The sequence below is a fragment of the Meles meles genome, chromosome 2 (assembly GCF_922984935.1).
Source record: "Meles meles chromosome 2, mMelMel3.1 paternal haplotype, whole genome shotgun sequence".
Lineage (NCBI taxonomy): Eukaryota > Metazoa > Chordata > Mammalia > Carnivora > Mustelidae > Meles > Meles meles.
In genome coordinates, this window is record NC_060067.1 from 69,216,367 (window position 1) to 69,272,894 (window position 56,528).

At 57.4% G+C, this 56,528-nt stretch overlaps 3 protein-coding genes across 6 annotated transcripts; 2 read left to right on the forward strand and 1 right to left on the reverse strand.

Moving 5' to 3' along the window:
- Positions 1-19,726: 19,726 nt before the first annotated feature.
- TACC3 (transforming acidic coiled-coil containing protein 3) lies at positions 19,727-32,352 on the reverse strand. 3 transcript variants are annotated; one of them, XM_045998435.1, is made up of 17 exons: positions 32,263-32,352; positions 30,354-30,516; positions 30,057-30,199; positions 28,020-28,952; positions 27,006-27,081; positions 26,672-26,807; positions 24,272-24,324; positions 23,847-23,950; positions 23,435-23,522; positions 23,118-23,222; positions 22,464-22,540; positions 22,333-22,376; positions 21,628-21,788; positions 20,496-20,602; positions 20,278-20,398; positions 19,866-19,967; positions 19,727-19,831 (listed from the first exon to the last, which is right to left on the reverse strand). In XM_045998435.1, exons 2-16 carry the CDS (start codon positions 30,513-30,515, stop codon positions 19,902-19,904), a joined length of 2,376 nt encoding a protein of 791 aa, XP_045854391.1. In that variant the 5' UTR covers position 30,516; positions 32,263-32,352; the 3' UTR covers positions 19,727-19,831; positions 19,866-19,901. The 3 variants fall into 3 exon arrangements, with proteins under 3 accessions (XP_045854391.1, XP_045854392.1, XP_045854390.1); XM_045998436.1 differs by having other exon boundaries at positions 19,748-19,967; positions 28,020-28,128; positions 28,498-28,952; XM_045998434.1 differs by having other exon boundaries at positions 19,748-19,967.
- A 119-nt stretch (positions 32,353-32,471) lies between these two features.
- TMEM129 (transmembrane protein 129, E3 ubiquitin ligase) lies at positions 32,472-38,268 on the forward strand. Its single transcript, XM_045998303.1, has 4 exons — positions 32,472-33,180; positions 35,317-35,791; positions 36,457-36,616; positions 36,730-38,268. The coding sequence occupies exons 1-4, from the start codon at positions 32,976-32,978 to the stop codon at positions 36,976-36,978; spliced, it is 1,089 nt and encodes a 362-aa protein (XP_045854259.1). The 5' UTR covers positions 32,472-32,975; the 3' UTR covers positions 36,979-38,268.
- Positions 38,269-39,065: 797 nt separating this feature from the next.
- LOC123937361 (stem-loop binding protein) lies at positions 39,066-53,162 on the forward strand. Of its 2 annotated transcripts, XM_045998161.1 has the most exons (8): positions 39,066-39,234; positions 39,333-39,449; positions 42,223-42,327; positions 45,123-45,182; positions 45,460-45,597; positions 46,249-46,398; positions 48,091-48,172; positions 52,208-53,162. In XM_045998161.1, the coding sequence occupies exons 1-8, from the start codon at positions 39,176-39,178 to the stop codon at positions 52,322-52,324; spliced, it is 828 nt and encodes a 275-aa protein (XP_045854117.1). In that variant the 5' UTR covers positions 39,066-39,175; the 3' UTR covers positions 52,325-53,162. The 2 variants fall into 2 exon arrangements, with proteins under 2 accessions (XP_045854117.1, XP_045854118.1); XM_045998162.1 differs by lacking the exon at positions 42,223-42,327.
- Positions 53,163-56,528: the final 3,366 nt, after the last annotated feature.

Here is a 56,528-nt window from a genome sequence, read left to right on the forward strand (position 1 = left end):
GGGCAGGCTGGAGGCAGGAAGGACCCTTTTGTGTCCAGACCAGCCCTGGAATTCCCCATCCGACTCAGAGGGTCCCTCCCCCACCCAGCTGACTTAGCTGTAGACTCAGCTGGGCCTGGGGCCCTAGGAACCGGGAGGGGCTCCCCAGGAGGGCCCCCCACCCCGGGGGCACCACCCTCCTCAGGCAAACAGTGAACGCAAACATTCCAGCCCCAGCCCAGCCCCGGGGAGCAACAGGCCCCACCCCCCCGCCCTCAGGTTCCCTGGAGGGGAGCAACAGGCCCCACCCTCGCCCTCAGGTTCCCTGGAGTCTGTCCTGCATCCCAGGTGGCAGCTGGGATCAGGTGGGAGGGGTTCCCAGCCAGAGCAGACTGATGCAGAGGCTGCCCCCCCACCCCACAGGGCCTCCCGCGTCTCCTCACAGTCGGTCCTGGCGGGAGGTTTCCCCCAGGCCTGCCAGGCAGTGGGATAACTCCTAGAAGAGAGGTTCCAGAGGGGCCTGGGAGGCCTGCATTTCCTTGGACCCTTGTCCACCCTGAGGCCCACACTGCAGGGGTGGGTGGGTGGGTGGGAGTCTTGCTTCCACACCTTCTTGGTCTCTGTCTACTGGCAGTACAGATGGGGAGACTGAGGCACGGTCACAGGCCTTGCTTTTTGCGGCCGGTAGAGGATGGTGGTACCCCCTGCCCCCATTGCCCACTGGCATCTCTGACAGGGCAAGGCCGTGACAGTGTGGCCTTGGGAAGGTGGCCAGGGCTGAGCCAGGAGGCCCTTTCGGCCAGAGCCCCAACACCAGCAGCCCCCCTCCCAGTGCCTGGCACACGTCTGCCCTGCGGGCATTCCCACAGCCTTCAAAGGGCACTGTGGGGGCCCAAACAGGGCAGGGCCAACGTACGGCCTTTCATCTCCTGGGTGGCGGGCTGGAAGCAGCATGATTCCGGGGGCACAGCCATCTCCCAGGCCCTTTCCCCTGGCCCCTTGGGGGGGCTGGCACCCTAACCTAGCCCAGGTTCTGCCCACTGTGTCAAGGATGGGCCCTAGAGCAGCCTGAGGGTACAGGAGGCTGAGTCCCAGGGGCTGGAATTTCAGCCTTCGCCCAGGATTGACCTCGACCCCAGCTCCTCCCCCGGGCCTGTGCTGCCCTGCCTGGTGCCCTCCCTCCCAAATCCATGTGCCACTCTGCTCCTGCAGTGACTCCTGTGTCCTGGCCCCTGGTTTCCCGCCTCCTGTGGCTCTATCTGCTCCAGCCCCTAGGCCCCCCAGAAGCCCGTACTTCAGGGCCACTCATACCTGACTCCTTATCCTTCAGGTTCAACCCAGGTTCAGCCCCTTCTTATCCTTCAGGTGCCCCCCTCGCGGTGCCCTCTCTGCCTGATGGCTCCGAATTCACCTCATTTCCTGGATTCCGATATTGGGTCTGTTCTGAATACTACAATCTGGATCCAGTTGGGAGGCCAGCCCCACTCCAACCAGTCTTGTTCACAGGACCTCCCATCCAGGTTGGAGGGCGTGAGTTACTGGTACCCCAAGGGGCTGGCATCAGTCATTTGTGACTCTCGGGATTCCATGCATCAGCTGAGGAGCCTGGGTTTCTGAATCCACACAGGGAGCGAGGACTGTGAGCCCCTGGCTGAAGCAGAAGAAGCCTTCAGCCTAATGGGGACGTGGGGGCAGACAGGCTCTGGGCCCAGAGGGGGTTGCCACCCTGACCTCCAGGCCCCATCTTCAGTTGAGACATCTGGAAAGTCCAGAGGGCACAGGCAAAGCCAATTGCCTGCAACAGAGAAGCCAGAGGCCTGGCTGCCCCAAGCAAGCACTTGCTTGCCTGATGTGGTGCTGGAAGTCTTCCTACCAGGCACCTACCCAGCTAGGGGGCCCAGGTGCGGGGCAAGCAATGCAGCCTTGTCCTCTGGTAGGGGTGCAGAAAGGAGGGAGGGTGGGCCTCGGGCTGCAGCCTCCTCTGCATTTCATGGGGCTGGGGTGATCTGGGGAGGATCTGGAGGAGGCTGTGGGCACAGAGGACCTCGCTCAGGGGGTGTCCCTGTACGGGCCAGGCTGGGGGGCCACCGGGGGCTTCCTTTGGGAGTCTGTGTGTGGCAAGAACCTGCACTCACACACCCTGAATTTCCACCCACTCACCCTGCCAGGGTCTGTGGGACACTAGCGCCTACCTCCTGGCTGAGGGAGGAGTAGAGATACAGCCCCTGGTTTCCATTCATTTTCACTTTAATTGTATAAAAATTATCCTAGGCAGCTCCTAAAGCACCACCCGCCCAGCCTCCTGTGACCCTGAGGCTGGGATAGCCGGGAGCCATGGAAGGCTTGTGGGGGGACTCTCCCTGAGGGCTGGCTGGGGCTCCAGCCCACACAGCAGAGCAGGGCCTGAGCCCACCAGGGGCAGTACAAGGCCTGCGGCTTCCCAAGTGCTCCTTCCCTGCTCCCCGGAATGTCCTTCGTCCTCCGGTTGGAAGGGAAGATGGAGCTCTTGGGGATGGAGGTGGCTCACCCAGGAGCCCCACTTGGGGGCAGATGGAGGCTGGCTCTGTGGTGGTGGGGTTTGGAGGGGCCCTGGCAATGTGTGGGGGACCAGGGTGGGGCCACCCAGAGAGCCCGCAGCATAGGCTCGCCAGTCCTGGTGCAGGAGCGGGCACCGGCCCCCCATGGCTGGAGCTGGTCCTTCCTGACGGGCCCTTTTTCCAAGGCCCCGGGGTGCGGCTGGACCCCCCGCCTCCCCGCCTGCCCGGTGCCCAGCCCCGCTGTTGGCGCCTCCCAGCCGGGCGGCCGCAACCCTGATGTTGCTTTAATAAAACAAAGTTTTTCTTTCGTGCGCTGCCTCCAGTGGTGAAAGGGCCGATTTACGGACACCCCCCACCCCCGCCCGCGCTGCGGTGCCGCTGGCCTCGGCGGGTAATTTATAGCTTCAACTTCGCACACTCGCGCTGGGCCGGCCCACGGCATGACTGGGGCCATTTATCCCGGGCCCCCCTGGCTGGCCGCGGAGGACGGCCTCTCCCCGGCGCTCACAGGCGCCATTCACAGCCCGGCGGCCACGCTCCCGCCCAGGCCACCTCCCTTATTAAGACTTTTGGAAACTCCGGGAGCCCCGTGGGTGAAAACAAGCTGGGCTGTTTGTGCCACGGCCACTGCCCCCGGCTCGGCTGGCCCGTCCGCAGGTGAGCGGGCCTGGGGTGGCCGCTGCAGGGCAGCCTCGCGTCTCCTGTTCTGTTCAGTGGAACATAAGTTCCCTCCTGGCAGCACAGGTTGCCCAGAGGAGACCTGGCACAGGCAAGTCCCTGGACCATCAACTGACTTGGAGGCTCCCGGGCCAAGGGCTGCTTGCCCAAGGCCGGGATGTGGCTTCGTTGGGTGGACGCTCATTTAGTGGCCTTCCCAGGACCCCCCACCGCAAGAAGGAAGTGCCTGTAAGAAGGCATGGGGGCCTCGAGCCCTCCTAAAGCTCAGCGTTCCGAGGGTGGGCATGCTGTATGGAGAGAGCTTGGGGCTTCCCGGGGAGCACTCTGACGACTCTGGGGTACGGTGGGGTCTGCTGTAGCCACACATGGACAAGCCACGTTCTTCAGTGTCAGCACCTGCCACACGCACCCATCCTGGGGACACTTCTGGGCCCAGGCCCAGCTCCAGGCCTGCGGGCACAGAGGGACACCTGTAAGCACAGGAATGTGCCCTCTACACTGTGCCTGCACTTGGATGCAGTCAGTGGGCACCTTGAGGGGATCTCCTGACCCTGTTCACCGCCCAGCTCAAGCACGGGCTGTTCTGTACCTGACCAGCTCTCAGGCCTGATCCCTGAGTCTTCTGGGAGTCTGTCCACCTTCCAACCACCTGGACACCCCGTGAGACCTTGGCCTCCCCGCTGGCTGGCCTCACCCACATCTGCGGGCCATCACAGGTACCCCTTGCTGGTCTCCCTGGGCCCATCTGGCCCCACAGCATATTCAACGAAGGGGTACCCAAGGAGATGTGGATGGTGGGTGGGCTGTCAGAGCTGAGGCTCAGGAGCGGAGGTGACCCTGCAGAGGGGTCCTGGCCTCTGCCCTTCCCCAGCTGGACACCCCATCCTGAGCCCAGCGGAGAAGCTGGCCCTACTGCACATCCCTCCCCATGTGCTGGGCTCTATTACCTCAGCCTCCTGTCCCTGCCCCAGTCCAGAGCAGGACAGAATGTGCAGGTTCGGGATGCCGAAGTGGGTCCTTCTGCCACAGGTAGCTAGCACCTGGGGGCAGGGGGTGCCCTATCTGGTGCCCCTGGAGTTGCTTCCTTCAACTGCCACCCTCGGGAACAATGTGCCAGCCCCCTGGGGGGCTGCTCACACCTGGCCCCCACGCTTGTTCTCCATGGATTATCCCACGTGGCTGGAAATCTCCATCTGTGGCTCCGCTTCTGCTCTGGGTCCCTGGACATCCGGCCCTCCAGAAAAATGAGGCTCAGGACATCCAGGGCCTCGCCAAGTCCCAACATGGCAAGTCCAAGGTTAGAGCAGATGACAGGCTCAATTCTGCACCTTGGGGTGAGGGAGAGGAGGTGGTTTGTGGGGGATGGGGTGGGAGGAATGGAAGAGCTGGCTGGTGGCACCTCTGAGAACGTCAGGGGCTGGGGGCAGGCGACACTGGGTGTGAGGGCCTGAAGGAGGAAACAAGCAGGTGGCCGTCCCCTCCATGGTCTCTACCACAGCTCTGGGGCCCACAGGGGCTCCCCACTGCCCCTCTGTGTGAGGAAGAACTCTGTGAAGGAATTGGGGAGGCGTGGCAGAGCCCCTGGTTTCCCACGCTGCCGGTGACCCCCCTGCAGGGGTGCAGCTCCTAGTCTGAGCTCAGGACACAGGAAACTTGCAAGCGCAGAGGGGCAGGGATGACAGACCTATGTTCCCAGCTGGTGTCCTGCTCCTGCACAGGGCCTCATTTGCACCCAGACGTCTGGCAGGGGACTGGGGCACAGGCTTCCTGGGTGGGGGCATTGGGGACCCCGGCCCCTGGCCCAGTTTCTGCTCATTCTCCATCTTAAAGGGTCAGTGGTAGGGGTCTGGATGGGGGTGGGCAGCCCCCCAGGGAGAGGGCCTCACAGGGTTAACGAGCTCCCTCCTCTCCCACCCTTAGAGTCCGGTCATTAAAACCCCATCTCCTGGGGCACCTGAGTGGCTCAGTGGATTAAGCCGCTGCCTTCGGCTCAGGTCATGATCTCAGGGTCCTAGGATCGAGCCCCGCATCGGGCTCTCTGCTCCGCAGGGAGCCTGCTTCCTCCTCTCTCTCTGCCTGCCTCTCTGCCTACTTGTGATCTCTCTCTCTGTCAAATAAATAAATAAAATCTTTAAAAAAAAAAAAAAAAAAAACCATCTCCTGCCTGTGTCCCAGCCCTCCCGGGGCCTCCCAGGCCTTTGTCTCACTTTCTAAGGCTCTGACAGGATCGGCCGGGTGGGGGCCCAGGAAGAGAAGGGGGCCTGCAGCATACAAAGCCCCCGGCCCCGGCACCTCCTCTGCCAGGATGCCAGCCCAGAGCCACTCCCAGGATGCCCTCCTCCAGAGGCTGGCACGGGCCAGGCACGGCAGGCGTCCCCCCGGCCCAGCCTGGGATGGACCCGCCCCGGCCGCACCCCACGGCCACCCCTGCGCTGTTCCCAGGCCCTGTGGCAAGGACTCCCCAGCCCTCCTCACATTTGCCCACGCTCGGCTGCAGGTTGCTAGGAGCTGGGGCTGGGGGTGGGGGCGTGCAGCCTGCGGCAGGGCCGGGGGGAGGATCCGGGCAGGGAGGCAAGCGCCCAGCGACAAAGCCCGCCTGTGATTAAGTCATCTGCCCAATGGCACCACACATGGCCCCCCCCGCCCCGCAACTGAGGGCCACTCCTGCCCACACTTGGTGGCCACTGCAGCCCAGCCAGCCTCCTGTCCTGCGGCCAGGCTTGCCGTCGCCCATGGTCGGGGTGCCTGCCTCTGCCTGCCTTACCCTTCTCTGTAGCCTCTAGTTCTGCCCCTGACCCACAGGTGACCACAGCCAAGGCCCCCTGCCTCAGTGTAGCTATCTGTTCTTCAGGCCGACTGAGCGTCTGAAGGCCCTAGTATAAGGGTTGCAGACTGCACACGCCCCAGGGACCTGACCCCTTTCCCAGTCCCCACGCTGATGCCGCAGGAAATGGCCAGAGGGTGGAAGGTGGGCCACCTCCTTTAAGGAAAGGAAATAGGGAAGTCCTCATGCCCCAGCTGCCTTTCCTGCTGTCCCCAGTGTCCGTGCACAGGTCCTCCAGGAACCTCTCTCCCTGAGGGCCTCCTGGGCGGGCTGTTTTTTCCCTGACCCACCTCCAGGAGAAACTATGTCAGCTCCCTCCCTGAGCCCTCACCTAGGGGCCTGCTGCTCCCCGGGGCATTTATGAGGCTCTGGTCCAACCACAGATAAGACAAGTGGGGAAGGCCCTGGGGGCAGGGGCGGCTCTAGGACCCCTCAGTCATCTCACCCCTAAAGTGGGCAGAGAAGCCTGGGCCCTCAGGGAGGGGCTACGGGTGCGGGTGTGTGCCAGTGGTGGTGGCCTCCGGGCCAGGCCTGCCCCGGATGGGTGGGATGACTGCCCAGGCTGAGCCAGGCTGCAGATGGGGTTTCAGGATGGGGCGGGGACTTCCTGGGATTTGCTGTTAATCAGGTCCTGGGGCGGGCAAGTTTATCTGCTTCTCAGTCCCACGCTATCTCTGCTACATTGGGAAGGGGACATGGTGGGGCGGGGGGCCCTGGGTCTAGCATAGCTGAATCACCAAGAGCCTTGATGGGGCCTACCCTTCTTTCTTAGGCCTTGCCCTCTCCAGGGGTGAAAATGCTGGCGTGCTCTGTAGCCAGGAGGTGGTGGTCGGCTCCCTGGGAAGCCCACTCAGGGACCTTCTCCCTAGGGAACTGCTCTGTGGCCTGGGGGACCTTGTGGTCATGAACGAGAAGTCCAGAGAGCATGCAAGTGAAGCAGGGGACTTCCTGTTCCTCTTCCCCCTGCTCATGAAGGGGTGGGGTTCAGCTGGACCCCGGGATTTGCCAGGACCTCACTTCCTATCCCAGGGGCTTGGCTCACTCTGCTCTTCTGGGGACCTGCGCCAAGTCTCAGGATGGGCAGAGGATTCATCCTTGGTTTAAACCCCAAGTTTTCCAGCTCCGTCTCAGCGGGGCCCAGGACCTGGGGTTACACGAGCAGCAGCCCCGCCAGGCACCCGTTACATGGCCACCTGGGTGCCTCCAGCAGAATGGGGAGGACCCCAGGTGTCCCCCCGCCTCCTGACGCGACTTTGAGTGCTGCTTGCCAGGGCCGTGGACTACCATGAACTGGGAGCATGTGGGGCCTGGTCTCCGTGTTCTCAGGTGTGGAAGGGGTCAAGACCCTGGGTCAGGTACCATGTCTGCCCAGGGGACAGGGCATTGAGGCAGAGACCCCTCACCCACCCTGTTGGAAGTGAGAGGGCCTGTCTTTGTCTCCTGAGCCTGATGACCACCTCCCGCTGCCCGCAGATCCCTGACTGAGGGGGAGCACAGGGATGGCCCAGGGGGTGGCATTTCCTGGTCCTCCCAGCCTGCCTGAGCTGGTTCCACTGGTCTCCGAGCCTGGGAGGACCCAGGAGCAGTGGGGACTGACACCTGAGGGGAGGGAGCTTTCCTGAGCCAGCACCCTTGAGGTCCATGTTGGGGGGACCCCTTCACCCAGAATCTTTCCTTTACCGCCAGGCACAAAAGCAGCTCTAGGGTGGGCTCTAGCTCAGGGCCTGTGGGGACCCTCCAGGCTCTCGCGGTGGCTAGAATCCAGCTGGGCAGCGGTGGCAGAGCCGGAGAAGGGCCTGAAGCAGGCGGGTCCTGAAGAGGACGTCAGCCCTGGCCCGCCGTCTGCTGGCGCGGGTGGAAAGGACGGGGAGGGAGGTGTGCCTCTGCCATGCCTCCAACAGGCCTGCTCAGGCCTGTCCGCAGCCCTGGGCTGCAGCCTGGAGGGGTGAGGGTAGGTGTGCCTGGGTCACCTCTCTCCCCTTCCCGCTCCAGCATTTGGTGCGACCCCTACCCCTCTGGGTGGAGGCAGCCCCAGGCTATAGGGGCCCGGAAGAGCAGGCAAACCCTTTTTTCACCCCCAGACCCAGCTGTCTCAAGATAGTCCTTGGCTTCTTCCTTGGGGCCCCGACTACTGGTATGCAGCAGGCACTTACCGAGTCTGTTGTGCGATTGTCTCTGGCACCATTTCCCCCTCCTGCCTTCAGGCCCTGCTCTTGGCCTCCTGCCTGCCTCCCTCAGGACCTGCCCCTTGCCTTGGGCCCTGCTAAAGCCCCCGTGCCCCCACCCACCTCCCGACACACCACACCCACCTGCCTCCGACTAGGTGCCCACCCACTCTGCCGGATCCCTGGAGGGCCCCTCGCTGTCGGTGTGGGAGGTCCTGAGAGCACAGCTTTGCCCCACAGTGCCGGGGCCCGTGTGCCTGGTCAGGACCTGTTTGGTGGATGCACGGATGGATCAGTGACTGTTCTGGTGGCAGGATGGGAGAGGCAGAGTGATGGAACAGGAGCCAGAGGAGTGCACCCAGCTGTCTTGAGCCAGCAGGGCCGTGGGCAGTATATGGCCTGCAGGGTGAAGAGATGGCGAAGCTGCTAGCCATACGGGGCTCTGACACTTGGGAGAGGGGTGGGTGGTGAGAGTGTGGAGTGGGTATACAGAGGGTGGGGGCTGGTGCAGAGGTGAGTGTGTGCAGGGTGGAGGGTGGGAGGTGGTGGAGTGGGGAGTGGTGGAGGGATAAGTATGTGCAGGGTGGAGGGTGGAAGGTGGTAGAAGGGTGAGTATGCACAGGGTAGAGAGGGGAGGGATGGTGGAGGGTTGAGTATGTGCAGGACAGAGAATGGAAATGGAAGTTGGCGGCAGCCAGAATCCTGGGAATTTGCTCCCAGAGAGAGAGTGGAGTTTGAGAGCCCAGGAACCAGTGAACTGGGTGGCGGGAGGCGGCCTGGGTCAGCTCTGTGCTAGCGCAGAGAGCATGCCCTGTGGCCCGGCTGGTGCCAGGCAGCCTCACACTGGGAGGTGGCTGCTGGCATTAGCGGTTGGGGGGCTCCGGGGAAGCACTGAGAAGCCAGACTCTCACCAGCACTGGCCAGGGTCCGGTGAGGCAGGTCTGTGCCTCCCTCCGCTCAGGGCAGGGCTGAGGGCTGCTGGTGGGTGGGGAGGGGTGAGTCAGCAGTCTCGGGCAGCCCAGGAGAAGGAGCACCCACACCTGCCTCGGTGGGCCCCAGGAGCACCTTCACTGTTCCCAGCAGAGGTGAGGCCACAGGATGACATCACGTCTGCCGTGGGTGCCCCAGGGCCTGGCAGCGGGCGCAGGAGGTAGGGGTGCTCTGCCCAGCACTGGGCCAAGTCTCCACCTTGACCTTGCCAGCTGCAGTTCATGTAGGGTCACCCTGTGGTCATCGGGTGGGCGGGGTGCTGGGAGGGAAAGGCCCCGGCCACCATCCTTGGGCGGCCTCTCCAGGTCTGGGCTGCAGCACCCTGGTCCCTGGCCAAGCCTATCTCTCTACTCCCCACCCCCAAAAGACCCCTGGTGGGTCACCTCTGGGATGCTGGCTGTGACGGAAGGTGGGGTGTTGTGGTGGAGCCTTCCCGGAGTACAAGCTCAGGAGACGCTGTCGCTGGGGGGTGCCGGGGTCCCATAGGACCCAGCCACCCCTCCACACCTTCCTGGACATCCTGGGAGGGACCCTCTGCTTGGTGCCCATTTTACAGGTGGGGCACTGAGGCCAGGCAGCTATGGGGCTGGGGAGAGCCGGTGGGGCTGACTCTGAGCTCCGACCAGGTGCATGGACACTCCCAGCCCAGGCCAGCATCCTCGATCCAGCCTGGAGGGTGAGGGCATCCCCACTGGGGGCCCAGCAGCTGCCCTCCCCAAACCCTCCCGATGCCATCATGCCTCCTGGGCCCACCTGCTTCCACCACTGAGGTGTGGGGCTTCAGGCCGGCATGTGGGCAGAGATGGGAGGCCCCTTGCTGTCCTGTCCATCCTCTGATTACATGCAAGGGGCTGGGGCCCGGGACTGTCCTGCCTACTCCAGCGGGGCTGGGCTAGGGTGAGGGGTGCAGTGGGGCAGCAGAGCCGGGTGGCAGGTGCTGGGTAGACATGGGCTGCCAGCTCCATAGGAAGGGCCGGGAAGGCTGAGCAGGGAAACTTATTACCTGGCAGAATTCCTAGCGGCTTCGCTGAGCTCCTGGGGACCTTCCTGTTCCAGTGCCCACCCTGTGCGTGCCCTGCCCTATGGGGCTGGGTCTCCCTTCCAGCAGGTGGGACCAGGGCCTCCAGCTGGCCCCCAGGGGTCTCGCAGCTGAGAAGGATGCTGCTCTGGGTCTGTTCCTGCCCGGAGGAGCAGGAGGGGCAGGCAGGAGTCCTGGGACAGCACCCCAGACTCTGGGAGCCCTGGGATGGAGCTGGGTTCAGCTGTAAGCAAGGGCTCCTCCCATTGCTGCGGAGCTGGCCTTCCCTGGGCAGTGCAGTCCAGGTCCTCTGCCAATCATGTCCCTGATACATTGGTCTGCTGCAGGCCCCTGCTCTGGGACCCGGGCTGCCCACCCCAGGGAGCCCCCTACCTGGAAGGACCCCCTGGGCCAGGATGCCAACTCTGCCTTGGGCAGTGCAGTCCAGTAGCCCTGAGCCTCAGTTTCCCCATCTGTAAAATGGAAATCACGAGCAGTAAGAGAGAGCTCCTCCCCTCTGGGCAGTGAGCCCTGAGCCACAGCAGCCACTGTCACCCTGGAGGAGGCCCAGCCCATCCTCCCTTCTCCCTCAACCCCGGGCCGAGTACAGAGCAGCCATCATTCGGGTCCCCATCTGGAAACGATTGTGCTCGTGGCCCTCAAAGATATAATTAAAATATATTGGGTTTTTATGCTCTTTCCTCAGCTGGGGTGGAATCCAGGCTGGTTATGAAACAGGATTGCGCTGACTCTGGGCACGGGAGCTGCCCGTCTCCACAGCCTCCTCTGTCCAGGCACCAGCAGGCAGGGGGGCTCTGAGGCCTGTGCTTGCTGCCCCTTGTCTCTGTCCTGTTCTGGAGGAGGCATCTCCAGCCTGACTTCCACTGGGAGGTGGTGAGACCGCCCAACCTCATCCTGCTCCTCCTCACTTCCTGCTCCCAGGTCCTTATCCTCCAGACCTTGCCTCCCCCAGGAAGCCTCCCTATCTGGCAGCCACGTTGTGGAATGGGCCCCCCTTCCCCACAAGGTCCCATCCATGAGATGCGAGGGTCATCCTGGCCTTGAGTGCCCACGAAGGGTTTGGGGCTTGAGAGGGACGAGGATGGGTGCCTGCCTGGCGGAGGCCAGCCCCTCCCCCCAGCCCAGCACCTCCGCCAAACCGCTGGCTCCGGGAGCTGATGAGAACCGCCCCATGAAGCCTCTGAAACTGGCTGCCAAGGGTCAGGGCACTGGGGGGGGGGGGGCACCACCTCCTTCAGAAAGCCCTCAGGCTGCTGCTCAGGGCCACTCATCCCTCCCCGGACTCAGGTTCCCCCGAGGGACAGAGCCACAGGCCCTGTCCCCCTCCTGCCTCCAGCCTGCCAGCTTTTCCTGGGTTGAGGGCATGGCCGGGGGCTGCCTGGGAACGCCAGGATGGTGCTGCTCAAAGCGTTGGCTGTCCAGTTGAGGACTGGGTGTCCTCAGAGAGGGCCCTGCAGAGATAGCAGCCAGGCACTGGTTGCCAGCCTGCCTCTCCAGCCTCAGAATGGGTGACCAGCCTGGCCTGGCCACGCACCCCCGCTGCCCCCGCAGCCTGCCTCCAGCAGGTTCGGGGTGGGGGCACCTGGCCAGCCCTGCTGTGGCCACATGGCCCCACACCCTGCCTCAGAGCCCCGGACACTCGGGGAATCCCTCCCCCATGGTCCCAGTGGCTGCTGGCCCTTGGGACCCCCACCAGGTCTCTCCCAAGTGTCCCCACTTCCTCCCCACAGGTCACCATCCCGGCCATCCACCCTCTGAGAACCCCTCCCCCACGTTGGGCCCTCCCCTCCCCTCCTAGCTCCCAGGGGCCAGGGCACCAGCCTCTGTGCCCCATACCCCCCGCCCAAGTCCCTGTGCTGTGGGACCATCCCCGAGCCTCTGGGCTGCTGGGGGAGCCCAGGGTCTGTGAGCAGAAGTTCTTGGGGGGCACGTTAGCATTCTGGGAGTTTTTCTTGGGAGGGGCTCCTCTGAGAAGTCCCCCAACCCCCAGCAGGTGAGGCCCTGGCCAAGTTTGCCAAGTGGGGCTCCATGACAGAGAGTCTCCAAGTGGACAGGTGGAGGCATGACCAGCAGAATGGCATGGCCTCATTGCTTACTGTCCCCATCCCCTCCTGCAGGGGTAGCACAGGGGCCCAGGTCTTAGAATCTGGGGACCCTAGTGTGAAGAGGGGGTTCACAGCCTGGCCAGAGCGCTGTGCCCTGGTCTGGATCCCCCTCTGCTTCCTCCTTTGCCTGACCTAAGGCCCTGTCCAGAGTCCTTGCCTTACCAGCCTGCCCCTGGGCTGGTGTCCAGCGAGGCCCAGGGCACCTCCTCCAGGATGCTGACCTTCCCCAGCTGTCCCTGGCAGGAGGGAGGGGCACCTTGGGCCAGACAAGCCTGGGCTCAGGGCAAGGGCACATTCCTGCTTTCTGAGAATGTGGGGAGGGGGTTCCCAGAAGTGTCCAGAAGGCCTGGCCAGTGGCCCACAGGAGAGCCCCAGCATTTCCTGCTTGGTGAGAGGAGCCCCTGGGAAAGGGGAGAGAGAAACGTGTCAACAGCAACAACCATGCCTGCCTGCCCTCCCCTCCCAGGGATCTGGACCAGACAGCACCCAGCCCTGGGCGTCTCAAGCCTGGGGGTTCTTGAGCCCCTGGTCCAGCCAGCGCTCCTGTCCACCAGGCCTGCCAGGTGCCAGGCTGTCCTGGGCTCCGTCCGGGCGCCTGCTCATGGCGGTCATGGTCCCTGGGAGGGCAAAGAGTCCTGGGAACCCCCGGGCTATTCCAGGAAGCCTCTGATGGGGCAGGGTGGGGAGTGGCCGTGATGGCTGTGGGACCTCAGGCAAGTCACATGGCCTGTGGGGTGGGGTACAGCCCGCCCTGCTGAGGGAGAGTGGAGTGAGCTCATGCTTCTGGCAGGCGAGCCGGCACCTGGCGTGTAGGGTGCGCTCCCGGAGGGAAGCAGTACACGGTGGGCACGTCAGGGCGGGCACAGATCTGGCTGGTGCCTGCCTGGCCCAGGTGGCCCTGGGGCTGGGTGGGGCCTCTCCAGGGTGACACGGCGACCCCCTAGGCAGCAGAGAGGATGGGTGTGTCGGGCACTGACAAGCATTCAGCCTTTTCTTGGAGAGAGGCCCTCTGTCAGCCATGCCCACCCCCTGTCCAGGGCCCCCTCCTCCAGGTAGCCCCTCAGTGCTGTGCTGGCCCATAGTGCTGCACCTCACGAAGAGAAACAGGGAGCAGCGTGACAGGGTCCCCAGTCCTGGGCCTTGTCAGCAGCATGAAGTGTCCAGGGTCTGGATGCCAAGCCCATGGCTCTCAGCTTCCTTTGCCATCCTCCATAGTGACAGCAGCCCCAGAGCCCCCCACCCCCCTGCAACTCCCCTCAGGTGGTCTGCTGCCTCATTCAAGACTGGATGCTCACCAGGACCTGGGGAAGCCTGGAGGCCCAGGCCACAGGGGCGGGAGGGCCTCTCCCCTGGGAGTAAGCCTGGTCTACAGCTTTGAGGGCCCACCTTGTGCAGACAAGGCCAGGCTGGAGGCATGAGCCTTGGAACAGAGCAGACTTGCACGCCGAGCTGGGCAATGGGGGGGCTGAGCCCTGGCGACCTGTCCTGTTGCTGACGGGTTGGGGGGGGGGGTCGGGGCAGGAAGGCACGCGGTGGGGGAGGGGGAATCCTGCCCCAGCTCTGCTCTGTGGGTGAGCTGCCTGAGGCCCTGGATGCTGGGACATGGGGACACTGGGCTGGCCTGGCCATGTGTTTTTGATTCCTCGAGGCCTCCCCAGTGTGGGGCTTGTGCAAGAGGAGCCCCCCACCTCGGGCCTGCCTCGCGTCCGGGTGGCTTTTGCTGCTGGGCCTGGTGCAGGGTGACACCCCCCCAGCCCCAGCCCAGCAGAGGAGGGTTGGGCCTGCACCCTGGTGGGCGGCCACCTTCCAAGTTTGGAGGAGCCCAAGGGTTGCTGGTCCATGACCTCTGCAGCCCAGAGAGGGTGAGGGAGGGCCCTGCCTGGGGTCCCAAGAGCAAGGGACAGAGCCGGGCCCGCCCAATCTTCAGCTGCCCCACCCACCTGCCCACTGGTGAACAGCAGGGGATGGGGGCCACCTGCATGGTGTGGGAATCTGAGATCTTGGCAGACCACAGGGGCCAGCCCACGCTGGTCCCTCTCCCATGCTCCCTGCTACTCTGGGTCGCTGTAGCTCCTGCCTGGCTGGCGTGGAGGTGGTGAGGCCCCTGCCCAGGAAGCTCCATGGAAGTGGCTCAGTGTCTGTGGTATGTAGGGAGTGGGGCAGAAGAGGCCGTGAAGCAGTCTCGGGATTTTCCTGGCTAGAGGGGGTACTTGGGAGCCCCCCAGGGGCACTTCTGCCTCTCAGGCCCCTGCTCTCTGCCCCCTTGCCCACAGTGCTGCCACCTTCCTCCCAGCCTGTTCTTGCTTATTCCTACACTCTCTGCCCCTCACCCCGCCAGAAGACGGACTCCATCAGGACTGGGGCTGGAGGCCGGGCATGGTGCTTGGAACCAAGAAGGCCCTCTGTACATGTTTGTGTGTGCGGATGATGTGTAGGGCCCCAGAGCTATGTGCCCTGGTCTGGATCCCCCTCTGCTTCCTATAACTTAGGGTGTGAGGCCGCACACCCTAAGGGGGTTGTTGGGGTTGTTAGGGGTCCACCCGCAGCTGCCAGCCCTCCCCCCATCCTCAGCATCAACTTCTGGTCAGCCCTGCCATCAGGGCTTGTAGCCATGGGCCCCCAAGAGGGCCAGGCGTGGCTTCAGCAGCTAGCTCTGGGCCAGGGCAAGAGGCAGGCGGGCTCTGGGCAGTCCTGAGGTCGAGGGACACCCCAGGCAGAAGTGTTAAGGCCCGTCAGGCTCCCCTGCATGCCATGGGGCCGGGACACTGCCTGCGTGGGACGCCCGCGGTTCAGCCCCAGGCCCGGGCCTTGGCAGCTCTCCAGGCCCCACCCGCTAACCGCCCTGCCAGCCTGGCACGCCAGGGGAAGACCGCCCCCTGGTGGGACCCCTTGGGCTGGCTGTAACGCCAGCTCTCTACTGCCTGTGTGCAGGAACAGCTTCCAAAGCCATCCCACAGGCCCTGGGGATGCTGCCTGTGCAGCCAGTCCTGCTGGAGATGGCCCCCAAGGTGGGCCCAGTCCCATCCCATGAGTGGATGGACACGATGCCTTTGGAAACCCACGGGTAGACCGCAGGTCTAAGCTGGAATTGCACAGGCCACCCACCCCTCTGCTGCCCAGCAGAGCCCCCTCCTCCTCAGGGAAGCTGAGTGTCACAGGTCACCTGGTCAAGAGAAGCGTGCTCCCTCCCCCACAGCCCCGCCCACCCCATCTCTGCCCCTGCAGAGGAGACACCTGGGTCAGAGGATGCCAGCCCAGGGTGGGCCTGTCATGTGCCTGTGGGGAGCATGGGGGATGACTGGGAGGGGGAAGCAGGCCAGGGCTCCGAGTTTAGAGGTCATCGCCTCTGGGAACCTGGTCCCCAGTGGGCTGGGCACAGCCCCTCACTCTGTCCCTGTCTTCCCACCTGCTGTCTGCAGGAGGTATGGTCCCCTCACCTCATGCCCTTTCCCAGAGCAGGGGGTGCTGGGGGAGCACTTAGTGTCCACATGCTCATTGGCTCATGGGGTCTGTCTACAGGCACCTGTGAGCCGGGCAGCCTGGAGCCCAGGGCCAGGTTGGGGCTGGGCGTGTTTCTCTGAGTCAGGCCCACTCCTAAAAGACTGAGGTGGGGGCCAAGAGCCCAGCACACCCTGGGGCCTGGCTGGTGGTGCCAGGGGGCAGGGGGCCCTTGCCTTGGTCCCTGGAGCCCTGCTGGACAGGGATAGGGCCAGGGAGGGAAGGGGCAAGTCCCCGTGACAAGCCTCTGCTGGCAAGCCCAACTCAGGCTTGCCCAGACCCTCAGTGGTTGGTGGTGGGCCCCCCAGCTACTCTAGGCCCAGGTGTGCCTCCTAAGTACCCACACTGTGGCTGGGTCTGCCCTGCAGTTTGTGGGGATCTAAGGTGGTACCTGGGGGTCTGCGGGGCAGAGGGTAGGTGCTGGGGGGAGGAATGGTGCCCCTGATGGCTGGACAGGGCCGACAGGGAGGTGACCCCTTGATGCTCCAGGGTAGGGGTCTGGGAGACCCAGCGTGGAGGCCGGGCCCCTGGGACCCGTCACCGCTCAGCGGCAGGAGGCTGAGGCCAGCCCAATGGCACCCCCTGCAGGCTGCTGGACACAATGGCTCTCTTGCAACCTTAACAGCGGTGGGTGGAAAGGGTGAGGGCAGCCTGGGGCTCCTGGGGTCTGGGGTCCTGGGAAGGGAGGCCTCTAGGAACTAGGGCCAGGGTGCGTGGGGCTGTCCCCCATGTGCAGCCCTACAGGCAGGCTCTCCACCTCAGGGACACGCCCCACACCCCAGCAGGGCCCCCAGGGCAGCCTCCGCTGAGTCAGAACTCCCTTCTCTGGCCTCAGGCAGCCCTGCTGGTCCTGGGGGCAGCTGTCTGCTCCCCAGCGTGTGGTGACTTGCTGGCCTCCACCCTGCCAGGACCTCTCTGAGAGGCCGCAGGCGACAGGAGCCTGGGTATGCACACCCCGGTCCCACGGGCCCAGGCAGCATCTACACAATCTGGCCTTCTCAGAGTGCAGAGTGGCACAGTGGGGAGGGGGTCAGCCCAAGACAGGACCTTCTGGGCACCTGCTTGGCCACGTGGAAATCCTCCTTCCCTCTGAGGAGCCAAGGAGAGTTTGGGGTTTAGCCTGGGCTGGGGGCAGCTGGGAGTGCAGGCAGCACCTGACTCCAGGGGGAAGCCATGGCTGGAGAGAGCTACAGTGGCCTGACCGTGTGGAGGTAGGGGGGACACTGAGGAAGGCCGGTCCCCCTGCACCCCCACTCTGCTCCTCCCCCATGAGCCCTCTCAGTGAGGTGTGGATGGCCACAGCTCCACAGAGGACAGGTGGGGCGGGGGGCAGGCCTCCTGCCTGGCAGTCCTGGTCATAGTGAGGGTCGCAGTCCCTGGGCTGCCCTCACAAGATCCTGTGGGCCTGCTTCGGCGACAGGCCATTAGGTCTCTGTTCTGGAGGCTCAAGTCTGAGCTGCGGTGGCGGCCCGCAGACCTTCTCTCAGTGGCCTCACTTGGAGGCGAGGTCTCTCCCCTCTCCTCCCCACCCTCATGATAGCCCTCACATCACTCCTCGCCTGAGGTACCCCCTCCTGATGCCATTCCACTGGGGGTAAAAGAGGGAGTCTCTGCAGACTTGGGGGGCCCTCCTCTCCTGTGCTCTAGGGGGGCAGCCATGGGTCTGGGAGGCAGCCCCAGGGTGCCCCATCCACGAGGCCTCTGTGGGCATGCTGCCAGCCTGTGGACACTATTTCTCTCCTGCTCAGCACTGGGGATCTGACGCAGCATCCCAGGCCAGCCCCTGAGTCCTCATGCCTCCAACCTGGCAGGAGGCCCCAGGGTACTGCTGGTGTCCCATGCAGGGAAGGCCGGGGTATGGAAGTTCAGTCCCGCGGCTGTATGCCTGGCTTGGCCATGTTTACCCGGGGAAGCCCAGTGCCAGGCCTACCCAGCCTTGCTGCCCCGAGTTAGCTCAGGCTCCAGTATAAACACCCATTCAGCTGCACAAGGCCCCTTTGTCCCGAAGAGAGGCTCCTGGCCCAGGATGCTGACCGGCGGCCCGTGTCCTCAGCATGGCCGGCTGCCCCCAGTGGCCTTCTTTGGGCGGACTCCTGGCCAGGCTCCGAGAGGCTCCGTGGGGGACAGGGCCCTGGTGGCCGGCAGGCAGGCTGAGCCCGTTGAGGAGCTGGCTACGGCAGAGCCTTTGGGGCAGCCCTGACCCTGTGAGGAGGAGCGGGAGCCCTATGGCCGCACGGCCCCCTGCCCCGCAGCTGGAAGGGCCTGTGCGTGGGTGAGGCCCCAGATGAGCTGCAGTCCTGAGCCCCAGGTGCCGCGGGGCCTGGAGCAGCGGCAGGCACTCTAGCCCGGGACAGCCAGGCATGCTCTTGAGGACATGCCTTCCAGGCCCAAGTGCCCCAACCTGAATCCGAGCGGGGAAGCCGGGTTGGGGGGTGGCGGCAAGCTGCTTGGAGGCATCACAGGCCCTGAGGGGAGGAGGCTGCTGGCTGGTGTGGCGGGTCAAGCCTGCCTGCCAGGGGCAGCGACAGGTGGCCTCTGAGTGGAAGGGACACTTCTGTGTGAGCCTCGTTTCTAGGGTACCTGGGTGGGGCTAGTAAGGGCAGTTCCCAGATGCCAAGTCCCCTAGACACACCTGGTTTGGGACTGTGCGGGAGGAAAGCCGTTCGAAGTGGCTTTAGAGCAGAGAGCTGGTGGCTGGACAGTGGTATCCTGGGGGTCCCCGGCTCCAGCGCCGGGGGGGGGGGGCGGGGGCAGGAGCCCAGGAACACCCTGGAGGCCATATAGAGAAGAGGCCCTATAGGAGGTGCCTCAGGGCTGGGACATTGTAGGACAGGTGCGGGCAGGGGGGTCTCCCTGGTTCCTGCTCCCAGCACTGGGCACTTTCTTTCAGACGCTCTGAGAGCAAACATACCCTCCACCTGTGGGGTCCTGGGTGCCCTGGTGGCTGGACCCACAGTCCCCTCCCACTCTACACTGAGCCGTCGCTTTGGGCCAGCAGCGCCCCCTGGTGGTGGCTGGAGGGCCCGCTGCCCACCTTGAGGTCTGTCCTGGGGAGACCAGCTGCCTGCCGGAGTCCCAGCGTGGGGAAGTGGCACTGGGGAACTCGGAGGCCTCCTACCTGGGCAGGCCTTGGCTTGGGTCTCTGTGCCAGGTCCCCCACTCCTTTTTGCTAGCTGTTCCTCCTCAGACCTGGGCGCCAGCCACTCCTTACCCCTGTCCAGGTAGTTTTCCTCACCTGTGCCCTTTGCCTGCTCCTTGAGGAGCTTCTGCCTGGTTCAGAAACCACCTGTCCCAGAGGTTCACCTTCACCTGGCTGTGCCCCCTTTTGGCCCCATCCCCAGTGCCATGTATCAGTGAGCAGGAGATGTGGAGGGAAGGACCATGCTTGACCATGTCCAAGGGTCCAGCAAGTGCATGTGGCAGGCCCATCCTCTGGATATGATCCTGACAGCCACTGAGGGGTCACCAACTCAGACAACCACCTTGACACCTGGCTCAGAAGATGCTGGGCCTTTGTGCCGAGTCACAAATGCCCACTGTGGTTGGCAGGCTCTATAGCCCCACGGCTGGTAGAGGCATCCAAGTCCACTTCTGGGAACTCCATCTCAGACTCAGCTCAGGAGGCGTGGGGTCCAGCTGGGGAACCCCACCTTCCAGCAGATCATGTCAGGCCCACCCTGGTGTCAAGCACAGCGCCCAACACGACTGCAGCTGTTCATTCACCATGACCACAAAGGACCTGATCAATGGATGCGGGCCAACCAGCCCAGGCCAGTGGCAGCATGGCCGTGGGAAGGCAGGGCTGGTGCCCCCTGGGCAACCACGAGGAGCATGGGCCACAGCCACAGTGGCTGGGTCAGCCTCTGGCCCAAGACAGAAACCCACACCACCATCAAAACAAGAACACCTTCAACACTTGAACCAAAGGCAATCTTTATTTACTCTTTTTAAAGCAGTCTAGTTTAAAAATGAGAGATCAAGAGAGAACAGGAAACCTTCCACAGACAGACAGACAGACAGACAGACAGACACACACACACACACACACACACACACACACACACACACAGATGGGGCAGGGGTGTGTCAGATCTTCTCCATCTTGGAGATGAGGTCATCACAGATCCGGGTCAGTTCCTCGTTTTCCTTAGTCTGAAGGAGAAAAATCAAATCCTGTTTTTCTGAAGATTTTATTTTGAATCCTCCCTACATCTCACGTGGGGCTCGAACTCACAACCCCAAGTTGTTCAAAGAGTTGCATGCTCTTCTGACTGAGCCAGCTGGGGGCGCAGAATCCCTGGGTTTGGAGCAATTCTCAGAAGCGGCAGCCCTGGAGTGGGCCATGGGCCGCCTACAAGGTATTATTGGCTGACGCCCCTGCCCCAGGGTGGATCCCCAAGCAGGGTCCCAAGCAGGCAGGGCTCATCCCCTCCCCCTGGCCCCAGGGATCCTGTGTGCCCACCTTTTGCTCCACTGTCTTCTCCAGTGAGTGGATGCGCATTTGCTCCTTCCTCAGGCTGGCCTGGAAGGCCAAGGACTCTGCTTGGGCTTTGCTGCGCACCTGGGCAATCTCCTCGCTGGCCCTGGGGATGCCAAGGAGGGGGCTGAGCTGTTAAGGCCAGGGGGGTCCCTAACCTGAGGCTTGCTAGGTCTTGCCCTGCCCACTCCCACCAAACTCACAGTTGGAGCTTCTCCTCTGCGTGGGCCTTCAGGGCCTGGTACCGCTGGCCCTCCTTCTCTATCCTTGCAATGTAACCCTCCACACACTTCTTCAGTGACTCTTCATTCTTTAGAGAACACGCAAATGTGAACTGCACGGTGTGTCCTCTGTTGGAGCCCCCCAGGCCTGGCTTTTTGGACAAGTGTGGAAGGGCCCATCATCAAGGGTTTCTGGGTGTGTTAAGCAGCAGCTCTGATAAGGAGGGCCATGGGGACACAGCTGGACACCTACCTGCCCCCCGCCTCCGCCAGGTGTTGAGAAGGGACCCCTGGCCCCTCACAGCTGCTGTAGCCCCCATGCTTCTGGCAGGTATTGCTGACCACAGGAGGGCATATCTGGACATGGGACTGGGGCCATCCACCTCAGGGCTGTGTGGGCCCAGCTTTGCAGCTGAGTTTGGGTCTGGTTTCAGGCCATGACAAAGCCAATAGTTGAGGGGAAGGGGGAAGGCTGGAGATTGAGGCCCTGATGTGGCGCCCCCACAGCCGCTAGGCCTTCCAGGGCCCCCTGAGTCCTCATCCTTCATGGTAACAGGCCCCACCTTTGAGCTTTGCTCCTGTGCTTCCTTCTTCTACACATCAGGTGCCACTTTCTAGGCCCCCTGCTCCCACCCCAACACAGGCCTGTCTCAGCAGCTGTCCGTGTGGTCACCGCATGCCATGTGTGCATGTCCCGATGCCCTCTGCAAGGGGACCAGCTCCTTCAGGTGACTCCTCTTGCAGAGGAAGAAAGGGTCGGCCACGGGGGAGCCCTGCCCGGCTGTGTGCCCAGAATGCCGGGCAGCCCGTAGGCCCCATGCAGTGGGGTCACTGAGGTCCAAGGGGCCCAGGCCCTCCTCCAGGAGGCAGCCGGTGGGCACCCTAGGCACCCACTCAGCCTGCCAGGCCTGTCTCCAGTCCAGGCCCCATGGCCCCTCTGCTCGAGTCCCCGGACAAATAGTAACCTCCGCCAAGCCTGGGTCTGCCTGGCGAGTGAGCAGCTTCCCGCGCTCAGCAAGGTGAGACCATCGGGCAGGCTGGCTCCATGGCTGAACACGATGCCCTGGGGACACCGTGTGGGAGGACAGGTACAGGCCCACTTGGCACCACCTACCTTGCGGTAACCCTCGATCACCTCCTTCTGTTTCTCAAACCGTTTGAAGAGGTCAGAGAAAGACTTTTCCATGGAGCTCAGGTCTGCAGTCAGCTGCTCTTTTTCCTTTAGAATCTTCTGGATCTCTGCTTTTGCAAGTTCCTTCTGCTTCTGAGCCTCCTCTTGAGCAAAGAGAAACAAGCACCGGGGTGAGAGCAGCCCCCACATGCTGGTACCACAGGAGAGGGCCCGGGATGTGGGACACGTGCGGCAGGGGAGGGGTGGGCAGCCAGCTGTTGTCCTGCTGAGGGCTGGGCGACAGGCACCCCCTCCAATGTGATCTTCTAGAGCAGAGCCTAGGGGGCCCACAAGCCAGCCCTTGGGGGGTGGGTGGACAGGAACTTAGGGCCCCCAGGGACACCAGGCCAGGTCCCCAAGCCAGGAGCCTCTGGAAGCTTGAGGCTTTGCCCAGGGTGAGGACTGGTACTCACTCCAAGCCCCACCTGACACATCCAGAGCCTGACACCCAGGAATCCCCTGGGGACGTGAGGGCACACCATGGATACAGCGACCATGGAAGGTACCCCAGATGCCCACCTGGGGCCTGGCCAGCTTTGGGGCCAGCAAGCACTAGCCCCCTGGCACCACTCGGCTCTGACCACCAGACGTTCCCTTACTGGCCTTGGTGGCTCCACCACAGGGAGGTCCGGGGCTGTCAGCACTCACCCATCGCCTGGTACACGATCCCTTCAAAGCCGTCCATGATCTTCCTGTGGGGAGAATGGAGGTGCCCGTGGCCACCCATGCCGCCCGCGGCAGGTACACCTGAGCTGCCCGGCGAGCACTGAGAGCCTTACCCCATCTCCAGGTTCCTGGCGCGCAGCGTCTCACACTGGCTCCTCAGCAGCACGTTCTCCTCGCGTGTGGTCTCCACCTGCACATGGCACATAGCACGTGGCTGCTGGGCACCCCTCACACCCAGGGTCCCAGGGACAACGTGTCAGAGTTGGGGGAGTGGCTGTGAGGAGCCCCGGTCAGCTCAAGGAACTTTTGGCTCCCAGGTGGCAGAAGGGCCAGCCAGTGTCCAGGGAGAGCACTGCCTGTGGGACATGACGGGGTCCCATCAGCCCCCAGGAATTGCATCTGTGTGCCGGTGGAGAGGGGGAACACCTCCTGTCATAGGCAAGGCTGGGAGAGCAGCTGCAGAGGGGGAGGAAGGGCCCAACCACGGGAGCTCCCGGGCCAGATCTGGGCAGGACAGGGGGCCACAGGCACTGAGGCCGGGAAAGGACTTAGCGGCCAGCAGACGTGGCCAGCCTGTGCCTGTGGGGGATGCCTGAGCCCCTCTGTGTGTAAACAGCTGCTCTGGGAGATGGAGGAAGACACTGGGCTGTGAACCCAGTGAGCAGACATCTTTGGTCCTCCCCGGGGCCACACGAGGAGAGATGGTGCTCAGGGATATGTACTGTGGTACCCCATGGGAACCCAGCCTCCCTACACCCTGGCCTCACCGCTGCGTCCAGGTCCTTCTGGCTGTACTGTAGCACGTCCACGATGGAGGCCATGGACAGTGGTGGCCCCCCAGGCCCAAAGACACAGGGAGGGGGGTCCAGCATCTGTGGGGGGACGATGAGCTGGGCCACATGTTCTTTTGGGAGCCACCCCACCTCTACCCTACTGTCGGGAAGGACAGGCCCTCAGAGGCCAGAGGCTCCCAGGGCAGCAGGGAGTCCCCCACCCCATGCCAAGGAGAGGCGCTGCACCCCCTTGTGTCATCAGGCCCGTAACCAGAGTCCTCTCTCTGTATCGCTAGGGGAAGAGCACTTACAGGAGCATCTGGGGCTCCCAGGAAGTCAAGTTCCACGAGCTTCACCTCCGGCAAGCTTCCTGAGGAAGGCGCGGCCACATCCTGTGCACTGAGACCCCAGAACAGAAGGTAAATGTGCCCATTTCCCCCAAAGGCCAGAGAACAGCCTCTGTTACAACCCTTCAACTCCGCCTCGAGTCTCTGCCCTTGTGGCATGAGCTATCACTCAGCCACAGGGGCCCACCAAGCCTCATGAGGACAGGCAAGTGTGGGATCGGACCCACAATCCCTCCTCCCGCAACTGAGGTGTCGAGAGCTCCCCTGAAGTCTACCTTTCCAAGGCAGAGTCATGAATGTACCCATTTAGTCTAGAAATCTCGGGTGGCTGCCCACCCACCCACCCTAAGCCCCAGGGGATAGAGGAGAGGCGTACCTGCTGGTCTCTGGAGCCACAGGCCCTGGTCTCTGAGGGCTGTCCTTCAGGAGCGGGTCAAACTTGAGGTACAAGGACTGTTTTCTCAGGGCTGACTCCTTAAACTGGAGGAATGGGCTAGTTAGCAGGTTCACCAGCCTCCCCAATGGAGGATGGCCCCAAGGCAGACCCAGCACGCAGCAGCGTGTGCTCAAGCTCCCCTTTCCACGGGAGCTCCAGACGGGCACTGCGAGGCCCCAGGTGCAGCTTGGGAAGGGGTCCCCGGGGAGCCCCCGATGCCCGTCACGGAGCGGACACCATTGGCATGTGCGAGCCGGCCCATCGTGATTTTGGAGGTGAGTCAGTGGCTCAGGGTTGTTCTAGACAGCACCACCTTTGCAGAAGTGTACTCTGGAAAAGGCTGCCATGACGGTGCAGGTACTCACCGAGGAACCCCCAAACTGCTCCAGATAATCCACCTCAGCTCCTGAGCCTAGAACTGAGGGGGGGAGGCATCAGTGCTGCTGTTACCCACCACACGGGCACTGTGAATAGCAGTCCCCTGCTTCTGGCTCCGTGGCCCTCAGGCGGGGCTGCCCAGAGCCATGACTTGCTTCCCCCACCCCCTTCCCCTGGGGGCCACCAATCCTGGCTCACACTAAGGAACCCCTCAGGCCAAGACACCTGGTGGGATTGTCGCGTGTGTTGCTGGGAGCCAAGCAGCATCTCTCCAGGTACGACAACCAAAACTGTCCCGAGGGACCCAAGTGCCTGGGCTAAGAGCTATTATTCAAAACTACTCTAGGAGTGTCGGGGTGGCTCAGTTGGTTAAGCTACTGCCTTCAATGCGTGTCATGGTCCTGGAGTCCTGGGATCGAATCCTACATCGGGATCCCAGCTCTGCAGGGAATCTGCTTCTCCCTCTGACCTTCTTCCTTCTTGTGCTCTCTCTCACATAAATAAAATCTTAAAAAAAATAAAACTACCCCTAAACCATTCTTGAATTCTGGACAATGGAACTTTCACTTAAAAAAACCTGAGGATGGCTCCCATCATACACAAAAATTTACTCAAAATGAATAAAAATCCCAAATATAAGAGCTACAACTATAATGTCTTTAGAAAATGTAAGGGCAGGGCGCCTGGGTGGCTCAGTGGGTTGAGCCGCTGCCTTTGGCTCAGGTCATGATCTCAGGGTCCTGGGATCGAGTCCCGCATCGGGCTCTCTGCTCAGCAGGGAGCCTGCTTCCCTCTCTCTCTCTCTGCCTGCCTCTCTATCTACTTGTGATCTCTCTCTGTCAAATAAATAAATAAAATCTTAAAAAAAAAAAAAAAAAAAAAAAAAAAAAAAAAAAAAAAAAAGAAAATGTAAGGGCAGACACTTGCAGTATCACATCTGGCATGGATTCCTTAGACTTCACACCAAAAGCAAGAAGAACAAGAGAAAAAGAGGGAAACAGGACTTCAGGGTTAACATCTGTGCTTCGAAGGACGCCACTGAGAGAGAAATCCCATAGAACGGGAAACGATTCCTTCCATGTCACCTATATGGTAAAAAAATCCTTACCTAGGATAGATGGGAATTCATTACAACTCAGTAATAAAAAGCCAATTTGAGGGGCGCCTGGGTGGCTCAGTTGTTAAGCGTCTGCCTTCGGCTCCGGTTATGATCCCAGGGTCCTGGGCTCAAGCCCCGCATCAGGCTCCCTGCTCAGTGGGGAGCCTGCTTCTCCCTCTCCCACTCCCTCTGCTTGTATTCCCTTTCTCGCTGTGTCTCTATCAAATAAATAAAATCTTAAAAAAAAAAAAAAAAAAAAAAAGCCAATTTGAATCCAACAGCAGGGCAAAGGACCCAAGCAGACATTCTACAGAAGGTGTGAAAGGCACATGAAGACGCTTGTCAGCAGGGGGATGCAGATCAAATTCTCGGAGGGGGTGCCCCCCATGGCTGGAGGCTGGAATTGAAGTCCCAGAGGCCCCCAGGGGGTTGCCAAGGCTGAGGAGAGTTGAGGCCGAGGAGAATCGGGGACCTTAAACATGGCTGCTGCTTTGGAAATCAGAAAGTAAGCTGGTGTCTCCTCAGCATCACCCAGAGCTACCACGTGACCCGGAATTCCCCTCCGGGGTTCGTGCCCAAGACCAAGAGACACTCACGTCCAACACACATGCACGCGAAAGTCTGCGGCAGTCTCACTGAGCAGACAACCCAGACCCCTCAAGTGGTGAACAGAAATGCTAGTTGTGGTCCCTCCGCACAGCGGCACGCCCTTTGGCTGGGACAGGAACAAGCAGCGACACACGCTACAAGGTAGAGGACCTTTGAACATCTGATGCTCAGGGAGAGAAACCAGACCTGAGAACCCCTTTGGGACTCGGGGGTCCCTGGGATTGTCCGGTCATGGACCAATCCTGTACTCCGGTTCTGGTCTCCTCTCTGCCTGTAAGTTAAGGCTCATCAAGACCCCTTCAAGCTGCCTTCTCTCTTGTGAGACAAGTCCATCCTAGATTCTCACCTCAAGAGTCCAGACCCGCCCTCCACCCCCGTGGAAGGTCAGTTCTCTGTGTGAACTGTGTGGACTCACCATTCCAACAGGATTTCTCCACCAACAAGGCGCCTGCTGCCTGTGTGTGCACACAGAGCCTCTTTCCGGATCTGATTTCCGGTCCTGAAATCCCTTACAGCAGGGTTATGTCCTGCAAGGGTCCAGAGCATCTGTGCACATCGCTTTAAGTCAGGGAACAGAGCTGCCTGTAGGGCGGTCTCTGGAAAAATGTCCCTGAACACAGGTATTTCTGGAATAGCAACCCACTGGTGGGAACAGACAAGTGACCTGGGGACAACGTACCCTCAGTGGGGTCTCGGAACTGCTCCTCAGCCAGCTCTGCGGTGGGCTCCAGCCCCTGTGGAGGAGTAGGGGGCGCCGGCTCACCGCCCAGGACACCCCTGGGGGCTGGTGCACCTGCAGGTTCCGCAGCTCCTTCCTGGAAAAAGGGCAGCTCGGTCTGGGCATCTCGTGAGGCCCAAGGTCCCGTGTGTGGCCTGTACCTCCCACAGTCTCATCAGGATGGGGGCGGGGGGAGCTGGGGTGCCACGCTGTGTCCCACCTGGTCTCTCCCCACTGCCCTCTGCCCATGTGCACAGAGGACGATGGATGGCCTGGGCTGAACTCACGTCCCTACCTCGTCTGCTGTGCTTGGGGTCCCAGCTGCGGTCTGCACCCCAGGCGTGTCATCCGAGGAGAATGAAGGCACCTGCCTGAAGAGATGGTGTCAACAGGGCCTATGCCCTGGCACTGAGCTGCCTCCTGCCCTGTGAACCCTCACCTTGAAGGCCAAGGGCTATGCGGGAGTTCCCAGCAGAGCCGTCCCCACCCACCTCAACTGCTCAAGAAGCATGGGCTTCCCAGGGGAACCCAGCTCACAGAGCAAATCCCAAGAGTTTACTTGTCTGATTTCACCAGGAAGCTGGCAAACACGCCAAAGTAAGGGTCCCAGGGGGTCAGGCCAGTGCGAGGAGATGGCCTACAGGACTGTCAGGGCACACTCGTGGCTGGGGGGCAGCCAGCATGCATCCCACCAGAATGCTGCCTGGATGACTGCTGGGGGGCCAGGCCCTGGCTAAGTGCTGGGAGAGTGCAGCGGGAGAGCCTGAGGCACGGGGGCAAGCACGGGGAGCTGCTCCACCGGCCCTGGACTGGCAGACAAGATCCCCTAAAGCTCCAGGGTGCTTCCAGATCGTGCTCTTAGAAAGCACAAGCTGGGGGCGCCTGGGTGGCTCAGTGGGTTAAAGCCTCTGCCTTCAGCTCGGGTCGTGATCCCAGGGTCTTGGGATCGAGCCCCACGTCGGGCTCCCTGCTCGGCGGGGAGCCTGTTTCCTCCTCTCTCTCTGCCTGCCTCTCTGCCTACTTGTGATCTCTGTCTGTCAAATAAATAAATAAAATCTTTAAAAAAAAAAAAAAAAAAAAAAAGAAAGCACAAGCTGCCATGGAGGGGACGGAACCAGGCACCACTGCATGTTCTCCCGCACGATCTCTCAGGAGCCCCCTGCAGTGGAGGAGCGCACCCTCTGTGGTCTTGGGATCCAGGCCGGGCAGCCACCTCCTGCAGCCTGTGTGTGCCCCAAGCCCCTTCTCTGGCCTGGGTCCTCCAGCACGCACACTGCTGGGTGCTACCCCATCACCACCAAGTACTCACAGGCTCGGAGAGGAAAGCCCCGTTGGCTCGGGACTAGCAGACACTTCCTTGGCCACAGGCCCAGCTGGCCTGCTCTGTGGGCATTCTGAGGGCTGGGCCTCTCCTCCACCTTCAAATGGGTTAAAGTTTGGGTCATCCAGCTTGTTCCAGTCCAGGCTGTAAGACCTCTGGGGCAGGGGAATGGGCCCTTCACTGTCCTCCTCAGGGGCCTTTTCCTGCTTCGGCTCTGACATCCTAGAGGGAGGTTTAAGGCTAGGTCTCGTCCCCAATTCCCTCAGTGCGGGCAACGTTTTGCTGGTAGCATTGTCAGAGAAATCAAATTCTAGCTCTATGGGCCTGCCATTCCACGAGGTGGCTCTCTGACCATCAGCTTCTTTCTTCTGAGGACTTGGGGCTGTGGCCCCTCCAGCCTTCAGAAGGCTGGCCAGCATGGCATCCCCAGGACCAGAGGGCTCTTCAGGGCCGGCTAGGGCCTCACCAGGCAGGTCTACAGGGGGCCCTTCTCCACCTGCCCCTTCAGGGTGAGTCGCAGGGGGCAAAGCAGCCCTAGCGGAGGAAGCAGGGACACAGTTTGGGCTTTCTCTGGCGGCTTCAGGAGAGTCTTCTGTTCCGTCTGGGGTAGCCATCTGGGAAGGGTCTTCTAGGATTTCCAAGGTGGAGGGAATACTCTTTTCTGAGAAATAAGAATGAACAGTTTCCTCCAAGGCTTGCTCGGGGCTCACAGTCATTTGTCCTAGAGAAGCCACTTGATTTTCAAGATGTTTTGGCATCTGGGGAGAGCTTGAGGGATCCAGACTGGCCAGGTGAGCTGAGGTGGGCCAATCTTCAGGGGCTGGTCTCACATCTACTGGAGCGGGGATGGCATTGGCCATCATTGGTTTCTGGAGAATTCCATTGATCATTTTGGTATCCACTTCCTTGGTGAACTGTTGGCTTTTTAGAAACAAGCTTAGTTAGCACTAAAGAATCGGTTAGTTTTTTTCTTTTAAAGATTTATTATTTGACAGATAGAGATTACAAGTAGGCAGAGTGGCAGGCAGAGAGAGAGGAGGAAGCAGGCTCCCAGCTAAGCAGATAGCCCGATGCGGGGCTCGATCCCAGGACCCTGGGATCATGACCTGAGCTGAAGGCAGAGGCTTTAACTCGCTGAGCCACCCAGGTGCCCCTCGGTTAGTTTTTTAATTAGAACTTGAGAAAACATTAGCTAAAAACATGAGAAAACATTAGCTAAAAACACTAAAAAAAGAACATTCAGTTAATTCTCTTCTTAGGATTAACTTTCACAAGTGTATCCTCATAAATCAAAGCTCGTGGACTAACAAGATTACGCAGGTTTCTGGGAGAGCCGAAACGGGAGAAATCACAGTCAAGGTTTTCTCTGTTTGCCTATTTCTCCCTTTAATTTGGTGACCACCAGCTACACAGTCTGGGGCACAGAAGGAATTTGATTTTCACTGAAGAGAAAGATAAGATCGAGAGCTCTTGACAACACCCAAGGTTGACTCGAAAACAGAAAGGAGACCCCAGTGGGTATGAAAAAAAAGAAACCTATCCACATAGCACTGGAGATATGCACAGACATTCCATGAAATGAGACAAACCAAAGCCAGGCTGGTGTGTTGGTAAAGGCACAGTAAAGGAGCCCGACATAAAACTTAAGCTTATTTGGGGCACCTGGGTGGCTCAGTCAGTTGGGTGTCTGACTTGGTTTTGGCTCAGGTCATGATCTTAGGGTCATGAGATCAAGATTCTTGCTCTTTCTCTCTGTCCCTCCCCGTTTGTGCTCTCTTCACAAATAAACCAAGAAAACCTTAAACAAAAAAACTTTGAACTTCTACAAGTTTCATCATCCACTTTTCTACTAACAAGTGGCTTCTAGTGTGAGACACTTATCATGCTGGGCAACGCCCTGCACAAGCTCACAGCAGAAACCACAAGGAACTTGACCAAATGTAACCAACGACAAAGTGGAATTTTCCTGCAGCGTTCACTGGAAAGGTTAGGAATTGCAGTACACCAAGCAGCATCAACACTTACTTCTCTTTCTGGGTCCGGTTTTGAGGAGAGTTTTCTAAGCCAACAGTGTCCTCCAGAGCAAAGGGAGCCTCGAGCTTGCTGCTCATGCTAGGACTTAATATCCGGTGTGTCTGTGGGTCCCGCAGAGGAGTCTGGAAAGTCACCTGTTGGGGGAGGAGGAGACCTGTTCAAGAATTCTAGTTTTCACTCACTATTGTGGCAGTGCCCTGCCCTCTTCCGCAAGTCCCCAGGTAAGCAAGTCCCAGAGGGACCTAATGCATGACACACGGTAGATTTACACAGGCAAAATGTGCTTACTTTCATAGCTTTGAGTACGCTCTTGGGTGGCACATTTTCTTTCTGTGACAGACGAAGAACAGATAGTCTTCCGGTAAGTTCCGGTGGTGAAAACAGGAACTCACAGTTCTCTGCACTTTTGTCACCAGTGACGTTTTCATCATTATAGATCTGCAGACTCATTCTGGGAAAGCAGACAATTGGCGTCAGTATGAGGGCTGTGCAGTCTGGATGAACGGCCGGGCAAGGAGCTGGCCCAGCAGGGCAGACGTCCCCATCCTGTACAGTTGGGTCCCATCTTAGCATGTCCTCTGCCAGGCAGTCCTTGTCCTATTTTAGGGCAGCCACCGCTGCCCAGGACAGAGTCGCAAAGGCCTTTAGCCCACAGAACAAGGAAGGAGAATCGGGTCCTCAAAACAATTTGGACTTAGCGAGGAAAGGTCAGGAGACCTGGGTATGGGCCTGTTAGAAAGCCTGGGTCTCCCCTCAAGCCTCTACTGCAGACGCTAAGGCCACAGCACATCTGAGCACGCTGCCATGTTAGCTGAGAGCAAGAAAGCAGGCTTGCTCTTTCATCACAGGCTGGGAGATGGGAGGCACACTGTGGCACCGTGAGGGTCCAGGCCCAGAAGAGAGTGGGACAAGGTGGAGACCAACAAAATGCAGGATTCCTTTGGTGGGGACTGGAGGAGTTTCAACACTGAGGCTTGGAGTCTAGAAATATACACCAGCGACCTCCACAGAGGCCCAGAAGGTTCCAGAACAGTCCCCACTCTCCCTTCCCAAGGTCCTCATGACGGTCACTAGCATGACATTCCCAACTCAGGAGTCGCCAGAGGGCCTGTCCATGGGAATGTCCTAGGTATTTGCTGGTGGCGGGGGTGCTGGAGGCTGCAGCTTGAAGAGCAAGGCTGGGCTGGGGGGGGCAGAGGGAGAAAAGCTGCCCTGAAAAGAGGGGAGTCAGGGTAACAAGATGCCCTGGAAGGTATGGGCAGGGAAGGGCAGGAGGGAAGTGGGGGTCAGAGGCTCCTGAACCCAGAGGGGGTGGTGTGACCAGCCCAGCTTGGCCAGCAGGCCCACATATGGGAGTGGGATGGCTGTGGGATACTCCAGGGAGGGGGCCTAGAGGACACTTTCCGGCAGTGCCTCGCCTGAGGAAGGTGGGAGAACAGCTGGGGCAGTCTCTGTCAGGCCTGGCTTTCACTGACAAAGGGGAGAAGGCTCCCGAGCAGAGGCAGCCAGGCCAGACCTCCTATTGAACAGAGGTCTAGGTCCGTGGGCAGAACCCAAAGGAGCTGCGCCCAGCAGCTGGGAACAATCACCAGGAACCGGAAGGCGGGTGCAGCTGGAGTCGGGCGGGTGCAGCTGGAGTCGGGCGAGGGCTCACAGATGGGAGCTCACAGGTGGGGCGTGGACAAAAGCAGTACGAAGCTGCCCCCAGAAGAGGGAGGGGCTGAGGATCGGGTCCAAGAGGGGCGCGCGGCGAGCCGGGGGCGCAGAGGGCTGGAGGTGTACACTCGCAAGGCGCGGGTACAGGTTGGGTTCGAGGCTGGAAGAGGTCACAAGGTGACGGCGAGGGAAGGCCGACCTAGGAGACCGAGGGGGAACCGTAAGGCAGGAGACCCTCAGGCGTCTCCGCCCAAGGGCTGCGGACGGAAACCAGAGGACTCGTGGGGTGCCGGGAACCCCGGCAGGAGGGCGCCCCTGGGAGGGCGGCAGCAAACACCGGCGGGGTGGGCCCCAGGGGGCGGGGGTGCTGAGCGAACGGCGCACCCCGAAGCCGCGGGAGGAGCCGCGGGAGGAGGAGGGCCCGTTGGGGGCGGGCGCCGCCCAGCTACCGCGGGCGTCGGGGCGCGAGGACCAGAGGCTGGGGGGAAACGAGGTGGGGATGGAGCCCCGAGCCGGGGACTCCGCCGCCGCCATCGCCTACCTGCTGGCGGCCACGCGAAACCGAGGGAGCGGAAGGCGCGGAGTCCGGGAGCCCGTTCCCCCGCCGCCGATTCAAATACCGGCGGTTGGCGCGCGCGGCCAATCAGCGCGCGACGGGGGTGGGACGCACGCCGCGCCGCGGCCACGCCTCTCTATCTCCGGCGGTCCGCTTCCGGGGGGAGGGGCGTGTTGGGCGCGGCGGCGCCGGAAACCGTCGGAAACCTGGCTCGCCGCGCCGGCGGAGGGGCGGGGCCGCTGGCGGGCTGAGGGTGGCTGCGGGGGGCAGGGGCGAGCTCTGCCGCGGACGCGACTGAGCTGCGTGGAAAGGCCGGGGCCTAAGAGCCATTGGCCCAGGTCTCGGCTTCCCCAGTTGTGAAATGGGACCGGCTGCAGCTCCGCCCCAAAGCGGTTTGTGAGATGAAGCCCAGCTCTCGTGAGGACTGTCGCTGTCCCAACGCTTCTGGCAGAACCAGACGCGGCAACTCCGTCTCCCAGGGTGCCCTGCGTAGATGTGACGTCTCCCAGCCCTCCTCACGCCAGCCTGCGGACGGGACCCCATCTCCCAGAATGCCCCGCGGGCGGCAACACCGTCTCCCATAGCGCCCCGCGCCGGCCTGGCGCTCGCCTGCTGCCGCCCACCGACTCGGAGTTCTCGGGTCTGTTTCCCGGCTGCGGGGCTCTCCCTGACGGTTTCCGGGGGGCCGCAGCAGCGGGATGGACAGCCCGGAGGTCACCTTCACGCTGGCCTACCTGGTGTTCGCCGTGTGTTTCGTGTTCACGCCCACCGAGTTCCACTCGGCCGGGCTCACGGTGCAGAACCTGCTGTCGGGCTGGCTGGGTAGCGAGGACGCCGCCTTTGTATCCTACCACCTGCGCCGCACGTCTGCCACGCTGCTGTGCCACTCGCTGCTGCCGCTCGGTGAGCAGGCCGGACCGTCCCCAGAGGGTCGTCGGGGCGGGGCACCGGCCTGTGTCCTCCTTGGGTGGGCGGAAGTGGCCCCTCGGGCTCGCGGCCGAGTTCCGGGATCCCAGAGGTCGGGGAGAGTCGGGGGAGGGCGAACGGGTCCCCGGTCGCTCGGAGCAGAGGAGAGACGCTGATCCCGAGAGCCGCGGCTGTGAACTAAGAGCCCGTGCGCTCTGAACTGGGCGTCTCGCGTCCCCGGCTCCCGAGAGTGGAGAGGAAGGTGCTGGCGGCAGGTGGCCGTTTGCAGGTAGTGGAAATGAAGGCTTAAAATATTGAGGGGCGGGCAAAGGGGATGATGCTTCGTCCAGCTGGGGCAGGTCGGGAGTCATTTCGTGGAGGCAGTTCCCAGGAGAGGGACATGAGTTAACTGATCGTAACAGGAAGGTGGAGAGACCTGGGAGAGCAGGTGGTCTTGTCCCAGGCTTTGGAAGGTGGGCGTGGGAAAGGAGGCAGAGATGGGTAACCCCATAGGGGCGTCACAGGTGCAGAGGATGGCGGGGCGTGTTTGTGTGTGCAGCTGGCACAGGATGCTCACAGGTGGTCCAGGGGTTGGCCCTGGGCGGAGACTCAGGTGCTCTCTGGCCTCTGTGAGAGGCTCGTTTGTCAGCTGGTTGGACAGGGGGCTGGCTGGAAAGCGGGGTACTAGATACCTGTATGTGTTTCTCTGGAGGATCCAGAGCAGAAGCAGGTCTGGAAGGGCAGGTCGCTGCTGGTGGGCGTTGTCTATGGCTCCGTAGACACAGGAGTTTCTAGCTGTTAGCAGGGCGCAGCAGCCTGGGCCAGGTGTGGAGAGCCTCCTGGAGGGGGCTGGGTTGAGGCCAGGCATGCGCAGGAGGGCTGCCTGCCCATGCCAAGGACACAGGGCCTTGGTGGCAGTCTGGTGGTCTCCTTTGCCACGGGGTCCGTCTGCCTGCTGTTGGGGTAACTGTGTGGCTTTCTCATCCTGAGGCCCCAGCAGCCCTGTTTGGCAGGGATGAGGAAAGTGTGGCTTGGGAGGGTCGTGGGTGGGTTTCTGTCTTGGGAACTAAGGGTCCCCACAGCTTTCTGGAGTCCCTTTAGCCACACCCTTTCTGTAAGCCTGTGACTGGCTGGGCTGTCTGCGGGCTACACCAGGACAGAGAAGCCGGAGCTTAGGGAGCTCAGTGACTCATGGAGGTGGGAGGAGCTTGGTCTTGTGGCCAGTCTCAGGGTCTTTTTCTTCCTTTTGGCCTTGTTTTGTAAATTTTTTTTTTAAAAGATTTTTTACTTTATTTATTTGACACAGAGAGAGAGAGATCACAAGTAGGCAGAGAGGCAGGCAGAGAGAGAGGAGGAAGCAGGCTCCCTGCGGAGCAGAGAACCCGATGCGGGGCTCGATCCCAGGACCCTGAGATCATGACCTGAGCCGAAGGCAGCGGCTTAATCCACTGAGCCACCCAGGCGCCCCTTGACCTTGTTTTGTAAAAGTGAAACTTTGTATGCATGTTCTCTTCTGCTGCAGGATAAATTACCTTAAATGAAGTAACTTGATCGACAGCAAATGTTTACTATTATTTTGTAATCTTAAATGCGCTCGGGCAGGTATCCATTATCTACTTTGTTATCTACTTCAGTCACTTGGATATGCAAATCGGCCCAGATCTAGCCAGCAGGGGAGGTAGAGCTGTGGCGTTCCGCATTGTTTTCTGCTTTGGGTTTGGAGCACAAATCTGAGCTCTTGGGATGGGCCACACACTGATTTGCCTTCTCAGTGGGGGTGGGGTTGAGAGGCCAAGATCCTGCCCCTGGGAGGCCAGTGCGCAGCTTGGCTTTGGGTGACACCAGATCCTTGTATTTGTTTTTGCGTTTTTCAGGCTTTCCTATTTCTGTAATCATGTATTACTTGTGTAAGGCTAAAGTAGTACATTAGAAACGTCTTTTTCTCCTTTATTGTATTACTGTCGTGGGTGAGGGTTGAGCTGGGCCAGCGTAGAGGCAGGTAAGGTGCACCTGCCCTGGGGTACCATGGCCTAGCCCTGAGAGCTGACCAGGGCGGCCTTTGGTGGGCACTTTGGGGGAAGAACAATGTCCTGGTAGCCCCAATTCCTGCTGAGGCCCTTCCTATCCTTGTAGGTTACTACGTGGGCATGTGCTTTGCAGCCTCAGAAAAGCAGCTCTACTCCCTTGGCCAGGCCCCGGAGGCCTGGCGGCTCTTCCTCCTGCTGGCAGTGACTTTGCCCACCATCGCCAGCACCCTGATCTACTACTGGTCCTGTGATCAGTGGGCCCGCCACCCGCTGGCCCGCACCCTGGCCCTCTATGCCCTCCCACAGTCAGGCTGGAGGGCCGTGGCCTCCTCAGTCAACACAGAGTTCCGACGGATCGATAAGTTTGCCACGGGGGCACCAGGGGCACGTGTGATTGTGACAGACACGTGGGTGATGAAGGTGACCACATACCGTGTGCACGTGGCTCAGCAGCAGGATGTGCACCTGACCGTAACAGAGTCCCAGCAGCATGAGCTCTCCCCAGACTCGAACCTGCCTGTGCAGCTCCTTACCATCCACGTGGCCAGTGCCAGCCCTGGTGTGCAGGCCTTTGACATCCGGTAGGTATGCTCGTGGCCAGGGCAGGATTAAGGCTGGGGCATGTCAGAGGCAGCCAGCCACCAGGTTCTAGTCTTGGGCGCCTCTGGGAGGCGATGATGCGTTGGAGCAGGCTCCTCTATCCACCCCACCAGTGGAACTCTCCCTCAAGATCCCTTGTCCCCTCACGCCCCTGTAGGTACCCCCTGCTGCTGCTCTCTCCATGACGGCTCTTTTCAGGGGAGCACATTAGGCATGTTTTGGGGGATGGTACAGGACCAAGGCTTGATGGCTGCTTTGGCTCTGGGGCCCAACCAATGTCTTCCCATCCCATACAAGCTTTGGACAGTGCATTGTCCCTCTCCTGTGACCCCCCTTTGTGCCCGAACTTGTTGAGAGCCAGGCATTCTGTGTCCCACCTGCAATCCACCCACTTTTTTTTGCCCCTTCCTGCATCCTTTGGGAGCAGGGAGTTGGTGCTGGTTCTGTGGGCTCTGGCCTCAGGGTTATCTTTGCTGGCTGGTATACTTCAGATGACTGGGCTGTGCCTGGGCTCCCATGTTGTGTGTGGCTGTGGGTGTCCTGTCACTGTAGAGGCACCTTGGGATCCCCAGCAGGAATGATGGCCCTGCCCTGCAGAGGGGCCTTGGTTCAGTGGCCCCAGCCCAGCAGACCCCACCTTGTGCAGGCTGAACTCCACGGAGTATGGTGAGCTGTGTGAGAAGCTCCGCGCACCCATCCGCAGTGCGGCCAACGTGGTCATCCATCAGAGCCTGGGCGACCTGTTCCTGGAGACGTTTGCTTCTCTGGTGGAGGTCAACCCAGCCTACTCAGTCCCCAGCAGCCAGGTGAGGGCTGTGTGGGGGCAGGTGGGTTCCCACAGGCCAGGCCCTCTGGGTGGGAAGGAGGGGCACAGGGCTATCTGGCCAGGCTCCCTATGACACCCTTGGCCCACCCCCAGGAGCTGGAGGCATGCATTGGCTGCATGCAGACACGTGCCAGTGTGAAGTTGGTGAAGACCTGCCAAGAGACAGCTGAAGGCGAGTGCCAGCAGTGCTACTGTCGCCCCATGTGGTGTCTCACCTGCATGGGCAAGTGGTTCGCCAGCCGCCAGGACCCGCAGCGCCCTGACACCTGGCTCGCCAGCCGTGTGCCCTGCCCTACCTGCCGTGCACGCTTCTGCATCCTGGATGTGTGTGCTGTGCGCTGAGCCTGCTGGCCGGAGCAAAAAGTGGCCTTGGGGGCCCTGGTGAGCCTTGCTAAGGACCCCACAGTTACCATGAGGAGCAGCCAGGGCTCCAGGCCCTCACTTGTGTTGTCAGCCAGGGGCTCTTTCCCCAGCATGACGAAAGACAGTTTTTGTTTAAAAAGGGAGTTTTCTTCTGCAGCAGGGGCAGTGGGATGGAACTTCAGTGCCTCCGCTTCCTTTCTGTTTCTCCAGGTGGGGGCAGGTGCTGGACTCGGAATATGGTATGGTGTGGGGCATGTTTCCAGAGCATTCTGAGGCTGCCTGAACTGTCTCCTGGAGACCAGGGTTCTGTGTCCATGGCCCTACCCTGAACCACTTGCCTTAATTTTATGTAGCATACCTGCCTTTCAGTTACATGCCAAACCCAGGTTCATCCAAACTGGTTGCAGTTTGTCCTCCAGACTCCTGTCTCCAGGCTGGCTGGTGGCCCTGTGCTGTGTGTCCCCTCTGCACCCCACCAGGCTTCTCAGCATCTGGGGAGAGTCTGGCGGTGCAGAGAGAAACTGGGGTGCCACTCCAGGGTGAGAGCACTGCCTGGGACTTCCTGGGTGGGGTGGCCCCTACCTGCTACCTGCCCCAGGGAGATCCTGGACTTCCTTTTAGAGGCTGGCTTCTCTCAATTCCTGTTCTTTAGCTGCATGCTTGTGGGGGTTGCTTGTCCCCTGGAGGGCATGCACCTCCATGCCTACTGCTGCCCCATGAGTCCAGAGAAAGGCCAAGCCTGACTCCCAGCCAGAGGGGATACTGAACCGAAGACAACAGTGCTGTCCTTGCAGATAAGCTTGTTGGGACATAGCACAGGCTGGCCACAGCTCTGTAAGGCCACCTGGGTCAGAAAGTGCCCTGCCTCTTCCCAATTCCTGGTGGCACACCTAGGGCAGGAGCAGCCAGGCCATCAGGCCCAGCTCTGACTGATGTGGTTGCTGGAGGGGGCCCTCCTATTTGTAGCCCTAAGCCTCCTAAACCTGGCTGTTTGAAGCAGGGGTGATGGACCAAGCCGGCTTGCCTTGGCGAAGGCCACACTGAAGCCCAGGGACTTGGGAGCACAGGTGGCTCAGCCTCGTGGGCTGCCAGGGTACCCCACCAACTGAGGCCATCAGAGGGGACGACGAGCCTAGCGTCAGCCCAGGGTTTCAGATGCTGTCGAAGGACTGGGTCGGGTTATTTTTATAACAAAAGAAAGTTACTTAGTTTTATAAATTTACTGTAACTGAGCAATACAGTATTTAATAAAACATTAGTCCAGTGTACGTACTGGAATACTGTGTTTTTCCTGATACTCGAACGGTAACGGACGAAGCCAACTGGGAAATGGCAGCGCTTTGCCCATGTCTGTCAAAAATGAGGCGGGAGGCGGGCGTTGTAGGAGCCACAGCCTCCGTTTTCCCAGCTGCCCGTTCCCGGGGCTCCAGCGGGGCTGGGCCAGGGGTTCCGCAGAAGGGGTAGCGGCCCTCACGGTGCGCGGGTCGGAGGGGCGTGGAGGGCCCGCGGAGCGCAGCCACGAGCCAGGGGCCAGGGACCGGAGGGCGGCGGGGGTGAGAACCAGCTGAGGCCGGCGGCCAAGACTGCGGCCTCCCCTTCCGGGTTCCGGATTCCCGCCTGCCCACAGGCCGCCCCCCCGGGGTCGACCAATCAGAGGCCGCCTTGCCGGGCCAACCAATCAGAGGCGCGTCCTCTCCCGGGTCCTGGCCCCTCCGAGCTCCTGGGCCGCGCGCGCGTCCGAATCTCCCGCCAAAAGCCCCCCCTCGCCCCGCCCCGCCTGCCGCGCGGAGGCTTGGCACCCTCGGCCGTCCCATGCTAGGACGGGGGACAGCGTGTCCTTGGGCCTGTCCCCATCTGGCCGCGCGGTGTCGGTCCGCCGCCTCCCGGAAGGCGCCGTCGGGGTTGCGGTTCCACGTTCCCCCGCCCAGGCCCGAGACGCCTGCGAAGCGCGCGCAGCCGCCGGGGCTCCCCCGCCGGCCTTGGCCCGATGGTCTCGCCCGCCGCGGCGCGCGCGGGAGCTCCGGGGGCGGGGCCGGCGCCACATAAAGGCGGTTGGGGGCGGGGCGCGCGCAGAACCTGTCAGCGCCGGCGCTGGTGAGGCCGCGGTCCCCGCCTCCAGTACCGGACCCCCGCCGCGGACCCCGCCGACGCTGCAGCTGCCGCCGCCGCGCTTGCCATGGCCTGCCGGCCGCGCAGCCCCTCCACCTATGGGAGCCGCCGCGACGGCGGCAGCAGGTGAGGCGAGCCGCGCGCCCTGGGTATTACGGGCTGGCCGGGCGGGGGTCCGCGGCGGGCGCCCGGGGCCGCCTCCTGACGCAGTGTGTCGTCCGCAGTCCGCCGCCCCCAGCGAGATGGAGCCTTGGGCGGAAGCGCCGAGCCGACGGGAGGCGCAGGAGGCCCGACGACGCCGAGGGCCCCGCGAAGCCGGCGGGCGAGGGCCGCCCGGACAGGTGGGCCCGGAGTGCGGTGCGGGCGTGGGGCGCCCGGGGGTCCCGCCCGGCTTGGGGGTGGCTTCCCGCGCGCTGGCGGTGCCCGCGCCCCAGCTCAGCCGGCCGGAGGGGGCCGTCCTGCTCCGGCGGCGGCGCAGCCTGAGCGGGGGCCTGCGGGGCAGGTGCGCTTCGTGCAGAGCCTTCCCGCGGCACTCCCGCCACGGGTGGTTCCGGGCCCCGGAGAGGCCCCTGGGAGCCGGGGGGCAGCGGGGAGGCCGGGAGCTCCTGGGGGGCGGGCGGGGCAGGCCCTGTGGGCGGCCCTTGTGTGGGGAGCGGCTGACCGGGACGCGGGCGCTGTGGGGGGAACGTGCAGGCACTGGACTTCCCGCGGTTCTGCGCTCGTTAGCCGGTCCCCGGTTCGGACGGGAGTTTGGGGAGACTCAAGGCGCAGGGGTGGCTCCGAACACCCTTGCTGTCCGCGGAGCCGTTTGCTGTGAAGGAGAGGGTGGGGGTAGAGCGGACCCGGCCGGGGAGGGAGGCGGCGACTGGAGCCGGCCGTGTGGACGCTCAGAGCGCCGAGTACTGCACGAGTGGGGCCTGTGCGGAGTGGAGCCTTTTAAAGACGCGCTGCTGGGAGAGCTGCTCGGGCAGAGACGCTGATGTGGCGGGCGCCTGGACGCTGCTGCAGCGGGACGTGAAGAGAAGCGACGGAACCCCGTGGGGATCAAGATCTGAGTGCTCGCCAGTCTCCCGTTTAGCGGAGGAGAAAACGTTAGGTCGTTATACGCTGCCTCCAAAGTCCCCTGTATCCCCGTGGGTGGGCCTCTGGCTCGGGAGTCAGCCACCGGGGCCGTACTCCTCTACTCCTCCAACACGGCGGCGGGAGTGCCCTTGGCTCCTCTTGGCTCTGTGGGGGCTGCTTGTCCCTTGTCCGCTGCGGTGATGCCTGGGGGGGCGCACGCGGGTGCCTGTAGTAGGGCCCTTAGTTCATGGTACAAGGTAGGCTTTGTTTTCCATTGGAGCACTTTCCCAGGGAAAGTACTTTTGTCCTAGAATAGGATAGGTTGAATATGCTCGCTTGATCTAGAAACGTGGCCGTAGTTCTACCAAAGGTATTTTCTATTTTACCAAACTATGCGGTGTAGTGGAAAGTCATTTGTAAGCACCTTTTAAGAGTTCAGCAGTTTGTCATGGCCCAGACCTGAGCCTCTTGGTTCACGAGTAGGGACACTGAGGTCCAGCTGTCGACAACCTTCCATGTGGTTCCTTTTTGTGTCTGGGATGCAGTTACTGAGTCACTTTAACTTTTGGTTCTTTAAATTGACTTCAGACACTGCCAACCATTTTTAGGAATTCTGGAAACTTAGTTTTAGAAATCTTAGTTTTTCTGGGTGAGATAGCTGTAAGAGAAGAAATGGTAATTTCGCACAGGGATCATTCATCTGTTGCTGCGGTGGCATGTGGTTTGCAGCTAGGGTGCATCTGGTCTCTTAGAGTGGCACCTGGAGTTGTGTCTATCTTTGGTGTGTCAGTGGTGGCCAATAGAAAATTGAGGAAAAATAAAAATGTCGGTTTGCATGAGTGCCAGAATTCTTGGTATTAAGACTTTTTCAAATTGCTCTTTTTTTTTTTTTTTTTTAACAATTTTTTATTTGAGAGAGCATGCGTGCAGAGGCTGAGGGACAAGCAAGACTCCCCACCGCGCAGGGAGCCCGATGTGGGGCTGGATCCCAGGATCCCAGGATCATGACCTGAGCCAAAGGCAGGCACTTAATGGACTGAGCCACCCAGGCACCCCCTCCTTTTTTTTTTTTTTTTAAAGATTTTATCTATTTAACAGAGATCACAGGCAGGTGGGGGGGGAGGGAGTAGGCTCCGTGCTGAGCAGAGAGCCCTATGTGGGGCTCAGTCCCAGGACCCTGAGATCATGACATGAGCTGAGGGTAGAGGCTTAATGAGTCACTGAGTCTCCCCATAAGTTGGTCTTTTTTTTTTTTTTTTTTTTAAGATTTTATTTATTTATTTGAAAGAGAGAAAGGGATCACAAGTAGGCAGAGAGTTAGGCAGAAAGAGCCGGGGGAAGGGGGTTCCCCACTGAGCAGAGAGCCCGATGCTCTCTGAGATCAAGACCTGAGCCCAAGGCAGAGGCTTAACCCAATGAGCCACCCAGATGCCCCTTGATGAAAGGTTTCCTTGATCTCTGGATTGAACTGAGCTCCTTGTTTACACTTAACCAACTGTAAGGGGTGCTGTTTCCAGTACACTAAGTCCTAATGTGGCAGGGACTCCTATGTATATTCCTATGCCACTATTTTAATTAGGTGATACGTTCTGAATAGTTAATTAGATGCATTTAAAAGTAAATAGTAGGCACGATTTATTAAGTACCTTTTATGTGGTGGTCACTTTTCCTAGTATGAAGTGTTACTAGTTCCTTTTTAAAATACTGAAAAATAGTTTTTTCATTTTGTAAATGAAAGAACAAGTTGTGTTCTTGTCTGTGCTGAAGGTGGCTTGTTCACGTGGCCTTCCCCCCAGTGTACTGTTTCCTCATGATCCAGCCAACAGCGGTAGATGGTGGGTGCCCGCAGGTTCAACAGATAAACCCCTGAGAGACTTGAAGTGAATTGCCCAAACTCATTGAGCTAATAAGCGATGGAGTGGAGAGTATCCTGGAGCCCATTCCCTCGAAACTCTGCGGACGGCATGGGAGCATCCATCTCCTAGTGTGCTGTTTGAAAGGACACTGAAAAGAGGTGTCCTGGTTCAAATGCGCATTTTCATTGTATTGCAGTTTTACCACTCCTGAAGGCCCGAAGCCCCGTTCTAGATGTTCAGACTGGGCAAGTGCAGTTGAAGAGGATGAAATGAGGACCAGAGTTAACAAAGAAATTGCAAGGTATACATCCCAGACCCTTGTGAAGTGTGATCCGTGGTGTTGCTGATTATATGTTAGTTTCGAGGTGTGTGTTAGAAAGATGATTCTTCAGAGGCTGGTTCCCATTCCAGCAGCATTAGCAGTGCCTGACCACTTGTTGGAAGAGCCCATTCTCAGACACCTGGCCTGCTGAATGGGAAACTTGGGTGGGGTCCAGCCATGCCTTAAATGAGCGGTGCAGATGCATCTGCTCACTGAAGGACTGTTGCCTTAGTGGCTGTCGTTCCGCCATGGTGGTAGGTGGGAGGTGGTGCTACCATGGTGTCTCTAACCTACCATGATGCCTCTAACCTACCACATTGAGTTCTGCCACCCCAGCCAACTGTGTGACTCTTTATTTATTTATTTTTAATTTAATTTATTTTATTATTTTTATTTTTTTAAAGATTTTATTTATTTATTTCACAGAGATCACAAGCAGGCAGAGAGGCAGGCAGAGAGAGGGGAGTAGGCTCCCCGCCGAGCAGAGAACCTGATGTGGGGGTTGATCCCAGGACCCTGGGATCGTGACCTGAGCTGAAGACAGCGGCTTTAACCCACTGAGCCACCTGGCGCCCCTATTTATTTATTTTTTTTTAAAGATTACTTATTTGACAGATTACAAGTAGGTGGAGAGGCAGGCAGAGAGAGAGGAGGAAGCAGGCTCCCCGCCGAGCAGAGAGCCCGATTCGGGGCTTGATCCCAGTACCCTGGAATCATGACCTGAGCCAAAGAGAGTCTTTAACCCACTGAGCCACCAGGCGCCCCTGCTCTCTCTTTAGGTAGGGAGTGCACTCTTGTCTGACACCTGGTTCAGGTAACAGCTTGGAAGTGGGAGAGCCCAGGGAGGGGTCCCTGGCTTGGAGCCTAGGAGCCCCTTGCAGTTGTACCCCAAATTGTTATGTATATCCAAGTTCTCACAAACTCCAAGCCTTTGCCTCAACTCATTATGGTTCAGACGATGCATTCTTATGCACTGCTTCTCTCCTGATTATAGTTTGGTATTTTTGGATCTTTCCTTCCATTTGAAATATGCCATCCAACCCAGCTGACTGAGCTTTGAATTGAAATGCTGTGGCTCATAATCAGTTGGAGTATATTGAACTGAGTCTCTTGGCTCTTAAATCTTTGGAGAAGATACGTTGTCTGAGCAGGGAAGTAGGGCCAGCCTGCCTGTGCCACCTCTGCAGTGCTTGATGGTGCTTACAGCTACGTCAGGAAAGGCCCAGGCCACACGCGTGTTAGTTAGGGCCTCTCAGGGCTGCTTGAATTTCAGACGCGTGTTAGTTAGGGCCTCTCAGGGCTGCTTGAATTTCAGACGCGTGTTAGTTAGGGCCTCTCAGGGCTGCTTGAATTTCTTTTAGGTATCAAAATGTATGTGTGTGGGTGGGCAGTATGCCTGGTTAGAAATGGGCTCCTCCAGCGTTTGGAATTAGTTGTTTTATTTATATAGATCTCATTTTTCCCAACTGTAGATCTAAGATGTTTGATTTGGTCTCTTGGAGTTTCTGTGCTCTGCTCCCAAGGTTCGTAACAGCTTTCTGCACATAGCCTATCTGTCCTGACCCTTGCCACGGACTATTTGTGGATCTTGTTGATGGAGACCCCTTTCTCTCTTGACCTCCTTTGGTAGACCCTGCTTTGTTCTGCAGTTGTCTCATAGACCTGTCTCCAAAAATTGTTCTACTTTGCAAAATAGGCCTGCTCTATTTTGGGCCGATCACACCCTTCCTGATGGAAAGCTGCTGCTCTAGTAAGACCCTGGTGGTTTGACCTACTGCTGATGGTATAGTCTGCCTTTTTTTAACCAGAATTTAGTTTACTGTACTTCAAGAAGGATAATATGCACTGCACACCACCTGTCTGGGAATTGGAAAATGGGTTTTAGTCATACTTGAAGCCAGTCTGTTTCATCTGGTGTCCCTGAGAGAATGAAGCCCTACATAAAGTGATAGGGAGGACCTGCTTTCTCAGTTCTCACAGACTGGTATAGAATCAGAGCTTTTCTGCGTACACAGGAAGTAAACTCATTCTCGTTATTTCCTGGTTTCCAAACTGTACTTAGTTCCTCAGCAAACTGGGGGGCCTGGCACTTTTGGAAAGGGAGACAGTAAGATACGACATATTTCAGACACACGAACTTCTAGCTTGAGGTGGTTCTTGGTTTCAGTGTTAGATTGAGCTACACTCCTTTGGCTGACATACCTTGGCAAAGCAGAGTTCCGGTAGTTGCAGTGATAGAAATCAAATGCCTCCTGAAATCCATGAGGATCAGGACTGGGGTATGTTCAGTCTCTTTCGCAGATGGGAGAAGGCGAGCAGAACCCAGTAAGCATACATGTAAGGACTTGTGGTATTAGAAATAAAAAAGTATTTATCTCAACTTAGGTTTATTATTATTATTATTTTTTTTTTTTTTTTTTTTTTTTTTCAAAAAGTGGATCTCACTACTTAACCTGAAGCTGTTAGGGGCTTTTTTTTTTTAGCTTAGAGAATGTCTCCATTACATATGGCGGTGCCCAGGGTTATTGAGGTAAGTTGTTTGCTCCCAGAGCCTGGCTGCTCTAAGCGCTTTGTACGAGCTTGGTCTATAACTGACCTTATGAGAGAAGGTGACCAAGGGAGATTGAAATAAAATGGAACCACTGTGCCATTACCGTGATTCACTTACCAGACCACACTGCTCAGGGAGAAGGCCTGACCTCTGCGGGCTCCCTGAAAAGCACTGTGTTAACTTGTATACCTTTCTAAAAGAGCAATGTTTATTTTGTTCTCAGATATAAAAGAAAACTACTCATAAATGACTTTGGGAGAGAGAGAAAATCCTCATCGGGAAGGTAAATGCCATGGAAATGTTTCTTCTCTTAATTCAATAGGCCTGTCACTTGCTGGTGGGAAGAACTGCACATGGGATGCTGGTTTCCCAGCAGCTTGCGCTGCTTAGTCCTTTCCTCCCTGCTTTGGAATTTGTGCCTGTTATGTACAGTTCTGGACTGTTCTGGGATTAACATGGTTTAGAATCCAGAGGACAGATGTTCTTTCATTGTTGTGTTTTAGCATTGTCTTATGTAGTGGTCTTAATCTTGAGGCTTGTTCTGTCCATCTCATCTTTAGTTCTGACTCCAAGGAGGCAGGGTCCGCGGTGCCAGCTGACTTAGAGACAGACGAGAGCGTCCTGATGAGAAGGCAGAAGCAGATCAACTACGGGAAGAACACCATCGCCTACGACCGCTATATTAAAGAAGTCCCCAGGTAGTCTTGTGTCACTTGCGTGTCCTTGTCCTGATGGGGCTGTGGAGCACTGCAGTTTAGTCTCTGGTCTGCTTCCGTGGCGAATCTGACTTGGTGTACTTCATGGACGCTGAGGACCACTGAACCACTTTGAGGCACTCATGTGACAGATGAGAAAGGGAGGGGACTGAAAACCCAGGGACAGGAAGATAAGAAACTAACATGTTATAGTTCAGAGTGTTAGGTAACATTTCAAGTCCAGAACTGCTGGGTTTCAGACACGTAAAGCCGTTAACATGCGTGATAGGAGAAGAGTAAAGTTCAGGTTTATAGGTTGTAAAGATGGTGTTGAAGAAAAACATGAACTTTGTCCCCTCTTGTCCCAGCAGCATGCTCTTCCTACCCTGCTCCTCACTCACAGGGTTGCAAAGAAAGCTCAGAGAGGGTATCCATTTCATGGTAGGACTAGGGGTCATATATGCTTTTCTGGAGCACAGATGGCAAAGGAAGAGTAGAGTCAAAGGAGTAGTGCTTTTTCATACATAACTTTTGCTCATTTTACGGTCTCAGTTGATCTACAATATTTGATACTTCTCAAGAGTTTTGTTAATCTTCGAGCTGGCGTACAGAGGCGAATGGTATGTTCTAGGACAATCTCCCTCTTTCCTGTAGACACCTCCGACAGCCTGGCATCCATCCCAAGACCCCCAACAAATTCAAGAAGTATAGTCGACGATCGTGGGACCAGCAGATTAAGCTCTGGAAAGTGGCTTTGCATTTTTGGGATCCTCCAGCTGAAGAAGGATGTGATTTACAAGAAATGTATGTCTTTGTTGCATTCTTGTCCTCTGTTTCTGCAATTGGTGCAGCGATTGAAATCACGTGATCGTTTATGTGCAGGTTATCATGGTATGGAGGGCCCCTGGGAGTTCTGAGAGCAGAGCAGCCAGCAGCCTTGGCTTCGTGTGTGTTTGCCCCATGGGCAAGTGCGGCAAGTGGGGAGGGTGGTGGAGGGAGGAATCTGTTTCTTGGATTTAATTGCCTTTGCATAGCTAGAGAAAATGGAGATCAGTAAACCTAGTGAAATGAGGGCTGTTGTTTATTTGTTCTTAAATTTTAATAATTTTTAAAAAAAAATTTTAAAGATTTTATTTATTTGACAGAGAGAGAGAGAAAGATCACAAGTAGGCAGAGAGGCAGGCAGAGGGAGAGGGGGGAAATGGCTCACCACTGAGCAGAGAGCCTGATGCGGGGCTTGATCCCAGGACCCTGAGATCATGACCTGAGCCGAAGGCAGAGGCTTAACCCACTGAGCCACCCAGGCGCCCAGTTTGTTCTTAATTTTAAAATAAACATTCTTGGGGCACCTGGGTGGCTCAGTGGATTAAGCCACTGCCTTCGGCTCAGGTCATGATCTCAGGGTCCTGGGATCGAGCCCCACATCGGGCTCTCTGCTCAGCAGGGAGCCTGCTTCCCTCTCTCTCACTCTGCCTGCCTCTGCCTACTTGTGATCTCTCTCTGTCAAATAAATAAATAAAATCTTTAAAATAAATAAATAAATAAATAAAATAAAATAAACATTCTGGAAGGTATTTGAGTAATCTATTGAACTTTGAAAATAAAAGGTTTTAATTAAGGAAACTTTTTATCCCCCCCCCCTTTTTTTTTTAAAGATTTTTATGGTGGGGAGAGAGCATGAGGAGGGAGGAGGGGCAGAAGGAGAGGGAGAAACAGACTCCCTGCTGAGCATCAGGCCTCAAACTGAAGGTAGCCCCTTCACTGAACTGAGCGCTCAGGTGCCCCTCCCTGTTGGTTTTTCAACTCAAGCCTAGTTGGAAAGGTCTGGGGCTGGGTTTTTGCCCCAGGGTGAGGACAACCGTTAAATAGGGAGGTGGACTGTCTTGCAAGTGACCCCTCCTTGGGCACCTATTATCAGCTCCCTCCTGACCTGGGTCTCTGCCTTCCTCAGAGACAGGTTTATTCATTCAGCAAATACTTGAGTTCCTGCTTTGTGCTGGGGAAATTTATTAGAAACTGTCATTTTTGAAATGAGTTATAACCTGGCTTTATAGATTTGGCCTCACAGATGTCATAACATCATACTGATTTTTTTTCCCATTATGACACTGTTGTCTATTCTCTAGGAGTAGAAAATTGGAAAATTAGCGATTGCAGTATTCACCTCCCCCTGCATTGGGCCTGTATTGATGCTTCTGTGTAGAAGGATGCTTGTGGGTGTGTAAACAGCTGCACCACAGTTGAGAATAGGCAGGTGGTGGTATTCTCTGAGCCAGGTGGACGTTTCCCCTTGTCACTGTGCCAACCCTACCTGTGCAGGGCAGGGAGGTGGGGGTTCACTGGAAACTCCCCATTGCTTCGGGAGCAAAGGAGATACTTGGCAATCGGTGTTTGCATGGGGCAGCATGCTGATCGGGCTTGTATTTTGTGAACAGGCTGGGAGGACCTCTCTGCTTTAAGTGGTGGCTGATGTACCTGTTTGCTTTCACTTGGCAGACATCCTGTGGACCTTGGGGAGATGGAGACAGAGTCTGTGGAAAGCAGCTGCGAGTCCCAGACGAGCTCTCAGGATAACTTTGTAAGTGCCTTTTCTTGGTTTCGTCTCTCACCATGGTGTTTTGGGTTAGTTGTTGACTGCATCTTCCCCTTGATGAACTGGCATTGAAGCTGGAGTTCAGTTCTGCTGCTTATGAAGGGGCTCCTTTATCTCTTCTCACATCACTGAGATGTCGACTTGATGGCATTCCTAGGTAGTAGCCTTAATTGAAGTTTTTGGTTTAATCCACCTACTCAGTCCTGCCATTTTCATTTTAAAAGTGAAAGGCCTTTTTTCCTGGATTCCAGTGTTTGTGTAGGTCTTGTCCCTGACATGAATTTTAGTCTGTATGCAGTTCGTGGTGATGATTTGGTAGTCAAGATTATTTGTTAGTTACGTCTAAATAAAGGTATGCTTTGGGCCTGAGGGTTCCCCCCACATTTGCCGATTTTAAAAAATTACATGTCTTTGAGGGGGAAAAAAAAACCTATGAAGATTAAGAACAATATACAAGGGGTGCCTAGGTGGCCCAGTGGGTTAAAGCCTCTGCCTTCAGCTCAGGTCGTAATCTCAGGGTTCTGGGATTGAGCCCACTTCGGGCTCTTTGCTCAGCAGGGAGCCTGCTTCCTCTCTCTCTGCCTGTCTCTCTACCTACTTCTGATGTCTGTCTGTCAAATAAATAAAATCTTAAAAAAAAAGAACAATATACAAAATTAGCTCATCTAACCCTATACTTGCTGGTTGGGTGCACATTCCTTCAGACTTTTCTGCATGTGTACAAGCAAATATACGTGAGCAGTTTATAATAAAAGCCCTTTATTACCTTTATAAGGAGACCACCCTGATATTTGCATATGGAAATACTTAGCATATTGAGTGAAAAAAAATAGATTGAAACTAGGAAAAAGCAAATATTTGTTGGGAGGTACTTAGGCTTTCTGTGGGATCATGCTGTACTGTATTTGGACACTTGAGAAGTTGGTAAAATAAAAGTGCATAGTTGTCTTTTTCTTTCTCTCTCTTTTTTTTTGCCTTCCATCTGTGTCCCACCCGTGGCAAGCCTGGCATGTGTCCTCCTTGTTTTGTGGCCCATCTGCATACCTTGCCCTCTGTGTGACTGTCCCACAGGAGAGGAATAGCAAAGTTAGATCATGAGGCATAGAGTTTAACAGGTTATTTTTGAAGACTAATGACGTGGAAAAATTTTGGAGATAAATAAAAGTTTAGTGATGGAATGATTCCAGTTTGGTGGATATTTTTGTGTATGTAGGACGAAAAGGGACCTATGAAAATCTCAACTGATCCATCCTTAGTTTGGATCAAGGGTAACTCTTGTCCCTGCTCAAGAAACAGATTCTGGGGGTGCCTGGGTGGCTCAATAGGTTAAGCCTCTGCCTTCTGCTCAGGTCATGGTCTCAGGGTCCTGGGATCGAGCCCCACATCTCTCATTCTCATTCTCCTTGCTCAGCAGGGAGCCTGTTTGCCCCTCTCTCTCTGCCTCCCTCTTCTTGTGATATCTCTCTCTCTCTCTCTATCAAATAAATAAATGAAATCTTAAAAAAAAAAAAAAAAGAAAAGAAACAGATTCTGAACATCCCACCTGCAGAATCAGGTGTTAGAGAGAGAGGCTCAGGCCCAGGGGGCAAGGAGGAGCCGGACCATGAAGATTAGAGGTAGGAGTCCTGGGGGGGCGGTCAAAGAGGAGGTGGTTCAGAGATGGCTGGATATGCTGAAGGGAGGAGAAGCTCGAGACTAAGCCCTTTATTTAGTACTACGCACACCTAGGTAACTGGGTCCCTCAACCACCCCAGTAGACATGGACACAGCCATGATGTCATTGTGCACCAGAAATGTCATGTTGAGAGAGCACTCTGTCTATCCGTGTTCAGGCCTCCTGGTTGTCCTAAGAATGTTCTTTTTACAAGTCTTTTTTTCTTTTTTGATCCACAGTTAGATCAAGGATAACTTGTTTAAATTGCCATTTCTTACATTTTTTTTTTAATATTTTATTTATTTGACAGAGAGAAATCACAACTAGGCAGAGAGGCAGGCAGAGAGAGAGGAGGAAGCGGGTCCCCCGCGGAACAGAGAGCCTGATGCGGGGCTCGATCCCAGGACCCTGGGATCATGACCTGAGCCGAAGGCAGAGGCTTTTTTTTTTTTTAAAGATTTTATTTCTTTATTTGACAGAGAGAGATCACAAGTAGATAGAGAGGCAGGCAGAGAGAGAGGGAGGGAAGCAGGCACCCTGCTGAGCAGAGAGCCCGATGAGGGACTCGATCCCAGGACCCTGGGATCATGACCTGAGCCGAAGGCAGCGGCTTAACCCACTGAGCCACCCAGGCGCCCCTTCATTTCTTACATCTTAACTTAGAATAGTCTTCCTCCCTTTTTCCTCCCATTACGTTAACTTTTGGGGAAGACTTCAGGCTAGTTTTGTAGCGCAGAGTTCCTCATTTGGGAGTTCTATTGTTTCTTGCAGAACCGGTTTCAGAGTGATCACTTAAGGCAAGACCATGGTGGGAGTGTATGGCCCGTTGTCCCATTATTGGGGATGTTAAGTTTATAATATGATTCAAGTGGTATCAACTGGATTTCTTCCTTATAAAAATAACTTTTTTTTTTGAAGATTTTATTTATGTACTTGAGAGAGAGCAAGAGAGAGCACAAGCTGGGGGGCTACAGAGGGAGAGGGAGAAGCAGACTGCCCACAGAGTGGGGAGCCACATGTGGGATTTGATCCCAGGATCATGACCTGAGTGGAAGACAGACACTTAACCGATTGAGCCACCCAGGCGTCCCTAAAAATAACTTTATTATTATTATTTTTTTAATATTTTATTTATTTGACAGAAAGAAATCACAAATAGGCAGAGAGGCAGGCAGAGAGAGAGGAGGAAGCAGGCTCCCCGCGGAGCAGAGAGCCCGATGTGGGGCTCGATCCCAGGACCCTGGGATCATGACCTGAGCCAAAGGCAGAGGCTCCAACCCATTGAGCTACCCAGGTGCCCCAAAATAACTTTATTTTTAACATTCATTTAAAATTTTGGTTTTAGTTGGTATAAACGTTGGGTTTCCCTGGGTTTAAATGCACTAAATCATAAACTCTCTTAACCTTTGATTAAATCGTATGACCTTGTAATTGAGTTTTTGTTTTTCTTTTTAAAGATTTTATTTATTTGAGAGAGAAGAACATGAGAGGGGAGAAGGTCAGAGGGAGAAGTAGACGCCCCGCAGAGCAGGGATCCCGATGCAGGACTTGATCCTGGGACTCTAGGATCATGACCATAGCTGAAGGCATTGGCTTAACCAACTGAGCTCCCCAGGCACCCCGTAATTAATCTTTTTTAATGAAAAAGCAAAACCTCTTTAGTGAGACAGGTCGGAAATATGCTTAATCAAACATTGCTCTCTCCTAGCCTGAGAGCCACTGTTCAGTTTTGTCCTGTCTTTCAGCAGTATTTTGTGCTCTCAGAAGGTGCGCATGGGCGTGCACATCTGTCTGAGCTGCTCACTTTACACAGTGCTTTGGATCTAGCACCTATGATCTCTTTGGTAGTGTAGTTATTGGGGATTGTGAGTGAGTGCATAGACCTTGACATATGCTCTGTCACGCGATTCCCACAAGTTGTGGGGTGCAGGATGGGCTCAGGAGGGCTCTGTCCTCTGCCTGGTGCTAGAGTAGCTCAGCCAGGTCCTCCTTGGTTGGCAAGCGCATGCTCCGTGGTTTGGGGGGGGGACTCTGCTTCACAAGTCACGGGGAGTGGGTGGTGGTGCCCTCAGTCCCCGATACAGCCCCCTGAGGGTCAGAGGGCTGGGGCTCAGATGCTGTGAAGGGTCTGTTGAGTTTCTAATGGATTGGTTGGTGGGTAGGGATTTGACCTATCCACCGCATGGAAGTAACTAGGAGATGGATTTCAATTCTCTCTCAGTAGCATTCCAGCAACACAGACCTTTGCTGGCCATGCTCTGAGTCCTGTAGAGCTGTGAGCGTGGAGGCGGTGGTCGCAGCCTGTCCTGCAGTACCAGGCTCCACATGCCTTGGGAGCTCACCCTGACTGTGCTCTTGTCTTCTAGGACGTGTACTCTGGCACACCCACTAAAGTCAGGCACGTGGACTGCCAAGTGGAGGACGAGTTTGATCTGGAAGCTTGTTTAACTGAGCCCTTGAAAGATTTCTCAGCCATGAGCTAACCGATGCCACCTGGAGGCTACTGGAAGCGAGAGTTGCCTCCACCTGGCAGGTTGGGGGCTGGCCAAGCATGTGTCTTGCGTTGGTAACTGGAGGGTTTCTGTTCCTAGTTCATTACTGCATTATCTTATGGTGAATTGTTACTCTTGCCTTATTTTCTTAAGAAACGTTAATTTTATGTATAGTGAGTATATTTTGCATGTTTTAAATTGTAAATGGGAACTACATCCAAGGAAAACTAAATTTGAAGCAGTCTTGGAAACTTAGTTGCTTAATTCCTACCATCCTCCAAGTTAACCTGACAAGCTGATTTTGACTGGTTTTCCCCCAGTATGTCAGACATTAAGCTGTTAACTGGTCACATGGCTGGTTTGGGGTTAGCCACACATTCATGGGGCCAGTCGTGCATCAGCTTTCTTTACTGGTATCTGAGTATTCTCATAATTGGATAACTTTAATATCTTTATGGAAATTTAATATAGGGCCTTTTGTCAGTATGTCAGGGTGTGGTTTTTTTTTCCTCATACAGAGCACTGGATAGTCAAAGATAGTAAATTAAGCTGTTAAGGGATTTTATGTAATTTATACAGTCTTAATTTGGTACTTGTAAATAGCGGTAGGTAGGCCTTCTACCTGTAATACTCCAAGAGTTAAGGCAGCAGAGGGGTTTAGAAAGAACATTTTTTTTACCGTCTGTTAATTTACCATGTAAAATTGCTGTAAATGATGTGTACAGATTTTCTGTTCAAATATTCAATTGTAAACTTCCTGTTAAGACTGTTATGTTTCTATTGCTTTTGTATGGAATGATACTGCAAAAATAAAAAGAAAAGAACCTTCTCTAGCTGATTTATTATGTTGCCAAATAGGCTGACTGCCAAGTAAATTCCTGTGTTTGGAGGACCTTACCATGTGGCGCTGGGGAGAACAGTGCACGGTGGTGAAGGAAGCTTGGGCCCAGCTCACTGAACTTTGCCCAGTGAGGAGGACCTTATTTTATGTTTGGAGCTCTGATGGCGGATCTTGGTTTGGGCCAGAGTCACATCCAGATCTCCTGTCACTGCAGAGCCTGGCCATACTCAGTAGTGTGTGCCCAGTAGACTTAGGGTGGAAGCCAGGGGATCTAGGCTTGATGCTCATTCAGCAGTGGAGGTGGGTGGCAGGGCTTTCCCTGTTTCCTGAGACAGACCAGGGCTGTGCAGTCTGCCTTGGAGCAGGGTAAGCATCAGGTTTCGAGGGGTAGCCTTGACCACTGTGTATCTTCCGTAATTACACCTGTGAACCCTGGAAACTTGGCCCACGGATGGTCTCTCAGACATGATGCAAAGGATGGGTTTTGGCAGCTTTGTTCAAGGCCTTTCAAAACGGCAGGAGCCCTTCCTTGTTCACTTTGTTGAGCCCATACTGTGTGTCAGACACAGTTCTGGTAGGTCTTGGAGATCTGCAGGAGACCGGGTGCTCCAAAGTGTGCTTTCACGCTCTACCGGGTACAGAAGACTGTAAGTACAGTGTCAGGTTAAGGGGTAAGAACAGAGATGGGCAGGGGGATTGGGGAGGACTGGGAAGTGGTAAGTTGTCAATTTTTATAGGTTGATTGAGAGATGCCTGATGAGGTGGCCTTTGGACAGACATGATCTCAGGGAGGAATAACCACCTCAGAATGCAGCAAGTGCAGAGGCCCTGGGGTAGGCATTTGTGTATAGACTGCTGGCAAATGGCTCACGTGTGGGAGAGATTTTGTAGCTGGGCAGGAGCTGGTAGGACTTTGAGGAGGAAAGTGCTGGCGGGTGCCTCTGTGGCTTTGAGGAGACCTGGGATCAGGGGCTTGGTGGGAAGGTGTGCAAATACTAGGAATTGGAGCAACATGGTCCTGGCCACGTGACGACGGAGTTGAGCAGCTCTGTTGCGTGTGGGGTGGGGGTAGAGAAGGACAGGCTGGATGGGCTGCCCGGTTGTTCCAGGCGGCGCCTTGGGCGCCCCCCGCTTCCTGTTGGAGCTCCGGCTGAAAGGCCCAAGGAGAACGGGAGCCCAGGGGAGGGCATGTGGGCAAAGGAGCAGTGCTCACTGGTCTCCCGTGCCTTTCGCCTTCCCAGGGACAAGCATGGCTCCTGTTGAGACCCAGGGTCCTGGGATGGCCAGGAAGGTGTGTGCTGGGATGAAGGTGCAGCTGTGGTCTTGGCTCATTACAACCTTAAAAAATCAGGACCCCTTTCTAGGTTTCCCAGAAACTCCAGGGCCTTCCCCAGCGGAAGCTCAAGACGGAGAGGGGCTTCTTCCAAGGAGACCTGTGCGAAGGCCAAGAAGTTTCACAGGAGGCTCAGAAAGCTTTGGAGAGAATCCCGTTGTCAGAAACACTGCTGGTTTGCGCTGGAAGGGACAGGCAGGAGGAAGTAAAGAGGGGCCCTGGACCCTCTGGATTCCACCGGCAGGACCCATGGGGAGGAAGCTTCAGGGCTGCAAACACTGCCTGCCTTTTTTTCCCCTCCCTTTGCAGGTGGTAGCGGAGTGGGGAGAATCTCAGGCTCCACGCTTGGTGCAGAGCCCAACCTGAGGCCCGACTGGGGCTCAATCTCACAACCCAGAGATGGCCTGAGCTGAGATCACGAGTCAGCTGCTGGCGCCCCAAACATAGGCTGCCTTTTGTGGAAAAAGAATAATTCAGAAGGTGGACCCAGGAGCCCAGAGGCAGAGCCAGGAAGCCTGGAGGCCCTGATGGAGCAGGACCAGGCCTCGGGGCTCCTGTATGCCGGCCCCCCCAACTCTGAACAGCAGTGTCTGGAGCAGTTGGCCCAGGTGGGGCCCATTGCTGCGCTTTGTGTGTATGTGTGGGGGTGGGGTGGGATCTGGGGACAGAGCAGACACGATGTCTCTAGCTCACAGGTCTTCAGACTGAGAGGATCTCCGCACCAGAAGAGTCCTTCTTGGGGGATAGATTCTGGTCTTGGGGCTGGTATTGTAGGATGAGACTTGGAGGCCTTGAGGGGCTTGTCCCTAATCTGTGGCCAGAGGGTGGACTGGAGTGGTGTTAAACAAGGGGGAGGAGACTGGGTTGGCTGGAGCGGGGGTGTTACACACGTAGACTTGGGCTGAGTGAGGTGGGCAATAGCAGATGTGAGATCTTTAGGTTCTAGAGGAATCATTCTGGCTTTTAGCTTCACATTTAAATTCTTGGAATGCTGTTAAACAAGGAAATCAGTCTTCAGACTTCAGTTCTTGCCTTCTGATGCCGTTAACATAATCTAGTATTTTCTATATGAGTGTTACAAATAACCAATAGGCTAGGATCCAGTCCTCTTTATTCTTGGCTCTTGTACATCAAACGAAGTGGTGTCAGAACTAAATTGTTTGTCCTGCTTGATTAATTCTTCACACTTCCAGGCTGATTGCTATCTCACTCCCATTGGCGATTCATTTTCATATCTCCCCACGCTTATCAGGATTGTCATCCTGTGTCCTCCAACTTTCTTTCGTGTGTTGGAAAGCCCTCTTGTTTCTTCCTGGTCTATCAGGAACCTCTCCCTTTGGTAGGAAGACATCAGTGGATCCTCTCAGGTGAGTCAGCGGTCTCTGCCTGAACCAAAACCCTGCACTTTTGGCTTTCTGGATGGTGTGGGTGATTTTTCTGTTTAACAGAGGTCTTTTTATTCCATGTAAGCAAAGTCCCATCACGGTGCTAATGCTTGCATGTTAACAGGTGAGCAGTCATCTTTGAACCTGGGCTGGCAGTTGGGAGGAAGTGTGCCTTTTTTGATCATCGGTTCTGCTTATTTTATTTAAGGGTGGTTCTGATATGTTTTTTCTGTGTTTGTGTGCATGTGTGTGTGTGGACATGCGTTTGTTTTTTTTTTTTAAGATTTTATTTATCTATTTGACAGACAGAGATCACAAGTGAGCAGAGAGGCAGGCAGAGAGAGAGGAGGAAGCAGGCTCCCCGCTGAGCAGAGAGCCCGATGTGGGGCTCGATCCCAGAACCCTGGGATCATGACCTGAGCCAAAGGCAGAGGCTTTAACCCACTGAGCCACCCAGGCGCCCCTGGACGTGCGTTTTTTGCTTTACTGTTGCTGTTTCCTTTGCTTTCCAGTGTGCATGCTTTACTTGGACCTTATGCCACTTTGTAAAACTCACATTTCAAAGATGCGTGTTGTTTTCCAGAAAAATGATTCCCTCAGTGCAGCATAGGAAGCCAAGTCTCCAAATATCGGCAC

Bases quoted from the DNA above. Each gene is read 5' to 3' on its own strand.
- TACC3 (XM_045998435.1), bottom strand. From the start codon at position 30,515: ATGAGTCTGCAGATCTATAATGATGAAAACGTCACTGGTGACAAAAGT. The intron at 28,953-30,056 runs GTAAGTGTTGAT...GTTTCTAAAAAG, and splicing joins AACCGGACCCAGAAAGAGAA to CCAACAGTTCACCAAGGAAG. The intron at 20,603-21,627 runs GTAGGTGGTGCC...TGTTCTCTAAAG, and splicing joins TGATCGAGGGTTACCGCAAG to AATGAAGAGTCACTGAAGAA.
- LOC123937361 (XM_045998161.1), top strand. From the start codon at position 39,176: ATGGCCTGCCGGCCGCGCAGCCCCTCCACCTATGGGAGCCGCCGCGAC. The intron at 39,235-39,332 runs GTGAGGCGAGCC...TGTCGTCCGCAG, and splicing joins CGCCGCGACGGCGGCAGCAG to TCCGCCGCCCCCAGCGAGAT. The intron at 39,450-42,222 runs GTGGGCCCGGAG...ATTGTATTGCAG, and splicing joins GGCGAGGGCCGCCCGGACAG to TTTTACCACTCCTGAAGGCC.
- TMEM129 (XM_045998303.1), top strand. From the start codon at position 32,976: ATGGACAGCCCGGAGGTCACCTTCACGCTGGCCTACCTGGTGTTCGCC. The intron at 33,181-35,316 runs GTGAGCAGGCCG...CTATCCTTGTAG, and splicing joins CCACTCGCTGCTGCCGCTCG to GTTACTACGTGGGCATGTGC. The intron at 36,617-36,729 runs GTGAGGGCTGTG...GCCCACCCCCAG, and splicing joins ACTCAGTCCCCAGCAGCCAG to GAGCTGGAGGCATGCATTGG.